Genomic DNA, 72,089 nt, shown 5'->3' with positions numbered 1-72,089 from the left:
ATATGCAGAAGCCTTTTAATGTAATTATGTTCCATTTTTCTATTTTTGTCTCTGTTGCACTAGCTTTTGGGGTCTTAAAATAAACTATTTGCATTGGCCAATGCCCAGAAGAGTTTTTCCTAGATTGTCTTGTAGGATTTTTGTATTTCAGTCTTACATTCAAAGCATTAAGTCATCTTAAGTTAGTTTTTCATTCTTCTGCATATAGCAACACAATTTTCCCAGTACCACTTATAAAACAGAGTCTTTTCCCCATTGTTTATTTGTCAACTTGTCAAAAATCAGTTGGTTTTAGGTGTGTGGCTTTATATTTGGGCTCTTCATTTTATTCCATTGATCAATGCATTTATTTTTGTACCAGTACCATGCAATTTGAGTTACTATAGCCTTATAGTATAATTTGAAGCCAGGTAGTGCAATGCCTCTACATATGTTTATTTTGCTTAGGCTTACTTTCACTATGTGAAGTCTTTTTTGTATCCATATAAAATTTGGTATTTTTTTCTAATTCTGTGAAAAATAACATTAGTTATTTGATAGGAATTGCATTTAAACTGTAGATTGTTTTAAGCAGAATAATCCTTTATAACAATATTGATTATTCCAGTCAATAAGCCTAATCAATCATCTGCTTAATCATAACACAAGTATCAATAAATGCAAAAAGAATCCAAATCATATTAAGTATCTTGTCAGACCACAGTGGTATCAAATTAGAAATCAATGCCAAGAGGAGCTCTCAAATCTACACAAGTAGATGAAAGCAAAACAAGTTGCTCCCAAATAACCTTGGGTAAGTGCTAAGGGAGAAGTTCATAGCATTAAATGCCCACATCAGAAAGACGGAAAGCTCTCAAATTAACAATCTAACATCAAACCTCAAGGAACCAGTAAAACAAGAACAATCCAAACCCAAAGCTAGCAGAAGTAAAGAAACAGCAAAGATCAAAGCAGAACTAAATAAAATTAAGACCAACAAAAGATACAACACATCAATGAAACACAAAGTTGGTTTTTTGAAAGAATAAATACAATTGACAGGTTACTAGGTATATTAACCAAGAAAAATCAACATAAGATTCAAATAAGAGCAAAGAGAAATTTGAAAGGGGACATTACAGCTGATACCACAGGAAAAGAAAAGATCATCAGGACTGCTATGAACACCTATCAACATCAGAGACGGCTATGCACATGAACTAGAAAACACAGAGGAATTGAAAAATTCCTGGAAATGTACAATCTTCCAAGATTCATCCAGAAAGAAATAGAAATCCTGAACAGACTAATAATGAGTAATGAAATTGAATCAGTAATAAGAACCCTTACAATAAAAAAAGGCCAGGGCCAGGAGTATTCACAGCCAAATGTTACCAGATGTACAAAGAAAACCTAGTACCAATCCTATTAAAACTATTTCAAAAAATTTTAAGGGAGAAGGGTTCCTGCCCAACTCATTCTATGAAATCAGTATCACTTTGAAAGCAAAATCAAAAAAGGACACAGCAAAAAAAGAAAACTATGGGCCAATATCCCTGATAAACATTAATGCAAAAATCTTCAACATAATACTAACTGAATGCAACAGCACATTGAAACTGAATACAAACTGAATGCAACATAATACAAAGTGAATACAACTAAATACAAACTGAATACAACATAATACAAACTGAATGCAACAGCACATCAAAAAAAAAGTTCATCACAATTGAGTGGGTTTTAATCCAGGGATCCAAGGATGATACAATATCTGCAAATCAACAAATGTGATTCATCTCATAAACAGAACTGGAAAGGAAAAGAAAAAAAAAAACATATGATCATCGTAATAGATGCAGAAAAGGCAGTCAATAAAATCCAGTATCTTTTCATGACAAAAATTTTTGTCAAACTAAACAATGAAAGAACATATCTCAAAATAATAAGAGCCATCTATGACAAACCAATACTGAATGGAGACAAGTTGCAAGCATTCTCCCTAAGAACTGAAATAAGGCAAGGTTGTCCAGCCTCAAGACACCTGTTAAACATGGTACTGGAAGTACTAGCCAAAGTAGTCAGGAAAGAGAAAAAAATAAAAGGCGTCCAAATTTGAAAAGAGGAAATCACATTATCTATGCTCCCTGATGACATGATCATATACATAGAACATCCTAAAGACACCTCCAAAGGCTCCTAGACTTCATAAACACATTTTTTAAAGTTTCAGGGAGACAAAATTAACGTACAAAAATCAGTAGCATTTGTATACACCAATAGCACTCAAGCTAATGATCAAATCAAGAACTCAATCCCATTCACTATAGACACACACACACACACACACACACACACACACACACACACATACCTAGGAATACAATTAACCAAGGAGGTGAAAGATCTCTATAAGTAGAACTACAAAACACCTGATGGAAGATACCAAAGAAGACATAAACAAGTGAAAAACAGCCCATCCTCATGGATTGGAAGAATCAATATCCTTCTTGTAATTTGAATTATTACGTACAATAATTTTCTTACTTTCATACAGTTATTCTCAATATGTTAAATGTATGTTTATAATCTCTACAATATGATTACATGCATATTGTTTTATGCACTTGCTTTTTAAATTATTTCAGGAAAGGAAATATATATGTAATCATGCTATCACTTTTGCTTACCCATAAAACTGTCTTTATTTAAGTTATTTGGTTTTATATGTGGACTTGGATTATAATCTAGTATTACTTTCCTTCAGTCTGAAGAACTTTATGTGGTGTTTTTTTGCAAGGCATGTCTTCCAGAAGGAAAATATCTGTTTTAGTTTTTCTGGCAATGTTCTTAATTTTTTCTTCATATTTGAGGGATATTATTGTTGGATACATAATTTCTCAGTGATCATTTTTTTCTCTTTCAGCATTTTAAGTATGTCATCTCACTGCCTCATGGCTTCTATTGTTCCTGATGTGAAGCTCATTTTTAATTTTATTGTGGCTTCATGAACATGAGTAATTGTTTTTCTCTTACTGCTTTCATTATTTTCTTTTTACCTTTGACTTTCAACATTTTGACCATGAGGTGGCTGGTTGAGGACTTCTTTCTTTTCATCATTCTTGGAATTCACTGAATTTCTTGGATTTGAAGATTAGAATTTTTATCACATTGGTAAAGTTTACAGGCATCTTTAAAAATTTTAAGAATATTTATAATATTTTAAAATAATTACAATAACTGCTTTGACATCTTGGCTAAGAGCTGTCCAAGAAGCTCTCCAAGATTCTTTCTAATACTTGTTCTATTTCCTGCGTATAGATCACATTTTCCTATTTCTCTACGTATTGTGATTTATCTGTGGAAAACTAGAAAAAAAAATAATAGTTTGTAGTAACTCTGGATACTGAGGCCCTTTTATTTCTGGTGTGGGTTGCTTTTGTTATTTGTTTGGCTGCTCATTATTTTGTTAGTGACTTGGTTGCACTGTTTCTGTGATGTCTATTTTTCCCGCATTGTGCAGTGTCTGGCGTCCCTCCTCAGATGCCCTCCCAATTTTACATCATTTAGACTGGGTTCCTCCCTGGTTCAAAAGAAACCACTTAGGGTTGGACTTAAACCTGTTGAACCAGTTAGATTTGCACTCCATACCAATGTGTATGCATGGCTTAGAGATTGTTCTACTATTCAGGGGACTTGCATTTGCTTCATTTTCATTCTGGAATAAATGGTTTCAAAAATCTTTCCATGACTACCCCTGAGAGAAATTCCCTCTCTTGTTACAATCTTGGGCATGTACAGTCTTCCAGGCCACCAGAGTTTATTGTGATCTTATTTTTATGCCTAGATTCTTAGTAGGCACCATGAAGTGACTCAGTAGTAACCACAGAATATTTATTATTCAGTCTGTGATTGGCCAGAGGTTGTGCTTAAGCCCCTTGAGCCAGTAAGTTTTCACTTTCTACAATTGTTCAGTATGGGGCTTGAGGAATGTTTTCAAATTGGCCTATATCCTGCTCTGATGCTGGTATAGTTTGGCTCTGTGTCCCCACCCAAATCTCATCTCAAATTGTAATCCCAATGTGTCGAGGGAGGGAGATGATTGAATAACAGGGGCAGTTTACCCCATGCTGTTTTCATGATAGTGAGTTAATTCTCATGAGATCTGATGGCTTCATAAGGAGTTCTTTCCCCTTTGTTCTCTCTTCTCTCCATCCTGCCTCCTTGTGAAGAAGGTGCCTGCTTCTGTTTTCCCTTCCACCACGATTGTAAGTTTCCTGAGACCTCCCCAGCCATGTGGAACTGTGAGTCAATAAAACTTCTTTTCATTATAAATTACCCAGTCTCAGGGAGTTCTTTATAGCAGTGTGAAAATGGATTAATACGGTAAAGTGAAAATGGATTAATACAGTAAACTGGTACCTTGGAGATAGAGATAGTGAATAAAGACAACCTGAGAATGTGAAAGCAACTTTGGAACTGGGTAAGAGGTGGAGGTTGGAACAGTTTGAAGGGCTCAAAAGAAAACAGGAAGACGTGGTAAAGTTTGGAGCTTCCTGGAGACTTGTTGAATGGTTTGGGTCAAAATGCTGATAATGATGTGGACAATGAAGTCCAGGCTGAGGGATTCTTAGATGGGGATGAGGAACTTCTTGGGAATTTAAGCAAAGGTCACTCTTGCTAAGTTTTAGTAAAGGGACTGGTGGCATTTTGCTCCTGCCCTAGAGATCTGTGTAACTTTGAACTTGAGAGAGATGATCTGAAATTGTAACTTTTTTTTCCTCAGAAAATGTTTTTATTACTTTGAGAGGAACTTTGGAATTGAATCAAAAAATGAATTGCAGCCCCTCCCAGCTTAGAAGTGTTGTTTAGATTATTAAAAATACTTAGCTAATGTTAGTGAAATTAAAATGAAAGGCCGGGCGCGGTGGCTCAAGCCTGTAATCCCAGCACTTTGGGAGGCCGAGACGGGCGGATCATGAGGTCAGGAGATCGAGACCCTCCTGGCTAATACAGTGAAACCCCGTCTCTACTAAAAATACAAAAACTAGCCGGGCGAGGTGGCGGGCGCCTGTAGTCCCAGCTACTCGGGAGGCTGAGGCAGGAGAATGGCGTAAACCCGGGAGGCGGAGCTTGCAGTGAGCTGAGATCCGGCCACTGCACTCCAGCCTGGGCGACAGAGCGAGACTCCGCCTCAAAAAAAAAAAAAAAAAAAAAGAAAAATATGCAGTGCCAGTTCAATATAAAATCTATACAAGTTTCCATAAATAAGTCATGTACTAATACTTATTTGCATATATTGTAAGATTTATTTCTGTTACATATTATTAGAATAATGACATTAGAAAATGGTTTAGCCTCAATAGCTGTGGAAGAATTAGATACAGATTTTAGTATGAAATGATTTAATCATGCATGCATTCTCAAAGTTTGCTTTTCCATATTTCCTCCTTATATTGTCAAAATTTGTTTGAAAAGTACATTATAACAAAATACCAAATAAAGTCACAGCAATACTATAAACTTAACTTTTTCTTTCTAGCTGTACTACATTTGACATGTCATTATAGTTACAATTATACACTATACATTACAGTGACAATCAGAGCCAAGATTTGTTGAGCATCTAATTTGTGCAAAGCAGACACACTCACACTCTGAAGAAAATAAAACAAACATGACCTGTGTGCCCTAGGAGCTCAATTTAGTAGAAGAAAGCAGTTCTGGCATAATTGAGGTTCACAAAACATGACCAGAGAATTTGTGCGAATACACTAATTCCTAGTATATGTACTTTTCCACCCTCATGCTGTGTGGAGAAACATTTCAAATAAACATTTTAGATTTAGGGTTAGGAGATATGAGGTGGGAAAAAGAGAATCACTATATCAAGCCCATAGCTGTACCAATGTTTAGAAAATATTTAAATCAACATAAATCCTTTCATTTTGAAATAAAAAGAAAGACACAGGTTTGTACAAAAAAGAAAAGTTCCAGAGGTATAGGTGCCTGAGGGTGAATGTAGTCTCTTTTAAAGGTGAAGCCTCATAAAACATTTATCTTTTGGTGGCTGTCTGGCCAGAAAGGTCAGACTCGGGTAATATTTGTTAATGATTATCTAAGTGCATAATTGTTTTGGAATGTGTCTAAAGCTAACTTTCAAAGCAGGAGTAAAATATGAGATTCATTGAGAAGACAACAACTATTTGAAAACGAAAGGGAAAAATAATGAGTGAGAGAGAAAATACACAATTCCACAAGTAGCTGAGTTTTTCCCCTCTATATTTTAGTTTCTGATTATTTGCAATATTTTCCAATGAATTCACTTCTCTGTATTAACAAGCAACATAAAATAGTGCATTCATTTTACTTTTTGTGCATTTGTCTGACAAAAATTGGAACTTATTTTTAAAAGGAAAGCAGCACATAAAAGTCTGGAAAATTTGCAGCCTGACTATGCAATAGAAAAGAAAAAAAACATTTTCTGGGGAGAAATTTAAGGCTGCTGCAGAAGTAACGAAGTGCCGAATATTAATCTTCAATACAAAGGGGAATGTATCTCCAGGGCATGTCAGAGATTTTGGCGGCAGCCCTTCCCATCACAGACTCGAGGCAGAAATGGTTTGGTGGGCCAGACCCAGGGCCTTGTTTCTTTACGCAGTTTTGGGACTTGGTGTCTTGCATACCAGCCATGGCTAAAAGGGGTTAATGTACATCTCAAGCCATTGCTTCAGTGGTGCAGCCTCAACACTTGGTGCCCTGTGTCTCAGCCACTCCAGTTCCAGTCATGGCTAAAAGGGGCCAAGGTACAGCTCAGGCTGTAGTTTCAAAGGGTGCAAGCCCCAAGCCTTGGAGGCTTCCAAATGATGTTGGGCCTGCGGGTGCACAGAAGTCAAAAATTGAGGTTTGGGAAACTCTACTGAGATTTCAGAGGATGTATGGAAATGCCTGGATGTCCAGGCAGAAGTCTGCTTTAGGGGTGAAGTCCTCATGGAGAACCTCTGATAGAGCAGTGTGGAAGGAAAATGTGGAGAGCCTCCACACAGATTCCCTACTAGGGAACTGCCTAGTGGAGCTGTGAGATGAGGACTACCATCCTCCAGATCCCAGAATGTTACATACACTAAGAACCTACTTCATGCTCCTGGAAAACCCAGACAATGCCAGCTTGTGAAGGCAGCTGGGAGCAGGGGGCTGTACCCTGCAAAGCCATAGCAGTCGAGCTGCCCAAGACTATGGGAGCCCACCTCTTGCATCAGCATGATCTGGATGTGAAACATGGCCTCAAAGAAAACCATGTCAGAACTTTAAGAGTTAATGACTGCCCCACTGGGTTTTCAAATTGCATTGGCCCTGTGCTGTGCCCCTTAGTTTTGGCCAATTTCTCCCATTTGGAATGGAAACATTTACCCAATGTCTGTACCTCCATTGTATCTTGTAAGTAACCAGCTTGCTTTTGATTTTACAGGCTTATAGGCAGATGGGACTTTATGGTCTCAGACGAGTCTTTGGACTGTGGACTTTGAGTTGATACTGAAATGAGTTAAGACTTTGGGGGACTTTTGAGAAGGCATGATTGATTTAGAAATGTGAGGATATGAGATTTGGAAGGGGCCAGGGTTGGAATGACATGGTTTGTCTCTGTGTCCCCAACCAAATCTCATCTCGAAGTGTAATCCCCACTTGTTGAGGAAGGGACATATAATCTCCATATATTGAGGGAGGGAGGTGATTGGATCATAGGGGCCATTTCCCCCATGCTGTTATTGTGATAGTGAGTTAGTTTTCACGAGATCTGATGGTTTTATAAGAGGATCTTCCCCATTCACTTTCTCTTCTCTCTCCCCTGACACCTGTGCCTACTTCTGCTTCCACTTCCCTTTCTGCCATGATGGTAAATTTCCAGAGGCCTCTCCAGCCATGTGGAACTGTAAATCAATTAAATCTCTTTCCTTTGTAAATTACCCAGCCTCAAGGAAGTTTTTAATACCAGTGTGAAAACAGACTAATACAGATGCTTATGAGTAGCACATGTACACGGTGTTTCCAACTCCCATAGTTTACCGTGATCTCAGAGGGCTTTCCTTAGATGTCTCTTTCCCCAGTTATTTCTATTAAGCCCCTGGATGTTCTGGATGTTTTGTTGTTTTGCTTATATCAGAGTTACCAGTTGCCTCTTAATTTGTGATCACCAAATCTCATTTTTGGCAAAGCCATTAGGCCTGGAGTTCTTCACTCTCTGTTCCAAAAATGTGAGTTTCCTTAGACAAAGCTGTTTTAATGACCTGCCCCTTTCAATGGGCAGATCTTCTGTGTCATTTCACTGGAGCTGAGGGTGGAGACAACAGTCTGTTTCTTGTGAAGTGACACTACTGCTCTACTAGTAGGTGCTGGGGGTGGCGAAATGTGGTAGCTCCGGGTTTTCTCAGTTTCCCTCTTCCAGTATGGAACATCTGTCCCAAGAGAAAACTGACGTAAGGCTAATCAGGCTCCAGTATCATCTGTCACTGCCAGGGCAAAGTCCTAGCTCTATGAGTGTGAGTTGGGTGAAAGGAAAAACTCACAGTCCTCTCAGCCACATGTGCTGGTAATAATTCTTTTTTTGTTTTTTTATTTTTTTTATTTTTTATTTTTTTATTATACTTTAAGTTCTAGGGTACATGTGCATAACGTGCAGGTTTGTTATATATGTATACTTATGCCATGTTGGTGTGCTGCACCCATCAACTCATCAGCACCTATCAATTCATCATTATATCATGTATAACTCCCCAATGCAATCCCTCCCTCCTCCCCCCTCCCCATGATAGGCCCCAGTGTGTGATGTTCCCCTTCCTGAGTCCAAGTGATCTCATTGTTCAGTTCCCACCTATGAGTGAGAACATGCGGTGTTTGGTTTTCTCTTCTTGTGATAGTTTGCTAAGAATGATGGTTTCCAGCTGCATCCATGTCCCTACAAAGGACGCAAACTCATCCTTTTTGATGGCTGCATAGTATTCCATGGTGTATATATGCCACATTTTCTTAATCCAGTCTGTCACAGATGGACATTTGGGTTGATTCCAAGTCTTTGCTATTGTGAATAGTGCTGCAATAAACATACGTGTGCATGTGTCTTTGTAGTAGAATAATTTATAATCCTTTGGGTATATACCCAGTAGTGGGATGGCTGGGTCATATGGTACATCTAGTTCTAGATCCTTGAGGAATCGCCATACTGTTTTCCATAATGGTTGAACTAGTTTACAATCCCACCAACAGTGTAAAAGTGTTCCTATTTCTCCACATCCTCTCCAACACCTGTTGTTTCCTGACTTCTTAATGATTGCCATTCTAACTGGTGTGAGATGGTATCTCATTGTGGTTTTGATTTGCATTTCTCTGATGGCGAGTGATGATGAGCATTTTTCATGTGTCTGTTGGCTGTATGGATGTCTTCTTTTGAGAAATGTCTGTTCATATACTTTCCCCACTTTTTGATGGGGTTGTTTGTTTTTTTCTTGTATATTGTTTGAGTTCTTTGTAGATTCTGGATATTAGCCCTTTGTCAGATGAGTAGGTTGCAAAAATTTTCTCATTCTGTAGGTTGCCTGTTCACTCTGATGGTAGTTTCTTTTGCTGTGCAAAAGCTCTTTAGTTTAATTAGATCCCATTTGTCAATTTTGGCTTTTGCTGCCGTTGCTTTTGGTGTTTTAGACATGAAGTCCTTGCCCATGCCTATGTCCTGAATGGTACTACCTAGATTTTCTTCTAGGGTTTTTATGGTATTAGGTCTAACATTTAAGTCTCTAATCCATCTTGAATTAATCTTCGTATAAGGAGTAAGGAAAGGATCCAGTTTCAGCTTTCTACTTATGGCTAGCCAATTTTCCAGCACCATTTATTAAATAGGGAATCCTTTCCCCATTCTTGTTTCTCTCAGGTTTGTCAAAGATCAGATGGCTGTACAAAGCTGGAGGCGTCATGCTACCTGACTTCAAACTATACTACAAGGCTACAGTAACCAAAACAGCATGGTACTGGTACCACAACAGAGATATAGACCAATGGAACAGAACAGAGTCCTCAGAAATAATACCACACATCTACAGCCATCTGGTAATAATTCTTTACACACTTGCCCAAGTAGAGAACCTAGAGTAAATCTTCCATAACATGAAGCTGAGGGAGGCAGAGAATGGGAGCAGTGCATACCTCAAATGCCACTGACCCTTATTGAGAAGAATCAGTAGACTCTTTGTGATAATTGTGTCACTGATTTCTGTGTGAAACTGAGATCAATTTTCAGAGGATTTAAATGGTTGTTTTCTATAATTTTCATCAGCTACATGATTGTTACTCTTGGAAAGAGGGTCTGCTGAGCTCCTCATACTGCTTGCCTGTTTTTATAAATAAAGTTTTATTGTAATATAGCTATACTCATTCATGTACGTATTGTCTATAGTGTTATTTGTGCTCAATGACAGACTCAAGTAACTGCAACAGTTTTCATAAGGCCTTCAAAACTTAAAATATTTACTCCTTGGCCCTTCACACACAGTTTGTCTGCTCCTGCCTTAAATAGACATTCCTTTGTTTTAATAAGCCTTCTTGAACACTTATTTCATGTCATTTTAATAATTTTGAGACAAAAATAATATAAATATTGTTTAAAGATGCAAAAACATCTCAGAGGGCTATGCGCTTATAGTAGGGTTGACCAGTGATCCAACCATGTTATAAGTTAGGATGATCAGCTGCTCTGAGAGAATATAAATTCCGTTTGGGGGCTGATAGCTATTATCTGGGAAGTAAATACAGATTCTTGAGGTTTTTGGAGGAAGTCAGGCCTGAGTAGATGACTGATGAAGGAAATCGTGACTAGGGACATGGCAAAATGAAGATATAGAGTGTCAAAGAATTGATGGAAGAGAGGGTTCACTGGAACGCTAAAGGACATTGAGAGATACCTGTACCCAGGATCCCTTGATAAACTTTAAATCATTCTTTCTTGCGGACCTCCATATTGTCAACATTGTGCTTCCTGCCTTGAAACAATTTAGGAGAAAAATAAATGCTTTTAAGGATCTGACTGGTAAAATAGCAAACACTGCAGAAGCAGATGTTTATTAGATTTTGAGAAGGTATTCCCCACCCAAGACCCTAGTCCTCTCTGCCTTGAAGCTCTAGACCCACAGTGGTGTATGTTTCCCATGCTCAGGTCACTGTTCCCAGAATGAATACAGTTTTTGCAAATTTTGACCCAAAGCTGTGAAATAACAATCATGTTTTATAACTCTTCTGTTATTCCACAGCTATGCCCTGCTGTTTCCCTTGTTATCCAAAGCCCTCTTATCCTCCTCTTACATAGTTGTACTGTGACCATAGTTAAATCTCCTGTGCACACAGGCATACCTATATCATTCACTTTTAAGGCTTTCTGGGAAACTGGAGAAGCATATTTTTTAGATTGCCTATAAACCTGAAATTACAGTAGCATCTTTCACTGCTCTTTCCCTTTAACTGTGCAGTGCCTCTACTCGGACTGCTATTTTCTTGCTACAAAGATACAACTGTCTTTAAACAGGGTGAAATAGAAATAACTACAGAAAAGGAGTGCTAAGCTGGGACAACAGCTCTCTCACTAACTCACTGTGAAACCTATTTACCCCTCCCTCCATTCATTTAGGCCTGTTTCTTCCTCTATAAAAAGAAGGTGTTAGATTAGATGACCTCTAAGGTCACTTCCAACTCCACAAATTTCTGAAGTCTAAGACTAAATCTTTGGAAATTTTTTGTTGTTGTTGTTGTTTGTTTGTTTTTTCATCTGCTCCTCTGGGTTGGTTTTGTTTAGAAGAGGGTTCCACCTGGGAAAAAATTTTTGCAGTGGCATAAAGAGCCTAAAGCATACATTTCGCATGTTCCACTCCCATCACCCACATTGGGCCACAAACTCAGCAAATTTGGCCTCTGTGCTGCAAAATTGCAGCATTGATGCATCACTCTGCATTTCTCCCACAGCTGTGAACTTCTCCCTTTCTTTACTTTTGCAAAACTTCATAGGCCCTCCCATTCCACTTAAGGATTTACATTCTGGGACATAAAACCTAATATATACCTTCAGATCAACACCTTCCTCCTTAAACTGTGCAGTCACAAGTCCTTTAAAGCAAAGCATGTACTTTGGGGTTTTGCCTCTCCAGCTCCTGTAGAAATGCTAGGTACAATTAATTCTAATGCAAATCTCCTTTAAGATAGTGTGTAAAAGGCTAAGCCTAATAGTTAATGGTCTCATAGATGCCACTTATTTAATTTATTAAGTTGAATAAATATATGAGAGTCTCTGGATATTGTTTGTTCATCTGTCAAATAGAGATAAGACCTGCTTCACTCACCCCATAGACCTTTGTTATGGGTGCTCACCTTAGTGAATGATGTAAATGTAATTTGCAAAGTATTCATACTGTACCCTGCATATAGTAAATGTGTTCAACATGTTTACCAATAGTGATAAAATCGGCTGTTGTTGTTGTTTAAAATATTTTAAAGGGACTGTGTTAATGCCTGTTGGCTGTGCTATCCCACATACAAATTGGAAAGAAAAAAGGAGGAATTCTTTTCAGCTGGGGAAGCCAGTCCATTTATCAATACAACCAAAGGGCTTATGTTGGGATTGAAACATATCCTCATATTGAAAGATGAGAGGAAAACTTTGACCCTCAGAAACATAGATTTTGAATTTTCTTTTTTTTTTAATTTTAATTTTAATTTTTATTTTTTTTTATTTTATTTTTTATTATACTTTAAGTTCTAGGGTACATGTGCATAACGTTTATATCATGTATAACTCCCCAATGCAATCCCTCCCTCCTCCCCCCTCCCCATGATAGGCCCCAGTGTGTGATGTTCCCCTTCCCGAGTCCAAGTGATCTCATTGTTCAGTTCCCACCTATGAGTGAGAACATGCGGTGTTTGGTTTTCTCTTCTTGTGATAGTTTGCTAAGAATGATGGTTTCCAGCTGCATCCAAGTCCCTACAAAGGACGCAAACTCATCCTTTTTGATGGCTGCATAGTATTCCATGGTGTATATGTGCCACAATCTCTCTAGTACAGAGCATTTTCAAAACTACCAAGCTTTGTGGCCAAGTTTACCAAAAAGGCCCCACAACAAATATCTCTTCAATCTGCATTAACTATTTGAAATATCCCTGGGTAAGACTTTCTCTCTTTCTCTCTCTCTCTCTCTCTCTCTCTCTCTCTCTCTCCTCTCTCTCTCTTTCTCTCTCCTCTCTCTCTTTCTCTCTCTGTGGGTGTGTGTGTTTATGTGTGTATGCATGAATGCACATACAAACATACACACATCTGTGCTTTTCTTTAAAGCTTTGATCCCAAGTCAAATAAAACAGAAGACCTTACACATAATACATATTAACAGAGATTTCTTGAGTATGTTGAAGTTACAGTTCTTTCAGGGGGCAAGCTGTTTTCATTCATCAGAATCTTAGGAAAGAGATGTAGCTGAGATCAGGGCAGGAGTGGCATAATAGTTTAATTGGGAGAGGGGAAAAGGGGATAATAATATAAAATATTGGGATATTTTTGCATGGTTTTCTCTTGGACTATATCAGAGCAGAGACACAGCTATATCTCTCTGAAATCAGGCTTCTAGTTACTGAGAAAACACCTTACCCAAAACGCCAGACTTTGTGCACCCTGGAGAAAGTAGAACTGATATACAACCTTATGTTCTGGTTTGTTGTCTTTTGTTTTTGGGGGACTACGATGGAAGAGTGGAGTTCAGAGAAAAGACCTTGTATTTATTTTGCTAAACTTTCCATCCAGTCTTATGATGGCTCACTGAGGGGAATGGAATTTCTATCAGTGTAACTGTAACCATTAGGATAATTTTTCTTGGATTTCTAAAACCAAATTAATTGACGGAAAGTGCATTATAATGGAATTTACTTGGTTTCCCTTACTATGCAGACATAAAATTTCTGTTTGTGATACTGCACTTAAAATGTCAAAAGTTTAAAACTTATGTTTAAGGCACTTACTGGATTTCATACTCTGGCCTGACCTATCATATTCTCTCTTAAAGAGCTCAGTTAGTTGATTGTTCAGAGTTCTCTAATTGCAGACTTGAATCTCTGCAAAATAGAATTTAAAACACTGCAACTTCTTAAATGGTCATCAAGTCTCTCTGAGCACTCAGTCTATTGCTAATTTTAAAATTAAAGACATGATTGTTTCTGCATTCAAATCTGTCTTCCAGGGTTGAAGATTGCTTAGTGGAGTGCTCTGCCTGCAATTGAGGAAGAGAGTGATATAAATACAGGTGGTGAGGAGTGCTGTAAATAAATAATGCTTTCAAGGAGCTCCACATCTAGGATTAAAGTATATTAAACTCATTGCTTTGAAGAAAATGGTCAATTTTTTTCAGTTTTGTGTGTGTTCATGACTATATTTCAACATAAGTTGAGTTTAGTTCAACAGAGTTTATGGCTTAAAAGATAACATTTTAAATTATTTATTTATTTATTTATTTATTAAGGTTATTTCTTTAGATTCACAGGGTGCATACAAGGTAAAGCAAGAGCTGAGGGTAGAAAACAGTTCCAGAGAGGGTATGCTCAACACAGTGGCCAATTAGTTCTAATAGGAATACAAAAATAGTCTGTAAAATGGAGAAAGATATGCCCTTTCTGCCCATTCAAATAATAACTGTCCTTTATCCTTCAAAGTCCCTTTTAAATTTTCACTTAGACCAACAAATATCAATCCCCTGGGTCTTGGGACTATCTATCCTCATTTAGAGTGTGTGTAGTAAGCTTCCAAAGAAGCCACAGTCCTGCCTAAAGTCATTTAGAGCATTTTGATCAACTAAATGGATGAGTAAGCAATGCAGCCTTAGAAATGGGTAAAAAGCAAGGAGAAGCCCCTTGTCAGGTGACAGGCCCCAAAGAGCATGAAATTTGTTTATCCCAAGGGTCTGCATGTTTTAAGCTTTGATGTACATAGCGGGAATTTGTTTTGCTCTCACTGTTCACTTTACCCACTCTATCAAAAGTAGTGTCAAAGTCTCACTTTGAATAGGGCAGTTTGTCCTATTAAGATAGTCTTGAGTGATCTGGATTATGCCTTTGTATGGTGTGGCTCTCTGGTAAATTAATTACTCAGTACATTACAAAACTAAAACTTTTCTCTGTGGACAGCTAAATACTAATGAGCTTTAAGTGGCTGATTTCACATACTTGCTTTGATTGTACTAGTTATTTTTGTGGGGGATTTTTGCTTTAAACCTAGGGTAGGGGATTTTTGCTTTAAACCTAGGGAAGTGATGTTATATCCTGTTTTTGCAGTGGTTTGTTAATAGTAACCAAAGTTAACTGTTCAGCTGAGTAATTATTTTGCAATGCGAAACAAGTAAAATAATTGATTCAAAACTTCTTCCATATGTTGTCACTAACTTAATTATGAGGACTGAATAACACAGGCCATCCTGAACACAAGAGCCTTGGAATGATGCAAAAGTAAACATTTCTGTGCTTGCCACTAGTCAGGAAGTGGCTGTCTAACAATTGGACTAACAAAAGTAGAATGGCAATAATTATTTAATGATCAGACTGAGCTTAGTGCCAGAAGGAAATCTCTGCCTGAAAACATATATGGGGCTATTCTAAATATCTCAGAGTATTATTAGATTAATCAATTATGTTTCTATCAATAACTGAAATTTATATTAATACCAGCAATAGCTCCACTTTTTGACCATTTACTTTCTACGTGTTGGTCACTATGCTTGATACTTCATATGCATGTCATTCAATCTGTAAGGTGGATATTATGTTATCATTCTCTTTTTTAAAACAAGAAAACAAACTCAGCAATGTTACGTTATTTGCCTAAGGTCACAAAGTCAATACAGATAGCAACAGCTCCCTCGTCCTTAAAAATTATGCTATACTCACAACCCTGTATCAAGCTCCAGGTAAAATTAACAGAAGCACAAAACAAGAGTCCTCCTCTCTAGTAGTTTTCAAGCTAGTGAGACATGACTCCCAGTCAGAAACATATCAGAGAATATAATAAGTACTCAATTGCGGGGCTCTATCATTAAGCATCTAGCATCTGGGCATTCAAATAATCAAACTCAGACCAAGACACATCTCAAAATCATGTGAATGGAATTTGAGCTGCTTTAACTGCACTGAAAAGATGCCTAGAAGTAGCAGAGGCAAGGAGGAAAGCCACTAACATTTATTGCCCACCTATTACTGCACAGGTACACAATTTCATTTGAAACTAAAATGACATTTTTTGAGGAAATATTTCACAATGGAATACATTTAAATTTAGATTAGTTAATTGTCCAAGAAATCCTAGCATAAAGTAGTGAAGCTAAAATTTGGGCCCACACGTGTCTGGTTCCAGAACCCAGGCAAGCAATATTGTATAGGGAAAGAGTATAGGCATGGAGCCCCACTCTTGCCATAAGTAGAAGCAGGATAATGATAATACCAAACACCTTACAGTTTTTAAAAAATTGAAACCCAGAATCGGAATATTATTACCTATTCAACAGTTTTTTAATGGTTACACACTATTATGAATACATTTAATACCACTAAATTGTACACTTAAAAATGTGTAAGATGGTAAATTTTGTTATGTGTATTTTACCATACAAAAAATAATAAACTAGAAGAAAACACAATTAACAAACACATTTTGTTAATGAAGTGGTGGTGTTACTGGAAACTCAGAACATTTACATCTGAAAAATCACAGTGTGCACATCTCAAGTTTTTCATATTCTCACAAAAGGTTTCCCAAAGAGACATATATAGTGAATATATATTTGCTAGAGAAAGGGAGTATTTGAAATAATAGCCCAGCATTCAACTCAAATATTTGGAAAATAGCAATCAAATCATAACAATAAACAGCAAAGGAGCAAAAACTAAAACTATAGTTAAAATAAAACAAAAAAGAAAACATAAAGACTGAATATTTTTAAATATTAATAAGCTGAAATTCATGAAATTCAGAAAAGCTGGAAATAACAAATAACAGAATCAAAATGGGTTATTAATGATGAGCTAGAGACTGGATATAATATTTAATCATATGACTAACTGTAAGCTCAAAATACAACAAAACTCAGATCCAGAGGATGGATTCCAGTATGCAGAGGGAATAGACTCGATAAGGAATTGTAGATATTTTTTGGAACACTTCATAGTTTATTTAGCTTGACTTTTTTCTACCATGTCCCTCCAACCCAAAAAGTGTGTGTAGTGGACGCTTTTTTTTTTTCTTTTTAATTTTACTTTATGTTCTGGGATGCATGTGCAGAATATGCAGGTTTGTTACACATGTATACATGTGCCGCAGTGGTTTGCTGCACCTATTAACCCATCGTTTAGGTTTTAAGCCCCGCATGCATTAGGTATTTGTCCTACTGCTCTCCTTCCACTTACCCCCGATCCCATGACAGGCCCTGGTATGTGATATTCCCCTCCCTGTGTCTATGTGTTCTCATTGTTCAACTCCCACTTAGGAGGAAGAACATTCTGTGTTTGGTTTTGTTCCTGTGTTAGTTTGTTGAGAATGATGGTTTCCAGCTTCATCCATGTCCCTGAAAGGACATGAACTCATTGTTTTTTATGGCTGCATATTATTCCCTGGTGTATATATGCCACATTTTCTTTATCCCATCTATCATTGATGGGCATTTGGGTTGGTTCCAAGTCTTTGCTATTGTAAATAGTGCAGCAATAAAAGTACGAGTGCATGTATCTTTATAGTAGAATGATTTATAATCCTTTGTGTATATACCCAGTAATGGGATTGCTGGGTCAAATGGTATTTCTGGTTTTAGATCCTTGAAGAATCGCCACACCATCTTCCACAATAGTTAAACTGATTTATACTCTTACCAACAATGTAAAAGCATTCCTATTTCTCCACAGCCTTGCCCGCTTAACCATTTTTCTACCCTTCATTCAAAAGTGTTACATGAAGTAAATTAAATGATGTATGAAAAGAGTCTGGAATATATTAGACACTTCATAAATGAAACCTCTTGTCCTTTTATTAATGCAATGTGTTGATAAGAAAATTTACAATGATGCATTGATTTTGAAGCATTTGGATCTGGATACCTTTTAAAACATTGAAGATGAAAAAGCTCAAATAAACCTTAGGAGTATTCTTGGTTACATATGTTCAGAGATAAAACACCTTTTTTCCAGATAAAATTCCTAACAGAAAAATGAACCAATCAAGTCATAATTTAACAAAAATAAGCTCCCTTGCAAACTGGTACTATCAATATTGCTTATTTTCATTACATCTCATTAGTTATTTATAATAGTACTTGCTGTCTTATAACCTGAGTGCTTTACAATAGACAACATACTGAGTCTGACACTTAAACCATAGGTAGGATGGGACTTGCATAATCCTGTTCATGATTTCTTGGTAACAGTGAGAGACAGTACTCCCCACCCCCAACTGCAGTGTACTTTGGTCCTAGAGAACAAAAGGAATTATCTACAGATCCTCTCAACTGGCACTGTTTAATAAGACATAGAGATGCTACACTGGTGCTAGATGTAGGTTATAGAAGAAATTATATAAGTATTATCAAAAATGTAAAATAGGTGTGACACAACCTCAGAAAAAAGTAAATTGAATCATGAATTCAGGAAAGTATATCCTTCTCAATTTTCTTTCATATTTTTCTGATTATGTCAAATATAAGTCTCTCCTATACTATTGAAACCAAGCTAGTATTATTTTAAAATTCAGTGTTACAAGATTAAAATGTTATTTATAATCCCCAGGGTAAGTACTACAAAAATCAGAATAAAACAAAACAAACAAACAACAAACAAAAATGCAAGGCAAAAATAAGAAGGCAGTCAAATAGTCCACAAAAAAAAATCACAGAAATACAATTTTTAGATAAAAAATATGATTTTAAGAGAATACTATACTATGAGCACTTGTACACCAATGAATTTGATAACGCAGATAAAACAAATGTTTAGAAACATACAAACTATCAAAACTAACTCAGGAAGAATAGAACATAACAGGCCTATAATAAGTAAATAAATAAAATCATTAATCAAAAATTCTGGAAAGGAAAAGAAGGAAAGGAAAGGAAAGGAAAGGAAAAGAAGGAAAGGAAAGGAAAGGAGAAGGAAAGGAGAAGGGAAGGAGAAGGGAAGGAGAAGGGAAGGAGAAGGCAGGGAGAAGGAAAGGAGAAGGAAGGGAAAAAAGAAACAAGACCAGATACCTTTACTTGTGAATTCTAACAAGTTTTTAATGAACACCAATACTTCTCAAACCCTTCCAATAAACAAAAGTGCAAAAAACACTTCCTAACTCATTCTATGAGGTCATCATTATGTGGAAAAAAAAAAAAAACAGATACAGAAATCACAGGAAAATTATAGACAAATATCCTTTGGTTCCTTTGCAATAAATGCAAAAATCTTCAACCAAATTCTAATGAATTGAATCTGCTAGCATTTTCAAATAATTATACAGCCTGACCAGTCAAATTTATTCCAGGAATGCAAGATTTGTTCAACATATGAAAATCAATTGATGTGATACACCACATTAACAGAATGAAGGGGAAAACAAAACATGATCATAACAGAGTGAGAAAAAGCATTGGGAAGACCCAACACTCTTTCATGATAAAAACACTCAACAATTAGCACTAGACTTGTAGTTCCTCAACATGAAAAAGGGTATACATATATATGTGTGTATACACACACACCACACACACACACACATACAAAACAGGCCAGGTGCAGTGGCTCATGTCTACAATCCCAGCACTTTGGGAGGCCGAAGTGGGTAGATCATGAGGTCAGGAGATCGAGACCAACCTGGCTAACACAGTGAAACCCCATCTCTAGTAAAATTACAAAAAAAATTAGCTGGGCATGGTGGTGGGTGCCTGTAGTCCCAGCTACTCGGGAGGCTGAGGCAGGAGAATGGTGTGAACCCAGGGAGGCAGAGCTTGCAGTGAACCTAGATTGCGCCACTGCACTCCAGCCTGGGCGACAGAGCGAGATTCCGTCAAAAAAACAAAACAAAACAAAACAAAAAAAAACCTAACATTATATTAATAGTTAAAAAGATCAGAAACAAAGCAAGTATGCCTGCTTTCACCATTTCTGTTTGGCATTGTATTGGAGGTTCTAGTGAGAGAAATTAGGCAAGAAAATAAATAAAATAATCCATATTAGAAAGGATTAAGTAAAATTATATTTATTCTTACATATAAAGAACATTTTATATGTATTGATCTTACATATAAAAAACCTTGAAGAATCCACAAGGGAACTGACTAGAGCTAACAAACAAGCAATATTTTAGGGTACAAGATCAACATGACAAAATCAGTTGCAATTCTACACAACAGCAATGAACAATCTAAAAATGAAATAAAAAATAATACCACTTACACTATCATTAAAAAATACCTAGTAATAAACTCAATCAATGATCTGCAAGGCTTGTACACTGAAAACTAGAAAACATTGCTAGAATAAATTAAAGAAGACCTAAAATAACAAGTGTTGAGTAGGATTTGGAGAAATTAAAACCCTCATAGACTGCTGTTAGGGATGTAAAATTGTGCAGCCACTTTGGAAAAGACATCCCATGTTCATGAATTGGAAGAATTAATATGGGTAAGATGATAATACTCTCCAAACCAACCTACTGATTAATTGCGATCCTAATCAAAATCCTAAATATTTTTCACAGAAATAGAAAATGTGATTCTAAAATTCGTATGGAATTGCATAGATCCACAAATAGCCAACACAATCTGAAGGAAGAACAACAAATTTGGAGAGTTTATAGTTCAAACTGACTACAACTCTATAGTAATCAAAACAGTGTGATAGTGGCACACAAAATATACAAAATATATACAAAATTTACAATACACAAAATTTAGCTTGATATACAAAATTTAGCTTGAAATTGATTAAAGACTTAAATATAAGAATTAAGTTCTACTAGAAGAAAACATAAGATAAACTCCCATGAATTTGGATTTAGCAATAGATTCTTTATATGATGCCTAAAACACACAAAATGAAATTAAAATAGATAAATTGGACTTAATCAAAATTAAAAACTTTTGTGAATCAAATAGCACTATCAAGAAAGTGAAAAACATCTACAGAATGGGATAAAGAGGTTGTAGATTATATCTGATAAGGGATTTTATCTAGTATATATAAAGCACTTTTACAATTCAATAATAGAGAAACAACCCAGTCAAAAAATGGTCGAAACATCTGAATAGACACTTCACAAAAGAAGACATAAATGGTCACTAAACACACGAAATGTTGTTCAAAGTCATTAGCCATCAAAGAAATGCAAACTAAAACCACAATGAGAAATCACTTTACACCCACTGGGATGACTATATTTTTTTTAGAAAGGAAAATAGCAAGTGTTGTGCAGAATGTGGAGAACTTAAGACCCTCATAGATTGCTGGTAGGAATGTAAAGTGGTGCAACCACTTTGAAAAATAATCTTGCTGTTCCTCAAAAGTTTAATATAGAATTCTATATGACCCAGTGATTATAATTTTAGATACATATCCCAAAAATGGGAAACAGGTGTTCTCAAACAACATTAATGTCCATAACTGCACATGCACAATCCAAATGTCTGTCAACTGATGAACAGGTAAACGAATTGTGGTATATCTGTACAATAAAATATCATTTGAACATAAAATATAATTAAGGGATGATAAATGCTACAACATAGATGGATATCAAAAACATTATGCTGAATAAATGCATCCAGACACCAAAGGTCACATATTGTTTAATTCCATTTATATAAAATATCCAGAATAGGTAAGTCCATAGAGACAGAAAGCAAATTGGTGGTTGCTAGGATTGTGGAGAGGAAGGAATGCAGAGTGACTGCTTAATGATTAGGTTTTCATTTGAGGTAATGAAAATATTTTGGAACTTGATAGAGGTGATGGGTGTGCGACATTATAAATACACTAAATGCCACTGAATTGTACATATTAAAATGATTAGTTTTATATTATTTAATATTTAAATCAATTAAAGATAAATGTATCCTCAGTCTATACCCAAGGCAATTTAAATCAAATGCCTGGGTGGAGAATTTTAAGCCTCATTTAAAAAAAAAAAATCATTTCACCATGCAATTCTAAATGCACAGCCAGAGTTAAGAACCACTTTGACTAACAGAGGTAAGAAAAATGAATCTTTAGATGACACTCATAGATGATGTAATGCTGACCTACAATTAATTGTAAATCACCCCCATTCAGGAATTTCTTTCATATGGGCAGGTGTTATATCAAAACTAACATTACTACAGGGGAATTTAAAAACAAAATAACATGTTAAACTTGTGCTCCATGGCACTGTGGAATTCATATTGTAATTCAAACACTATGAACATAAAGCCTCCTTCTATACTAGTCAACAATTGAACTTTTCTGGCAAACATAGAGGGAGTTGTAGCATGCATTTTACATGAAAGTTGGTCATAGAATGTGTGTTAGTCAGTGTTCTCCAGAGGAACAGAACCAATAGTGATGCACGGCAGGGTGGCCCCAAAATAGGGCTGAGCCCTCAAGGATTCTTGATTTTGCTCAGGAAAGAATTCAGGGACAAGAGAGAGGTAGAAGAAAACAACTTTATTGAAGCAGCAGTGTTATAGCTCCTGGTGGTGGTACAGTTCCAGCAGTGTTACTGCTCTGTGACTTCTGCAGAGCAGGGCTACCCCACAGGCAGTGTGTTTATAGTAACAGCTCAGGGAAGTTTTACGTTTATATTTATGCCCACTTTTAATTACATGTAGATTAAGGTGTGATTAATGCAGAAATGTCTAGGGAAAAGGTAGTAACTTTTGGGTCACTGAGTCATTGAATGGAAAGGTATAGGGACTCCTGAGTGTTGCCATCACAGTAACTCCCAGGTGTTGTCATAGAAACGGTAAACTAACAAGGCACACTGGTGGGCTTATCTTATGGAAAGTTGCTTCCACCTTGTTCCTGTTTTAGCTAGTCCTCAATTTGGTCTAGTGTCTGAGTCCTACCTCTGGACCAAAGTCCTGCCCCCTACCTCAATAGGAAGATTTACATAGGAAGAAATTTATTTATTTATTTATTTATTTATTTATTTATTTATTTAGTGAAGGAAAACATCAGACATAGCTTTATTGCTGACTCCTGCCCACTTCAGAGCCCATAGTCACAGGCCTCAGGACAGTTCTGTAAGTAAAGCTCTAGGAAACCTTGCCAGTCCTTCTCACTAGTGAGCAGGGCTGAGACTGTAGGATCTTCCTTCATGGCTGCCATCCACAGTTTAAGTTTTGGAGTGTGGTCTACACACTCATATAACTTCATTGCTTCCAGCCGTTCAAACCAGGGCCAGATGAGGTAATCAATCATAGAGATACAATTGCCACCAAAGAACATCGTCTTCTTATTAGTCAGAACCTCTTCTAGCTCGGTAAATTCTTTACGAAATTCTTCTTTTAGGCCAGCATAGTCTTCTTTATTTTGGCTTCTAATAAAGCTTCCTACTAAGGATGGCACCGTAGAAAACAACTCTAAGATCATCTTCTGGCAAGCTTTCTCATAGGGGTCATCCGGCAACAGCTTCTTCCCTGGGTATGCTTCATCCAGGTACTCACAGGTGATGGGAGACTCATAGATCAGCTGATCCTGACTGTTTTCCAGAACTGGCACCAGACCAAAGGGATTTTTCTTAAAGAACCACTCAGGCTTATTTTTCAGGTTGATATTGATGACTTCATGCCTGATTCCCTTGGCCTTCAGGACTAGACGCGTCCTCTCAGCAAACAGGCAGAACCTCATGCTGTAGACGCGGATCGAGCCCTCCGGGACCGTCCCCGGGGGCGCGCTTCCCTTCCCCAGGCTCCTGGCTGACTCCTCGGACATCGTGGCGCAGCGCAGGCTGAGCTCCTCTCGGAAGAAATTATTATGAGGTAATGGCTCACACAATTATAGAGACTGAGAAGGCTCATAATCTCATAATCTGCCATCTACAAGCTGGAGACCCAAGAAAGCAAGTGGCATGATTCAGTCCAAGTCCTAAGCCCTGAGAACCAAGAGGGGTGATGGTTTAATTTTCAGTTCAAGAGCAGGAGAAGAATGTTACACTTCAAGCAGGCAGACAGGAAACAAAAGGGGTTAATTCCTCCTTCCTTCATCTTTTATACTATTCAGGTCATCAATGGATTGGATGCTCCCCACTAATATATATATTGGGGAGAGCAATCTACTTTGCTGAGTCCATTGGTTCAAATGCTAATACCACTCAGAAACACCCTCACAGACACACCTCAAAATAATGTTGAATCTGGGCAATGCTTGGCCTGGTCAAATGGACACAGAGAATTAACCATTATAAAATGTAAAAGAAATGCTATAATCAGTATTGTCCAAGGGACCAATTTGTTATACACGTTGATATTTAAAAATCGGCGTATCTATTTTTTTTTTCTTCTGAAGACAGATAGAGAAGGGTCCACACTTACCTCTTTTACTTCCTATGTACAACAAGCATCTATATTCATTCTTTATTTAAGGACAGCAATGCACCAGAGTAATACTCAAATGGGGCTCTCAATGTCTGCTTGTTTTAGGGCCACTGGAAGCCTCTTTAGCAGAGTAATTTTCATGGTACCACAGGATCTTTATAAAGTTAGCAAGCTTAATTTTGTACTCTAGCTTTACCAATTATTTTCTGTGTGACAATAGGCATGTCACTTACTGTCCCTGAACTCCAGTTCTTTATCTTGAAATCTATTGTGAGTATAAAGCAAGATTAAACTTTAAATATAACTACCAGAGTGTTTTTCACCACATTAAGTAATAAATTAATTTAGATTAATAAATTAATTTATTTCACCACATTAAGTAATAAATTAATTTATCTAATTAATAGATTAATTAGATTAATAACAGGACCTTAGGACCATCAGAGACAGTTTCCCAGCAACCCTCCCCATCCCAGCAACCCTGCCCTACGATCCATTCCTCAAATAGCAACCTCTCTATAACTCTGAGAGTGCTGACCTATATTAAAAATGGAAGTCCCTCAATTACAAGAACAGAGGAGAGTGTTGTGAAAGAAAAACATTACCTACTAGGGTATTTTTGCTGACAAACCCTGCCTTTCCTTTTCGGAAAAGCGTTTCTTGTTTGGAAAGTCTCCAAAAAAAGGAATTGCTTCTGTTCTTTTTTAAGAAAAGTTTTTGTATATATTTATAGGGTACAAGTGTGATTTTGTTTCATAAATAGATTGTGCAGTGGTGAAGTCTCGTCTTTTAGGCTATCCAACAGCCAGATAATGTACATTGAATCCATTAAGTAATTTCTCATCATCCATCTCTGTCCCACCCTTCTGAGTCTCCATTTTCTATTATTCCACACTCTATGTCCATGTGTACACATTGTGTAGCTTCCACTTATAAGTGAAAACATGTAGTATTTTTCTGTGTCTGAGTTGTTTCACTTAAGGTGATGGCCTCCATTTTCATCCATGTTGTTGCAGAAAAACGTGATATAATTCTTTTCTAAGGCTGAATAGTATTGCTGTGTGTGTGTGTATATGTGTGTGTGTGTACCACATTTTATCCAATCATCTGTTGGTCCTATGTCTTTGCTATTGTTAATAGTGCTGTGATAAATATGAGTGCAGACGTCATTTTAGCATTCTTTTATTTTTGGTGGATACTCAGTAGAGGGATTGCTGGATTAAATGGAATTTCTGTTGTTAATTCTTTGAGAAAACTTGATACTGTTTTCATGAAGGTTATACTATTTACATTCCTACCAGCAGTGTATGAAAGTTCCCTTTTTCTCCACATCTTTGCCAATATTTGGTTTTCTTTTGTCTTTTTAATGATAGCCCTTCTGACCCATGTAAGAGGATATCTCATTATGGTTTTAATTGGCATTTCTCTGATGATTAGTGATGTTGAGCACTTTTTCATAAGCTTGTTGGCCATTTGTATGTCGCTTTATCCTTAATAGAGGCAAGTGTCATTTGCAGAAATCAGATTAAGCTGTAGCTGTTATGGGTCATAATATCCATGTTATACATAGTGACAGTTGATTGTGATTCTTACTCTTGTTGGCTCCAGACCTCTCAAATATATATTTCCCTTCCCTTAAGTGTGTAAATATTAATGGTTACATTGTCCATCAGACAGATACTTTCATAAGAGACATTTTTAATCATTTATTTTAAGTTCAGGGGTACATGTGCAGGTTTGTTAAATAGATAAACTTGTGTCATGGGGTTTGTTGTACAGATTATTTTATCACCCAGGTATTAAGCCTAGTACTCATTAGTTATTTTTTTCCTGACAGGCCCTATTGTGTGTTGTTCCCCTCTATGTGTCCATGTCTTGTCATTATTTAGCTCTCACTTAGGAGTGAGAACATGTTGTATTTGGTTTTCTGTTCCTGCATTAGTGTACTAAGGATAATGGACTCCAGCTCCATCCAGGTCCCTGCAAAGGACATGATCTCATTCTTTTTATGGGTGCATAGTATTCCATGGTGTATATGTACCACATTTTCTTTATCTAGCGTATCATTTATAGGCATTTAAGTTGATTCCATGACCTTTATTGTCGAATTCAAATATTTTTCTTTGAAGTGTGACTTTGAGTGTAAAGTGTAAGTAAATAGTATGATGTCGTAGTTCTTCTGAAACCAACTTACTGACATTGCAACCTCTTTGCCATTTATCATAACAGAAAATAATAGATGAGGCTGGACCACAGTGTTCTAACTAAGTCCTTCCTACCTAATTTATGCACTTTGTTAGAAACTGAAGGAAGTTTCTGCTTTCTAATGAAAGCTTAGAACATTATTCCTGGGTAAGGAGCTGATCTATGAGGCAAAATAGGTATTTAGTATTTATGAATTCATCAGCAAGTTTTCAGAGGACCTAGACACTGGGTATGCACAAAAATCTAACACTCACACTATTAAGGAATAAAGTGTGTTTTCTAGAACCAGTTTCTTTTTGGAAATGGTCATTTGTACTGGGGACACACACACCAAGGATGTACTATAGAGGTGGAATGATCAAGTAAATGTGCCCTCTGTCTTTTCTTCTTTCTTACAAATGTAATATATGTTGACTGACTGAATCATTATTCAACTAACCTTGAGCACCTAATATGTTTCATGAATGGTGTTAAACACTCCCCAGTGCTAAGTAGTGAGCAAGAGGGACATAGTCCCTATCCTCAAGGAGCTTGCAGATCAGTGTGAAATAGCAAAATGAAAAAAGTATGTTTGATTGCAATGACATATTATTCAAATGGTATGCAGGAAGAGTACAGGTTTCTGTGAGGGACTCATGTAAACAAGGGAATCAAGGAAAGCCTCTTTGCTTATGTCACTTTGAAATTGAGAATGAGAATAACAATAAATTAATCATGTGAAAACTTGCAGGAAGAACATACCAGGAAGCAGAAGAGTAAGTAGAAGGTCTTTGAAGTGGGAGTGGGCTTCAGGAATTTAAAGAATAACTGAAGTAGACTGGGCCAGGAAGAAAGGGTGATAGGGAATAAGTTCCTAGAGGTAGTCTTATGACAAATAATCATGGAGAGTCTTGACTGCAGTAAAGTTTGGCTTGTAGTTATAAGTGTGATAGGCATCAACTGGTGGCTTCTAAGCAAGAGATTCACATGACCTGATATATACTTTTAGAAAAAAGATATTCTAGGATCTCTATGATGAATGGGATTTGGGGATCAAGAGTGGAGTGAGGAGTTCATAAAGGGGTTATTGTGAAAAACAATTGGAAACTTCATAAAAGCACACAAATTATTTTTGCTCTGAGGTATCCACTATTATTATTCTGAGGTGTTTTCTTCCGATTACTTATATAAAAAATGAAATTGTAATGTGCACTTGGATTTGCAACTTACTTTTTTATTAGTGTTCTGAAGCCAGTTTCAATAGAACTTTCTGGCAAGAGAAGAGGGAGAGGGCAGATGTTTCTTACTTCTCAGTTTGAATAAACTTTGTTCTGTTCCCTGTTCTTTCCTCCTTAGCTCTCCCCCGGCCAGGGTACTGTTTCTTATGGTCTACATGGATCCAGATAAACAGAGGATGAATAAAAGGGCCTGGCCGCAGTGTTAGCAGTTTTAAAACAGATCATTCTTTAATCTTTGCTTCTTTGAAATCTGAACATTCTGTAGCCCTCACTCCTCTACCCCAAGACTTCTGTACCTTACTGTTTCCACCCCCCACACACACTTGCATCAGAGTTCCTGGAGTTTGCTATAAAAAAGTCTGATATTCTGTTTTTCAGCCACTGCATGGCAGAATTAGAAAGTCCCTTATTTGGCAGAAAAGGAAATGGAGGTCCAGAAAGGACTAATAATTTGTGTCACATTCCAGGAAATGAGTGCAAGAGCGTAGACTAAATCTTGGGTCTTTTAGCTCCCAGACTAGTTCTCTTTTCTCTACAGTAGCAGCACTTTGTTTCGTAATTATCAGCAAATCCAGTTGTCAGCATGTCTATTAGCAACAGATTCAGGGCCAGAGAGGAAACAGAAAAAGGGCAGAACCCAGTCCTGGAACACTGAAAACAATCTGAGTTCTCATTAAAATAATTACTACCATTTTGCTGGTTCAAGGCAACTTTGAGCTTGGGCTTAAAGTTACTGTGTGGGGAGCTCTCGTTAATTGGTTTCTTTCTACAGCTTTATGACTTACTTTTTTAAGTGACTTTGTGACTTTCCTTTCTTCTTCCTTCCTTTTCCCCCCTTCCTTTTCTTCTTTCATCTCTCTCTCTCTCCCCCTTTCTCTTTCTTATTTTTAAAACTAATTCATGCCAAGTCTCTGTCTTTGGTCACTAAGTTCAATTTGAGTGTTAAATATCACATTTATAAACTGAGTCAAATCAAGAAATGATTAGGAAGACAAATGGTAGAAAGTTCAGAAATTTAGATGAGAGAAAGTTCCAGTTCTCATGGAAATAGTTGTCTCACTCAGGGCTTATTTATATATGACTAAGATGAATGTGTCCATGAATCAGCATCTATTATTAGATATTGATAATTCAGTTTGTATGCATAGGGATAAAGAGCCTGCGTGTGCTGGGAGCCAGCTCATACAAATTATTTTAAATGCTTACACTTTGCTCTCATGTTTCTATTTCATTTTGAGCCACAGCTAAACATCCCTCCTAACATCTTTTTCTCATGTAGCTTTTCAGACTGAATTGGTAGGCTGAATGGAGATAAGGATATCAAGGGGAGGAGGTTATTTCATGTTCTTTCACCATTCTCTTATCCAAACTGCAAAAGTAACTACAGATAAATGAATGAAGTATTAGAAGCACATAAAAAGAGTGCAATATAGGCCTGGCATGGTGGCTCATGCCTGTAATCCCAGCAATTTGGAAGGCCTAGGCAGATGAATCATTTCAGGGCAGGAGGTCGACACCAGCCTGACCAACATGGTGAAACCCCGTCTCTACTAAAAATCCAAAAATTAGCTGAGTGTGGTGGTGGGTGCCTGTAATCCCGGCTACTCAAGAGGCTCAATTAGGAGATTTGCTTGAACCCTGGAGGCAAATGCTGTAGTGAGCCAGGATCACACCACTGAACTCCAGCCTGGGTAACAGAGTGAGACACTGTCTCAAAGAAAAAAAAAAAAAAAGAGTGAAATATAAAAACAAAAACCTGTTCCTTACTAATACCAATTACACATGACATAGATTGCCATCAAGATGTCTTGTACACCTAAGTTCCATATATTGTACTAAGAGTTTTCATGTATATTTTCTCTTCATTCTCATGACAATCTTGCAAAGTAAGAATTTTTAGCTTCAATTCCTGGTGGGGAAACAAAAAATTTGAAAGATCAAGTAATTCACCCAAAGTCAAATAGTTAATGGTGCGGCTGACATTTAAAACCGAGGATGCCCAACTCTAATGCCTACAGCCTTATTCGGGACTGCATTGGTAGGAAAATATAGAAATAAATAATTCCTCATTGTTGGAACATAAAGTTAACAATGAAAAAGGGAAATCAATTTGTTTGACAGAGTGAGGTTTGGTTAATCTCATTTTGTCTTCATATTTTATCTTGATTTGACTCAGTTTATACATTTGATGTTTGACTAACATTCAAAATTGAACTTGGTGACCAAAAACAGAGAGCTGGCGTGAATCAAGTTTAGAAACAAAAGGAAGGAAGAAAAGGAAGAAGGAAGGAAGGAAGGAAGGAAGGAAGGAAGGAGGAAGGAAGGAAATAAAGAAAGAAAGGTAACAGATCTAGTTTGAACTCTGGGGATTGCATCTTGTTAACATTGTAATTATTGTTCCATATCTTGCTCCTGTAAAATATTCTTATGCTAATGATATTTAAAAATAAATAAATAAAACTCTATAAATTAGCCTCATTGGAATGTTAGAATTAAAAAGAGCTTAGAAATCATATATTACACCTCCATGGTTTTAAAAATAAAGAAACCAAGCCCGAGAGAGGGACTGTGACTTGCCCGAGGTTTCACAGAGAGTGATTGCCACACCCTGCTTTAGAATGTTGGTATAGATATATTGGAGATCACTTAATTTTGCTTCCTGAGGCATTATTATGACTTAATTTAATAGAAGTTGAATCACTATCAAGAAAATATATAAACTAAGGCCTACAAAATAAATCTACCAATCATAATTATTTATACATTGTTTTCCTGATGCCCAAGTCCTGTGCTAAGCTATGTTGTGAGAAACAGAGATGAATATGATTTAGTCCTTGCCCCTAAGAGCCTCAGTTTTTGTAATAAAATAAAAATAACATATGCATAAATTAAATGACCCAAAAGGCAACATAAAATAGTGGAAAGAGAACAGGAATGGGAATCATGGGAATCAGGGTATCTGCATCTGATTCCCTATTCTAATTCTAATCCTTGACCCCTGAGTAGCGTAACTGGGAGACATCCCCCACTAGGTGCAGACTGACACCTCACATCCCACACGGCTCTGTAGACCCTGAGACGAAGCTTCCAGAGCAAGAATCAGACAGCAACACTCGCTGTTCAGCAATATTCTATCTTCTGCAGCCTCTGCTGCTGATACCCAGGCAAACAGGGTCTGGAGTGGACCTTAAGCAAACTCCAACTGACCTGCAGCTAAGGGTCGTGACTGTTAGAAGGAAAACTAACAAGCAGAAAGGACATGCACACCAAAACCCCATCAGTAAGTCAGCATCATCAAAGATCAAAAGGAGATAAAACCACAAAGATGGGGGAAAAGCAGTGCAGAAACGCTGGAAATTCAAAAAATCAAAGAACATCTCTCCCTCCAAAGGAATGCATTTCATCACCAGCAATGGAAAAAAGCTGGATGGAGAATGACTTTGACGAGTTGAGAGAAAAAGGCTTCAATCGATCAAATTTCTCAGAGCTAAAGGAGGAACTACGTAACCAGCATGAAGAAACTGAAAACCTTGAAAAAAGAATGGATGAATGATGAATGGATAACTAGAATAATCATAGAGAGAAGACCTTAAAAGAACTGATAGAGATGAAAACCATAACACGAGAACTATGTAACAAATGCTCAAGCTTCAGTAACCAACTCAATCAACTGGAAGAAAGAGTATCAGTGATTAAAGATCAAATGAATAAATGAAGCAAGAAGATAAGTGTAGAGAAAAAGAGTAAAAAGAAATGAACAAAGCCTCCAAGAAATATGGGATTATGTGAAAAGACCAAATCTACGACTGATTGGTGTGCCTGAAAGTGACGGGGAAAATGGAACCAAGTTGGAAAACACTCTAGAAGATATCATCCAGGAGAACTTTCCAACCTAGTAAGGCAGGCCAACATTCATATTCAGGAAAAACAGATAATGCCACAAAGATACTCCTTGAGAAGAGCAACTCCAAGACACATAATTGTCAGATTCACCAAAGTTGAAATGAAGGAAAAAATGTTAAGGGGAGCCAGAGAGAAAGGTCGAGTTACCCACAGAGGGAAGCCCATCAGACTAACAGCAGATCTATCAGCAGAAACTCTCGAATCCAGAAGAGAGTGGGGGCCAATATTCAACATTCTTAAAGAAAAGAATTTTCAACCCAGAATTTCATATCCAGCCAAACTAAGTTTCATAAGTGAAGGAGAAATAAAATCCTTTACAGATAAGCAAATGCTTAGAGATTTTGTCACCACCAGGCCTGCCCTACAAGAGATCCTGAAGGAAGCACTAAACATGGAAAGGAACAACCGGTACCAGCCATTGCAAAAACATGTCAAAGTGTAAAGTCCATCAATGCTAGGAAGAAACTGCATCAACTAGCGAGCAAAATAACCAGCTAGTATCATAATGACAGGATCAAGTTCACACATAACAATATTAACCTTAAAGGTAAATGGACTACATGGTCCAATTAAAAGACACGGACTGGTAAATTTGATAAAGAGTCAAGACCCATCAGTCTGCTGTATTCAGGAGACCCATCTCACATGCAGAGACACACATAGGCTCAAAATAAAGGGATGGCAGATGATCTACCAAGCAAATGGAAAACAAATAAAACAGGGATTGCAATCCTAGTCTCTGATAAAACAGACTTTAAACCATCAAAGATCAAAAGAGACAAAGAAGGCCATTACATAATGGTAAAGGGATCAATTCAACAGGAAGAGCTAACTATCCTAAATATATATACACCCAATACAGAAGCACCCAGATTCATAAAGCAAGTCCTTAGAGACTTACAAAGAGACTTAGACTCCCATACAATAATAATGGGAGACTTTAACACCACACTGTCAACATTAGACAGATCAACGAGACAGAAAGTTAACAAGGATATCCAGGAATTGTACTCAGCTCCGCACCAAGCGGACCTAATAGATATCTACAGAACTCTCCACTCCAAATCGACAGAATGTACATTCTTCTTAGCACCACATCACACTTATTCCAAAATTGACCACATAGTTGAAAGTAAAGAACTCCTCAGCAAATGTAAAAGAATAGAAATTATAACAAATGTCTCTCAGACCACAGTGCAATCAAACTACAACGCAGGGCAAAGAAACCCAGTCAAAACCGCTCAACACATGGAAACTGAACAACCTGCTCCTGAATGACTACTGGGTACATAACGAAATGAAGGCAGAAATAAAAATGTTCTTTGAAACCAATGAGAACAAAGATACAACATACCAGAATATCTGGGACACATTTAAAGCAGTGTGTAGAGGGAAATTTATAGCACTAAATGCCCACAAGAGAAAGCTGGAAAGATCTAAAATGGACACCCTAATATCCCAATTAAAATAACTAGAGAAGCAAGAGCAAACACATTCAAAAGCTAACAGAAGGGAAGAAATAACTAAGATCAGATCAGAACTGAAGGAGATAGAGACACAAAAAAAACCTCCAAAAAATCAATGAATCCAGGAGCTGGTTTTTTGAAAAGATCAACAAAATTGATAGATCGCTAGCAAGACTAATAAGAGGAAAAGAGAGAAGAATCAAATAGATGCAATAAAAATTGATAAAGGGGATATCACCACCGACCCCACAGAAATACAAACTACCATCAGAGAATATTATAAACACCTCTACGCAAATAAACTAGAAAACCTAGAAGAAACGGATAATTTCCTGGACACTTACACTGTACCAAGACTAAACCAGGAAGAAGTTGAATCCCTGAATAGACCAATCCCTGAACAGACAAGCAGGCTCTGAAATTGAGGCAATAATTTATAGCCTACCAATCAAAAAAAGTCCAGGACCAGACGGATTCACAGCCGAATTCTACCAGAGGTACAAGCAGGAGCTGGTACCATTCCTTCTGAAACTATTCCAATCAATAGAAAAAGAGGGAATCCTCCCTAACTCATTTTATGAGGCCAACATCATCCGAAACCAAAGCCTGGTAGAGACACAATAAAAAAAGAGAATTTTAGACCAATATCCCTGATGAACATCGATGCAAAAATCCTTAATAAAATACTGGCAAACCAAATCCAGCAGCACATCAAAAAGCTTATCCACCATGATCAAGTAGGCTTCATCCCTGGGATGCAAGGCTGGTTCAACATACACAAATCAATAAACATAATCCAGCATATAAACAGAACCAAAAACAAAAACCACATGATTATCTCAATGAATGCAGAAAAGGCCTTTGACAAAATTCAACAGCCCTTCATGCTAAAACTCTCAATAAATTCGGTATTGATGGAATGTATCTCAAAATAATAAGAGCTATTTATGGCAAATCCAGAGTCAATATCATACTGAATGGGCAAAAACTGGAAGCATTCCCTTTGAAAACTGGCACAAGACAGGGATGCCCTCTCTCAGCACTCCTATTCAACATAGTGTTGAAAATACTGGCTAGGGCAATCAGGCAAGAGAAAGAAATAAAGAGTATTCCGTTAGGAAAACAAAAAGTCAAATTGTCCCTGTTTGCAGATGACATGATTATATATTAAGAAAACCCCATTTTCTCAGCCCAAAATCTCCTTAAGCTGGTAAGCAACTTCAGCAAAATCTCAGGATACAAAATCAATGTGCAAAAATCACAAGCATTCTTATACACCAGTAACAGACCAACAGAGAGCCAAATCATGAATGAACTCCCATTCACAATAGCTTCATAGAGAATAAAATACCTAGGAATCCAATCATGCTCATGGATAGGAAGAATCAATATTGTGAAAATGGCCATGCTGACCAAGGTAATTTATAGATTCAATGCCATCCCCATTAAGCTACCAATGACCTTCTTCACAGAATTGGAAAAAACTGCTTTAAAGTTCATGTGGAACCAAAAAAGACCCAGAATTGCCAAGACAATTCTAAGCCAAAAGAAAAAAGCTGGAGGCATCACGCTACCTGACTTCAAACAATACTACAAGGCTACAGTCACCAAAACAGCATGATACTGGTACCAAAACAGAGATATAGACCAATGGAACAGAACATAGCCCTCAGAAATAATACCACACATCTATAGCCATCTGATCTTTGACAAACCTGACAAAAACAAGCAATGGGGAAAGGATTCCCTATTTAATAAATGGTGCTGGGAAATTGGCTAGCCATAAGCACAAAGCTGAAACTGGATCCTTTCCTTACTCCTTATACGAAAATTAATTCAAGATGGATTAGAGACTTAAATGTTAGACCTAAAGCCATAAAAACCCTAGAAGAAACCTAGGTAATACCATTCAAGACATAGGCATGGGCAAGGACTTCATGTCTAAAACACCAAAAGCAACGGCAACAAAAATCAAAATTAATAAATGCGATCTAATTAAACTAAAGAGCTTCTGCACAGCAAAAGAAACTACCATCAGAGTGAACAGGCAACCTACAGAATGGGAGAAAATTTTTGCAATCTACTTATCTGACAAAATGCTAATATCTAGAACTCACAAATAACTCAAACTAATTTACAAGAAAAAAACAATCCCATCAAAAAGTGGGCAAAGGATATGAACAGACATTTCTCAAAAGAAGACATTCATACAGCCAACAGACACATGAAAAAATGCTCATCTTCACTGGCCATTAGAGAAATGCAAATTAAAACCACAATGAGATACCATCTCACACCAGTTAGAGTGGCAATTGTTAAAAAATCAGGAAACAACAGGTTCTGGAGAGGATGTTGAGAAATAGGAACACTTTTACACTGTTGGTGGGACTGTAAACCAGTTCAACCATTGTGGAAAACAGTGTGGAGATTCCTCAAGGATCTAGTACTAGAAATACCATTTGACCCAGCCTCCCATTACTGGGTATATACCCAAAGGATTATAAATCATGCTGCTATACAGACACATGCACACATATGTTTATTGCAGCACTATTCACAATAGCAAAGACTTGGAATCAACCCAAATGATCGTATCAACCCAACCCATCAGTGACAGACTGGATTAAGAAAATGTGGCACATATACACCATGAATACTATGCAGCCATAAAAATGGATGAATTTGTGTCCTTTGTAGGGACATGGATGCAGCTGGAAACCATCATTCTCAGCAAACTATCGCAAGAACAGAAAACCAAGCACCGCATGCTCTCACTCATAGGTGGAAATTGAACAATGACGTCACTTGGGCACAGGAAGGGGAACATCACACACCGGGGCTTATTGTGGGGAGGTGGGAGGGGGGAGGGATAGCATTAGGAGATATACCTAATGTAAATGCTGAGTTAATGGGTGCAGCACAGCAACATGGCACACGTATACATATGTAACAAACCTGCATGTTGTGCACATGTACCCTAGAACTTAAGGTATGATAATAAAAAAAGAATGCATAAATTATTCACCATTAATAGCAACAACCACAATCAAAGCAAGAAAAAAGCAACTATCCTGAAACATCTTTAAAGCACAGCTTACACATTTTACATAATGACAAAAATCAGAGTGTACTGTAGTATAGTTACTTAGGAAACTGAGAGCCAGCCAGACATTGTTCTTATTTATATTCAACAAATTCAATGAATAGGCCAAAATACAGTGACTGTAATGACAGGTATTAGTTGTAAGAATCTCTTTTCAGGCCCAGAGCTCTTAGTGGCTGTCATAGTAATTAAAGACAGAGGGAATTAATGCATAAACCTTGTGATATTTATTGATGTCAATTGTATAGGGATGAGTCTTTTGGTCATCTAGCCAATCACTATGTATTTTCTTTTAAGCCACTCGACAGGCATTCATTAAGCACCTACCATTTTTCTGACGCTGGGAGAGCCAGACTAATTATATAGTCACTCTGTTTCTTCCATAGAGTGAGAAATATGCAGGCCCTAATCATTCCAGTAAGATAAACTTCCAAATTCTTATTTTCCCTGTAAGAAAATAGATTCAAATTCAATATGTCATATAGTACAATAAATTGTGGGTGCCCTCATGGACTTTACAATCTAGGAGAGAAAATGTGGTTTCACAGGAAATAGAATTTAAACTGAATCATACATGATTTGTAAAACTACATAGAGAGGAGGGGTAAAGGTAGGCATGTCAGAGAAACAGTATGAACAGAGCCAGAAATGTGAATGTTTAATGATTTTTCAAAAGACTTTGAGTTTTTCCTGTTTGATATTTATGCAGGTTTGGTTATTTGATGTAATTAACTAGATCAGGGATTGTAGGAACTGCATTGAATAAAGAAAGTACTTTGAACATTTAACGGTCCCTCAGCAAATCTATACATGGCCAAACAATACCGCTAGGTAACCTATTCCTGCCCTCAGTTGTTCCCTTTGCAGTTGTAAAGTTCTTTTAGATTTGTCTCAAATTCATTCCTTCCCAAAGTTCTAAAGACCTGGCTCCCCATCTACAGAATATATTTATAGGGGACACTGACTATACAATATAGGATCTCTATTGTTTCCCTAAGGCTATGGTCAATCTCTGATATTTGAATTTTTCAGAGATCCTTGGCCCTAAGCATAACTCACTGTACTGGAAAATTGGACCTAACTAATTGATGGTAGGGGCCCAGTTAAATGGTTCCTTTCTGTTATCTTCAAGGGGCCTCAGTGTTGTCTTGACCCTGAGTGCCCCTTCAAGCCTTCATTATTTTCTAAGGCACAAATAAGTGGTTTAAAATATTTATTAATATCCTCTGTGTTGCTATGAGTTGAGGAGGGCACTTTATCTCCCCTCCCTGATTTCATTCTTAATACTATATGTTCTTTATGTGTCCTCATATTTAAATAGTCATTATGATTTCAAAATAATTCTCATCTTCATTTCTTACTGGATCTTCACAACAGTCTTGTGCAGCAAAAAAGGCAGATATTATTCCATGGTATAGCAGATGAGAAGACAGCTTCAGGGTGGTAAATTGTCTTGCTCAAGATCACATCGTTAAGAAAGAGCAGAGCTAAGACTAGAACCCAACTTTAATTATTATCAAGTGGTTAAGCGGTAAACCCAATCTTGCTATTATTTAAACTCTTGTACTATAGTGTTTCAGGGAACAGGAAGTAGAGAGATGGAGTTGACATTTGACTGGCCCCCAAAATAATAGATCAGAGTTACTGCATATAGTCCCTTCTCTAGAACTAAGTATAAAAAGGAGATTTCCAGAAAATTCTGATAACTTAGTGTTGGTCAGCCAGTCTGTTTTCTCTGCTTCTATAAGCTTAATGGATAATGATCATTATTCATGTTAATAGCAGGCTGATTTCAAAAATGGATTAATGTATCTCAAATAGGATTTCAGATACATAGGGGAATTTTCACAAAGTGCCTCTAAGAGGAAGGAAGCAGTGGACAGAATGAGCAATTTTTTTTTAATGCATTATGACAAATAGAAAATAATCTAAGAGCAATACAAAAGTAGTTTTGAATACACTATGCTTTTGATGAAACAAATAATAATTTTGGAAATTTAACTATACCTACGTGTGTGTGTGTGTGTGTGTGTGTGTGTGTGTGTGGTAATATTTATATTCCAAGAAATTTTAGGCATCAAAACCAGCTAATACCTCAGTGATTCAGAGCTCAAATATCCAGCAACCCCACCTATCAAAATACAGCTAACAGAGCCAGAAAGCAAGCACAATTAATCCCGAATTGATAGAATAGATGTCCTTAAATTATAACAATACTATTACTACTACTAACAACAACAACAATTTAAACATTTGTAAATGTCTTTAGTACTTATAAAGCACTTTCTAGGCCAGGCGCGGTGGCTCACACCTGTAGTCCCAACACTTTGGGAGGCCGAGGCAGGTGGATCATCTGAGGTTAGGAGTTCAAGACCAGCCTGGCCAACGTGGAGAAACCTCGTCTCTACTAAAAATGCAAAAATTAGCTGGGTGTGGTGGTGGGCACCTGTAATCCCAGCTACTTGGGAGGCTGAGGTAGGAGAATTGCTTGAACCCAGGAGACAGATTGCAGTGAGCAGAGATCGCACTACTGCACTCCAGCCTGGGGGACAAGAGCGAGACTCCGTCTCAAAAACAAAAACAAAAACAAAAACAAAAACAAACACACACACACACACACAAAAGAAAGCACTTTCTAAAAAATAGGTCTCATATTTATTTCGTCTAGTTCAGCCCCCTTACATACAGACAATTAAACAAAAACCCAAAGAGAAATAACTTGCCCAAGATCACATAGCTTTTCTGTGGGAGACCAGAAACTAGGATCCTGGTCTTCAGAATATGGATTAATGCTTCTTTCATACACCATGGTCCCTTGTTTAACAAGCTGCTTAAGTGGGTAAGATATATATATATATATATATATATATATATATATATATCAGAAATATCTGCAACTAAAGTGATGTTTTAAATGTTCGAAAAAACATTTAAATGTCCAAACATTTAAAGGTCCACAAAAAATATAACAAGCCATTTTGTGAATTTCTAATCTTATAAGGACAAGAAAACAACCTTGTATAGTTTTAAAAAACTAACCACTGCTTTTTAAAGTATCGTTTTAATGAAATCCACTACATGAAAATTTAAGTTTCAAATTTTCCAATAGGAATAATTTGTATTATAAAATGATTTAGTCATAGAGATTTTAAAAACAGAAAATTTCCATTTGGCATTTATAATAAGATTCACTCATTCATGTTGTCCTTAAATATATCTTTACTTGTGAAAAATGAGGCTTAGCTAGAGTTTACCACTGAAATAACATAGGCGTGTGTGTGATTTTTTAAAATTAACTCATTGATTAAACATACCAAGTAAAGTTGTGACTGAGGTTGTATATACAGCAATCAATTTAGGCAGACTATGGCACAGTTGATTTTAATGAACACATATAACAAAATATTTTCCGAATGAGTGCTGTTATATAAAAACCTACATCACATCATACATATTCACAGACATTCAAGCAAAAAACCTTCATTGTAAGCCCTGAAACTCAAGTTTGTGAAATATGTAAGGAGATAACTTTATTTTTGTTTAAGGTGTATTCATTGTGTGAATCCCATGATACTGTTGAGATATTTGAGGTTCATCTGAATTGTTTATTTCCCAGAGGAGACCAAAGAAAAATCTCATCAGTATTCCAAGTTATAAGGATGTTAATTAACATGACTCATATTGATATTAAAAAGCCTTTTCTCTATAATCTTGTTTGCTCAAGTAGTGAATATTTTCTAAAGAAAGCTGTGGTCATACTGCTCTCCTGTATGCTTTTCAATATTTGGACAATTCACCTGTTTTCATTGTATATTTGTTTCTCTCAGAAGAACAAAAGATTGAATCTACTGCTCTGAAATAGGTGTGCAATTCATTCTGTTGCTCATCATCTTCTGTAAGGAAAGATTTTTTTTCACATGCTCCATAGAACAATATGTTTCCATTCTGACAGAAAATGTATGCATGTATAATTTCTTCAGAAGGATCATTTTGAGGTTAAAGGGAAGGAGACATGTTTAAGATATTCAACATCACTTTTTAGAAAAATCTTCAAAGTGACATAGCTACACTAATAGAGCATATCGATTTTTCTAGTTAATTATTTGATTATATTGTCTTGGAATCATTGAAACATTCAAGAGAGATAGTTTGAAGATCCTTCTTTCTCTGATGAATTTCTAAGGTATTGTCATTGCATCTCATACATGACTGAAGAACCAAGTTGCCATGATCTGAAAATCGATCACGAAATTTTGAGGTCATAAAATAATATACAACCGGATCAAGACAACAATTCAGATTTGCAAGAGACAGGGAAATAATGTGGAAACAGAGAGTGCTCTTAATAAAAGAGTAGTTCAAAAAGACATGTTCCTTCACCATCATAAAGAATGGGAAGTTGAGATGGTAAGGAGTGAAACACACAAGGAACACCATTTCACACATCAGGACCATCCTCAAAGCCTTTTTCCTCTCTTTGGTATTCCTAGAGGGAACTTGGAATTCCCGTAAAGATTTTCTTGTTTTCCATGTGAAATAAGTAATAATTATAATGGGTAATAGAAACCCTCCAAGTTCAGCTACAGTTACCATGCCAAGGGAGAAAGTCATGTTAATGTGCTGAAGCCCTAAGGCATCAAAGCAGTATTCGGTGTTGTTGCCTAAGCCAGTGCTTCTCAGAATGGGAAATGGTAAACAAGCAGTCCCCATGATGACCCAGATGGCAGCACTGATGCCCATGTCATACCTACGCTTCCAGTCTCCGGCTCTGAAGCTCTTGAGGGAAAGAAGCACCTCTGAAGGCTGATGCATGTCAGGAAGCAAATGCTGGCATATATGTTGAGATACTTCAGATAGAAGCACACTAGGCCAAGGGCCCCCTGGAAAGGCCAGTGGTGACTGATGTAATAGTAAATCCAGAAGGGTAAGGACAACACATGTGCAAGCTCAGCCACAGAGAGGTTGATAATGAAAATGATGGCTTTATTTTTCTTGTTAATGAAGCGACGCAGAATCCACAAGGTCACAGTGTTGGCCAGAACACCAGGTATGAATATAAGGATATAAGTAGCTTCATACAGGGAGTACTGAAATGGCATTTGTAGATCAGTGCACTTTGCTCTTGTGCTGTTGGTGCTGTTATTCCCATCTTGAAGACTTAGGTTCCTTCTTTAGTAAGCATTAGAATGACAATTTCGGCAGAAAATAGAGTAAAAATAGAGTCAGAGGCATGTTAGTTCATGTTTGGGTATACAAATATATTTGTTTTCTAATAAAGAAGAATTTGTGCATACTTTTATAAATTCAAAAATGTCTATGTAAACTAAAAATAGCATACCAATCTACAAATGGATAACAGTATTGAGGATGACATTTTCAGGAATCCAAAAGATTAGTATTTTTGCAATAACTTCAGTTATATTTCTCCCTTAGTATTTAACAGAGAAGTAATCAAACTTGTAGACCTAACCAGCAGGCAAGACCCTACTGCAAAATAGTCCCCAGACATAAATTGCAAAACTGTCATGAGGTTACACATTTTAGTTTTACTGTCTTCATCTGTATTTTCAAACTTTAAGTTCTAAATGATTCCCTCATCAGCAACCCTGGGAGAGAGAAAATTTAATTCATTGTCAACTGCAACCTTGTAAATAAGTAGGTGACTGCCAAGGCAAATCTGTGAACCTTTGTGAATAAGACATAGGATAGGAGCCTGAGGAAGGGCTGGCAAGTTACCAGTCCTCGGAATGATAGGGGCTTGGAAAAGACAGTGCTACTCAGATAACCTTTGCCTCCTTCAGAATTTGGCAGAGAGCAAAATTTGTCTTCCTTATATGTCATTGTACTTTTCAGAAGCTCTTATAACTAAAGTTCTGTGTTTATTAACGTAATTATGGTAATCTCAGACATTCACATTTATTGGGACTATCCTTGCAACCACTTTAGGCAACTACTAGAGTATGTGAAGGACTAGAGTGTATCTGGTAGTAGATACAGTAAAAAGCATGTATCTCTCTTTCACTTCTCAGGGCAAGTCCTGTGAAAACTATTATTGTAGATGGTTCAACTTTTAAAAATCAATAGTTAGAATTTTCTTCCCTTTAGTGAGTCAAATCTGTTCTATCATTTCAACTTATTTCTGCCTGCTAAGGCCAAATAAAATAAAGTCATGTTACACATCTTCAAATATATGAAGACAGCAATCCTGTCCTCGCTCAAATCTTTCTTATTCAGGTTAACATTCATTTCTAAATAATATGACATGGTCCTTGCTCTTGGTTTTTTCTGTCAGAACATTATGGGTTTTTGCCAAAAGCCACTATAGTACAGTTTATTTTACCCTTGAAAACGACAGTTTAACTACATAAATGTTTGATGCTTTTAGCAAATATATGACTATGCTTCTGATTGCAGAAACAAAAGGATAAGTGGGATTTTAACACTCCCCTGTAGTTTTTGTTGCTTGCAAACACAGTTAGATTGCTACACATGTTTACGGTATTAAAAAAAAAATGAGACACCCTTAATTAACACTAACTACCTGGTACTCAAGTGCAAAAGTAAATTAATATTTTTGCAACAATTCTTGAAATATGAGTTTGGAAAGCAGCATAACATTTAAAACAGTGTCTAAAACACAACCGAAAAAAAGTATAAAAATGCAGTCTACCCACATACAGCCCATACAGTGCCAAGCAATCTATTTGATGTCTGTTCACTGACTACACGGAGCTTCCAGATAGACTGTATTTACTGAGCTGACAGTTCATTGCAATAACACAACTAGCTCATTCAGGCAAACAGCTACTTTGAATGATTTTCTTTTCTGTGAATTAGCTATTTTGCTGAATCAGACAGTTAGTCTAGTAAACTATTTCTAGCTAAAAGTAGTAAAAGTAGTAAAGCTTATTTCTATCTAAACTGTTCATTATGTTCATCTAAAGATAGAGTCAGCACTATCTTTTCTTATGGTTATCTGTTTATCCATTGAACTAACTAAAATAATTGATTTTGTGTTCTGTAAATTCAGTCTAAATTGTAAAACACCATGTAAACTTGAAATAAAGTAAAATTAAGAAAATAAAATTAAGAAAAACAATACACACGAAGTCTTTAGTTTTGTTATAAAATGATTAACAATCACTGAGTATCTAATTTGGGCTAGGTGCTATGCTAAGTACTTATATATACTGTGTCTCAATCTCTGATAATAATTCTATGAAACAATAAAATATTATTGCTATTTTTCAGATGGGGAAACTGAGGCCCCAATAAAGGCAAGTTCCACTTCTTCTATGAATCCTTTCTTGATCTCTCCAAATCGCAAGCCACTCCTCTGGCTGGCCACAGACTATCCATAGTTCTGATCATTTTCTTTAGTGGGAATGCACTTAAAAAATTCAGCACGGTGTAGTTACTTGCCTTTCTATGGGGTCTATTTTGTTGCCCTAAATACATAGCAATCTTCTACATATCAAAGACGTATTATTTTACTTCTTGCTTTTCTTTATAGTAAAGTGTCCAGTAAAGTGCCATGAACATGTAAAGGGTCCACTAAGTGCTTGTTGAGCGAATAACTGACTACATGATAAATAAATGCATCTGAAAGAAAAAAAAAAATCCCAATGAAAGGAAGAGAAAGAGTGTCGGGGGTGTGTGGCGGGCGGGCGGGGGGGAGAATTTAGCTGTGATGTTTGACGTGACCACTAGGTGTCATAACTATACCAAGGTTCAAATACCTTTTGACATTTAACAAGTACTTTGATTTAAAATTCCATTAAGGGAGAAATCACACAGGGCGAGAAGTACCAACAACATCCTGCATAACTTCAGAAGCAGAATCCTTTAAAGGGTCTTTTAGAGGGTTTGGGGTTATTTTATTTTTTCAGCCTCCATACTTCCTCATATATTTCTCTAAAGATAGTTTTGTTTCTAAATGCATTCTAGATTCCTAGAATATTAGAGCTGTTAACAGCCATCAAAATGTTCTGACTGAGTTATTTCTATTTGAGAAAACCAAGGCCAAAAAACGGAGTACTAAAATTTTCAAATTCACACAGAAAGTTAGTGGCAACAGCTCAACCAGCATCACTTGCTTCATACTGCAGAGCAATTTCTACTTTTCTAAAACCTTCTATGATGAAAACCACATTTTTGTTAATTATCTAATAATAATGCAAATGTTGAGAAATAAACCGATGCCAGATTTTAGACCACTAACCTTGATAGTGAATTTTTATATGATGAATTAGTTTCTTCCAGGACAAATATAATACTTTCTAAAATGAGTGTTTCTAGTCAATAATGGTGAGATTGTATAAGAAGGCTGCTTAAAAATCTTAGATTAGATTATGTTGTTTTTAAACTTTTATTATTTCTCCACACAAGAAATAGAGTTTCACTTTAGAAAACAGAGATAAGCAAAACCCAACAAATTTTATATCTGTCTGTCTATATGTGTATATATATATGTGTACATATACATACGTGTTTGTGTGTGTGTGTGTGTGTGTGTATAGAGATATATAAAAACAGAATTCCCATTGTTAACATTTTGGTGTATAATCTTCCATACTTATTTTTTTCTATGCATGTGGAGCTATAAATTAATATATATATAGCTATTTTAACCAAGTTTGACTCGTACAGACATATAATTTTATAATCATTTTTAATTCATGTAATCATAATTATTGTAAACATTCTTCCACATCAATAAATAAATATCTAAATAATGATTTTAATGAATACTTAGAATTCCATCAGAATTATATACCATAGTTTATTTAAGTAGTAGACACTGAGGTAGATTCCCAATTTTACTATCAGAAACAATGCCTTGATAAAGCTTATTTTACACCCATTTTTGTACATTTGAGCAAACTATTTCCTTTGGAAAAGTTCTTAGAAGTGTAATTGCTGGGCTTTTGATGCATAATACTAATTATACTCCAGGATGAAACCTTATAGGAAATTTCAAATTAAGTGCTCTTTTTTATAACGTCACAATGTCAATCTATTGGTTTTTCAAAACATATCAAAATTGTTTAGCTAAAGGAAAAATACGGTGTAGAGAATTTTGACTCATTCTTAATTTTTGTAAATGACAAATGCATATTTATGGTGTACAGGGTGGCCTTTTGATATATATACATTGAGGAATGTTTAAGTCAAGTTAATATATCTATCATCTCACATACCTTTTTTTGATGAAAACATGTAAAATCTACATTCTTAACAATTTTAAATATACTATACATTGTTATTATATTGTCATGCTTTACAATAGTTCTCCAGGACTTATGACTCATTCTTTAAGGCCCAGCTCAAAAGTAACTTCATCTACCTTGTTACAAATCATATTAAAAAGAGTTTATCATTCTCAGTTTATAACTGTGCTTTTCAAATTTAAGCATACCTCAGAATCATCTGGAGAGCTGTCCTACCCACAGAGTTTCTGATTCAATAGGCCTGGAATGGGGACCAAGAATTTGTATTTCTAAGAAGTTTCCATGTGATCGAGGGGCCACAATTCAAAATCACTGACTTAACACACTGTTGATACCAGCAAGCATTACATTTATCTGAGAGGTCCAGTATATTACATCCTTAAAAATATTGTGAATCATCTAGTTAAATAATAATTGATGTTTTCTTCTCTACTTTAGATGTGAGAAAAGTCACAGAAAAGTTTTAGCTAAACCTTTATAATATGTAATATAATCTGGCCTGTTTATCCACATTCACTTAATTCTCCTGTCTAGACCATGTGGGACAAAAGTGATAATAAAACAGAACAAAGATAATGACAAAAATATTGCATTGTGTTTAGGTTTTAGAAAAAAAAAAAACTGTTCAAGATCCCATGTTTGGAAAAAAAATAAAAAAATAAAAACTTCTGCAATTAGATGAGTGTGACAGCTCTTTCGATGCCATTATGAAAAGTTAAGATTTTAATAGGTATTTTTACCACAATGGATCTTTGACAAAGTTTAATAAACTTATAACTAAAACATTCTTATCTAGCAGACTCAATTTAAAAATCATTAATTCTCAGAATAACCACTGTTTTATGGCTTATGAACTTATATAAAAAATGTTTCCAAAAATTCAAAACTACTGTAAGACAAAACATGTATCATAGATAAATAAGTGATATCATCTCACAATTTCTATCTTCTTCTCTTTGGGTGTCAGAAACTTAAAAACACTAAGTTCAATCAAAGTAAAAAATGCATTGGTCTTAAAATTGTTCATTAGTTTTCAAAATCTAGCTGGTATGAACTTTGTTAATTTATGATTAATTTTTATTTTTAAAGAAAAATTTCTTGGTTTTTTTTTCCACAAAATTGTGGAGGTTTATAAACTTTCTCCCATACCCAACTTAGAATTTGTCACCTGATTCTAATATATTTTGATTTCAGTTTTCTGAATTTATTTATTTATTTTTTCTGACAGTCAATACAGCGTAGTGCTTCCAACTACAGGCTTTGGAGTCAGACCTGAGTTTGAATACAAGTTGCCTTGCTTATGGGTTGTTTTTCCTAATTTATCTGATCCACAACTTCTTCTACTGTGCAATATATACCATGTTTTTCACATTCAAAGAAGTAAGCTAATTTATGCAGTGCATGTATCTGATACATAGTAACAACACAACAGGAGTTGTAATTACCATAATTCATTTTGTGTAATTCTTCTGAGTCATGAAAAAGATGAAATATAAATACATTTCAAAATCCAGCTTAAGTTGTGCATACCCAGGAACCTACTCCCGAACTCTCTAGTTTTTGTTGACCTCAACTTTCTTGGATGTTTTGAAATGTCTCACAACTTACACCACATCACATCAGCTTATAATAACAAAACTGCTGATAATTTCATGTGTGCCAATCACTTCATATAAATATATATTATATCACATAGTCTTCATTGCAATCATATAAAGATGGATATACTGTCTTTACATTCATTTCACCATTGAGAGCAATGGTCAAATATTTTGCCCGTGGTTAAACTGCTAGTTTGTGATGGAACAGGATTTTAAAACCAAAGAATCTGATTCCACAGTGTACATTGTGCCCTATTACCTACCACTAGTAAATTATTAGCTATTGTATCTAGGGTATTGGTCTTGAGCATGAGACCCCTGACAAACATCTTCTCTTATGTCCTCTGAAACATAGCCTAGACCAGTAGTGGGTAGAGAATCATGCTTTGAAAATCCCATTCCAAATAGTCATGGCTTGTTCACTGGTCTCTCCAGGATTTTCCCAGCTTTCCTTCACAGGCACATATTTCTACTACATTCTTCAGGGACTCAGACCCTTAAACTTGCTTCACAAGTAGAGAGCTCCGTTTGTTTCATTAAAATATTCCAGTCCGTTCTGAAATACCAGCTTTGCAAAAAGTTTCCAAAGAGATGGTAATCCATCTAGACTGGAGGCAGCATTCTCTTTTCTCCAGCTACAGGATTATGAGTGTTTCTCACCTCTGACTGGCAATGCCTACTGGATAGGGCTAGAAATAGCTGATTGTTTCAGATAACAAAAGGATTGAGAATGAATAGTCTCACTACCATTTTGCTCCTTTGGTGGTGGTTGAATTTCATGTTTCTTACTAGGGACTGACCCAGCAGAGATGGTTGCAGAACACTACCTTCCCAGAAAGGATGTAAGGCCCACGTTGTTAGTGCCGGAGATGAAAGATTTTACCCGTGGAAAATAAAAATGATCATTTTAATTTTCACATTAATGACATTATTTGGGGAGGTGCAAGCACAAAGTGGTGAAGCAACTTGCCTAGGGATAAAGGGCCTTGTTGCAAATTCGGCTTTAAAATGTAGCTAGAAATCAGCCCTTAACCTTTCTACTTTACCTAGCTTGCTCCTTGATGAGAGAAGAAAGTGCTGAGTGAACCTCCTGAAAACCAGGTACACTGGTGTAGGGGAAAGCATGGAACAGAAGCGTTTTTCAGTGGAAAGGAGAGATGGACATCAAAAGGAATTTTTGACATTAATTTAGCCTTTCTTTTATTTTTTTACAGACATGTTGAATTATTATTTAATTTATCTAATTATTATTTTATTTTATTTTAAGTTCTGGGATACATGTGCAGAACGTGCGGTTTGTTACATAGGTATACATGTGCCATGGTGGTTTGCTGCACCTATCAACTCATCATCTAGGTTTTAAGCCCCGCATGCGTTAGGTATTTGTCCTAATGCTATCCCTTCCCTTGACCCCAAACCCCAACAGGCTTGTGTGTGATATTCCCCTCCCCTGTGTCCATGTGTTCTCATTGTTCAACTCCCATTTAGGAGTGAGAACATGTGGTGTTTGATTTTCTGTTCCTGTGTTAGTTTCCTGAGAGTGATGGCTTCCAGCCTCATCCATGTTCCTGCAAAGGACATGATCTCATTCTTTTTATGGATGCATAGTATTCCATGGTGCATATGTGCCACATTTTCTTTATACAGTCAATCATTGACAGGCATTTGGATTGGTTCCAAGTCTTTGCTATTGTAAACAGTGCTGCAATAAACATACTTTTGCATGTTTCTTTATACTAGAATGATTTATAATCCTTTGGGTGTATACCCAGTAATGGGATTGCTGGGTCAAATGGTATTTCTGGTTCTAGACCCTTGAGGAATCACAACACTGTCTTCCACAATGATTGGAGTAATTTACACTCCACCAACAATGTAAAAGCATTCCTATTTCTCCACAGCCTTGCTAGCATCTGTTGTTTCCTGACTTTTTAAATAATAGCCATTCTGACTGGTGTGACATGATATCTCATTGTTGTTTTAATTTGCATTTCTCTGATGACCAGTGATGATGAGCTTTTTTTCATATGTTTGTTGGCCACATAAATGTCTTCCTTTGAGAAGTGTCTGTTCACATCCTTCCTTCACTTTTTGATGGGGTTGTTTATTTCTTGTAAATTTATTTAATATATTTGTAGTTTCTGGATATTAGACCTTTGTCAGATAGGTAGATTGCAAAAAATTTCTCCCATTCTGTAGGTTGCCTGTTCACTCTGTTGATAGTTTCTTTTGCTGTGCAGAAGCTTGTTAGTTTAATTAGATCCCATTTGTCAATTTTGGCTTTTGTTGCCATTGCTTTTGGTGTTTTAATCATGAAGTCTTTGCCCATACCTATGTCCTGAATGGTATTGCCTAGGTTTCTTACAGGGTTTTAAAGGTTTGAGGTTTTACATTTAAGTCTTTAATCCATCTTGAGTTAATTTTTGTATAAGATGTAAGGAAGGAGTGCAGTTTCTGTTTTCTGCATATGGCTAGCCAGTTTTCCCAGCACCATTTATTAAATAGGGAATGCTTTCCCCATTGCTTGTTTTCATCAGGTTTGTTGAAGATCAGATGGTTGTAGACGTGAGGTGTTATTTCTGAGGTCTCTGTTCTGTTCCATTGGTGTATACATCTGTTTTGGTACCAGTACCATACTGTTTTCATTACTGAGGACTTGTAGTATAGTTTGAAGTCAGGTAGCGTGATGCCTCCAGCTTTGTTCTTTTGGCTTAGAATTGTCTTGGCTATATGGGCTCTTTTCGGGTTTCATATGAAGATTAAAGTAGTTTTTTTTTTTTTAATTCTGTAAAGAAAGTCAATGGTAGCTTGATGGGAATAGTATCAAACTTATAATTATTTTGGACAGTATGGCTATTTTTATGATACTGATTCTTTCTATCCATGAGCATGAAATATTTTTGCATTTTTTTGTGTGTTCTCTTATTTTTTTGAGCAGTGGTTTGTAGTTCTCCTTGAAGAGGTCCTCACATAACTTGTACTTTATATTTCTAGGTATTTTATTCTCTTAGTAGGAGTTGCGAATGGGAGATCACTTATGATTTGGCTCTCTGCTTGTCTATTGTTGATGTATAGGAATCCTTGTAATTTTTGCACATTGATATCGTGTCATGAGACTTTGCTGACGTTCCTTATCAACTTAAGGATGTTGTAGGCTGTGATGATGGGGTTTTCTAAATATACAATATGTCATCTGCAAACAGAGATAATTTGAATTCTTCTCTTCCTATTTGAAGACCCTTTATTTCTTTCTCTTGCTGGGTTACCCTGGCCTGAACTTCCAATACTATGTTAAATAGGAGTGGGGAGAGAAGGCATTCTTGTCTTCTGCCAGTTTCCAAAGGGAATGATTACAACTTTTGCCAATTCAGTATTATATTGGCTATGGGTTTATCATAAACAGCTCTTATTATTTTGAGATGTGTTCCATCAATACCTAGTTTATTGAGAGTTTTTAACATGAATGGATGTTGAATTTTATCGAGGCCTTTTCTGCATCTATTGAGATAATAATGTGTTTTTTGTCATGGGTTCTGTTTATGTGATGGATTATGTTTATTGATTTGTGTATGTTGAACCAGCCTTGCATTCCAGGGATGAAGCCAACTTGATCATGGTGCCAGTATTTTACTGAAGATTTTCGTGTTGATGTTCATCAGGGATATTGGCCTGATATCTTATTTTTTTGTTGTTGTTGTGTCTCTGCCAGGATTTGGTATCAGGATGATGCTGGCTTCATAAAATGAGTTAGGGAGAAGTCCCTCTTTTTCTATTGTTTGGAATAATTTCCGAAGGAATGGTACTAGCTCCTCTTTCTACCTCTCATATAATTCAGCTGTGAATCCATCTTGTCCTGGGCTTTTTGTTGTTGTTGTTGTTGTTGTTGGTAGGCTATTAATTACTGCCTCAATTTCAGAACTTGTTATTGGTCTATTCAGGGATTCTACTTCTTCCTGGTTTAGTCTTGGGAGGGTGTATGTGTTCAGGAATTTATCCATTTCTCCTCGATTTTCTAGTTTATTTGCATAGAGGTGTTTATAGAATTATCTGATGGTAGTTTGTATTTCTGTGGGATCACTGGTGAGTCCCCTTTGGCATTTTTTATTGTGTTTATTTGATTATTCTCTCTTTTCTTTTTTATTTGTCTAGCTAGCAGTCTATCTATTTTGTTAATCTTTTCAGAAAACCAGCTCCTTGATTGCTTGATTTTTTAATGTGTTTTTCATGTCTCTATCTCCTTCAGTTCTGCTCTGATCTTAGTTATTTCTCCTCTTCTGCTAGCTTTTGAATTTGTTTGCTTTTGCTTCTCTAGTTCTTCTAATTGTGATGTTAGGGTGTCAATTGTAAATATTTCCACCTTTCTGATGTGGGCATTTAGTGCTATAAATTTCCCTTTTAGCACAGCTTTAGCTGTGTTCCAGAGATTCTGGCATGCTCTCTCTCTATTCTCATTGGTTTCAAATAACTTCTTTATTTCTGCCTTAATTTCATTATTTACCCAGTAGTCACTCAGGAGCCAGTTGTTCTTTTTTCATGTAGTTGTGTGGTTTTGAGTGAATTTCTGTTTTTCTTTTCTTTCTTACTTTTTTTTATATTTATTTTTATTTTTTTTTATTATACTTTAAGTTCTAGGGTACATGTGCATAACATGCAGGTTTGTTACATATGTATACTTGTGCCATGTTGGTGTGCTGCACCCATCAACTCGTCAGCACCCATCAATTCATTATTTATATCATTTTGCTCTTGTTGCCCAGGCTGGAGTGCCATGGCATGATCTCGGCTCACTGCAACCTCTACCTCCCAGTTCAAACAATTCTCCTGCCTCAGCCTCCCGTGGAGCTGGGATTACAGGCACCTGCCACCACACCCGTCTAATTTTGGTATTTTCAGTAGAGACAGGGTTTCACCATGTTGGCCAGGCTTGCCTCAAACTCCTGACCTCAGGTGATCCACCCGCCTCGGCCTCCCAAAGTGCTGGAATTACAGGCATTAGCCACCACACCCAGCCTTGAGTGAGTTTCTTAATGCTGGGTATTAATTTGATTGCACTGTGGGCTGAGAGACTGTTTGCTATGATTTCCTCTCGTTTGCATTTGCTGAGGAGTGTTTTACTTCCAATTATGTAGTTGATTTTAGAATAAGTGCCACGTGGCACTGAGAAGAATGTATATTCTGTTGATTTGGGGTGCAGAGTTCTGTAGATGTCTATTAGGTCCACTTGGTCCAGAGCTGAGTTGAAGTCCTGAATATCCTTATTTACTTTCTGTCTTGTTGATCGGTCTAATATTGACAGTGGGGAGTTAAAGTCTTATTATTATCTTATTATTATGTGGGAGTCTAAGTCTCTTTTTACATATCTAGGAACGTGTTTTATGCATCTGGATGCCCCTGCTTTGGTTGCATATATATTTAGGAGAGTTGTCTCTTTTTGTTTCATTGATCCCTTTACTATTATGTAATGCCCTTCTTTGTCTTTTTTGATCTTTGTTTGTTTAAAGTTTGTTTTATCGGAGACTAGGATTGCAAGCCCTGCTTTATTTTCTTTCTATTTGCTTGGGTAATATTCTTCCATCCCTTTATTTTGAGTCTATGTGTCTCTTTGCGTGTGAAATGGGTCTCCTGAATACAGCGCTGTGATGGGTCTTGCCTCTCTATCCAATTTGCCTGTCTGTATCTTTTAATCGGGGCATTTAGCCAATTTACATTAAATGTTAATATTGTTATGTGTGAATTTGATCCTGTCATCATTATGTTAGCTGGTTATTTTTCACAATAATTTGTGCAGTTTCTTCATAGTGTCAATTCTCTTTATATTTTGGTGTGCTTTTGCAGTGGCTGGTACTGGTTTTTCCTTTCCATATTTAGCGCTTCCTTCAGAAACTCTTGTAAAGCACACCTGGTGGTGACAAAATCCCTCAGCATTTACTTGTCTGAAAATGATTTTATTTCTCCTTCACTTATGAAACTTAGTTTGACTGGATATGAAATTCTTGGATGAAAATTCTTTTCTTTAAGAATGTTAAATATTGGCTCTCACTCTCTTCTGGCTGTAGGGTTTCTACAGAGAGATCCACTGCTAATCTGATGGATTTCCCTTTGTAGGTGACATGACCTTTCTCTCTGGCTGCCCTTAGCATTTTCCTTTCATTTCAACCTTGGAGAATTTGACAATTATATGTCTTGCGGTTGCACTTCTATTGGAGTATCTTAGTGGTGTTTTCTGTATTTCCTGGATTTAAATGTTGACTTGTCTTGCTACATTGGTGAAGTCCTCCTGGATAATATCCTGAAGTGTGTTTTCCAACTTGGTTCTGTTCTCCCCACCACTTTCAGGTACACCAATCAATCATAGCTTTGGTCTCTTCACATAGCGCCATATTTCTTGAAGACTTTTTTCATTACTTTTCATTCTTTTTTTCTCTAATCTTGTCTTCATGCCTTATTTCAACAAGATGATCTTCAGTCTCTGATATTCCTTCTTCCACTTGATTGATTCAGCTATTGATACTTGTGTAAGCTTCATGAATTTCTTGTGCTGTGTTTTTCAGTTCCATCAGGTCATTTATGTTCCTCTCTAAACTGGTTATTCTAGTTAGTTAGTTCCAGTAACCTTTTATCAAGATTCTTAGCTTCCTGGCATTGGGTTAGAACATGCGCCTTTAGCTCAGAAGAATTTGTTATTACTCACCTTCTGAAGCCTACTGTTGTCAAATCATCAATTTCATTCTCTGTCCAGCTTTGTGCCCTTGTTGGAGAGGAGTTGCAATTGTTTAGAGGAGAAAAGGCATTCTGGTTTTTGAAATTTTCAGCGTTTTTATGCTGAGTTTTCCTCATCTTCGTGAGTTCATCTTCCTTTGATCTTTGAGGCTGATGAACTTTTGATGGGGTTTTTGTGGGGAGTGCTTTATATTGATGTTGATGTTGTTACTTTCTTTTCATTAGTTTTTCTTCTAACAGTCAGGTCCTGCTGCAGGTCTGCTGCAATTTGCTGGAGGTCCACTCCAGACCCTGTTTGCCTGGGTATCACCTGTGGAGGCTAAAGAGCAGCAAAGATTGCTTCCCGCTCCTTCCTCTGGAAGCTTTGTCCCAGAGGGGCAGTGGCCCGATGCCAGCCAAAGCTCTCCTGTATGAGGTGCCTGTCGACCCCTGTTGGGAGGTCTCTCCCAGTCAGGAGGCACTGGGGTCAGGGACCCACTTGAAGAGGCAGTCTGTCCCTTAGCAGAGATGGTGTGTTGTACTGGGAAAATCCCCCTTGTCAGGGTCAACTGCTCTCTTCAGAGCCAGTGGGCAGGAAGGATTAACTCCACTGAAGCTGCTCCCACATCCACCTCTTCCCCCAGGTGCTCTGTCCCAGGGAGATGAAAGTTGTATCTATAAATTCCTGACCAGGGTTGCTGCATTTCCTTCAGAGATATCCTGCCCAGTGAGGAGGAATCTGGAGAAGCAGTCTGGCCACAGCTGTGTTGCTGTGTTGTGGTGAATTTTGCCCAGTCCAAACTTCCCTGTCTCCTTAGCACTGTCAGGGGAAAACTACCTATTTTAGCCTCAGTAATGGAGGATGCCTCTCCCTGCAGCAAGCTCAATTGTCCCTGGTGGACTCCAGACTGCTGTACTGGCAGTGAGAATCTTAAGCCAGTGGTTCTTAGCTTGCTGTGCTCAGTGGGAGTGGGACCCCCTGAGTGAGACCACTTGGCTCTGGCTTCAGCCCCTTTCCAGGTGAGTGAACTGTTCTGTCTTGCTGGAGTTCCAGGCACCACTGGGGTACAAACAAACAAACAAACAAAAACAACTCCTGCAGTTAGCTTGGTGCCTGCCCAAACAGCCACTCAATTGTGTGCTTGAAACTCATAGCCCTGGTGGTGTAGGCTCAAGTGGGAATTTCATGATCTGCAGATTGCAAAAACCATGGGAAAAGTGTAGTACCTGGGCCAGGTAGCACAGTCCCCAATGGCTTCCCTTGGCTGGCCAAAGGATGTCTCTGGCTCCTCGCAATTCTTGGGTGAAGTGATGCGCCACCCTGCTTCTGTTCACTCTCTGTGGGTTGCGCTCACTGCTTAAACAGTCCCAATGAGATGAACTGGGTACCTCAGTTGGACATGCAGAAATCACCCACCTTCTCTGTTGGTCTTACTGGGAGCTGCAGACGGGAGCTGTTTCTATTTGGCCACCTTGGCCCCTCCCTACTAATTTAGCCTTTCTTATCAACCCCAACTTGTAACAGTGATTATCTGGGTTTCATACAGGACTTAGGGCTTTTCCCCTACTCATCTCTTTTCATGTACCTCCAACCATAAAACTGTCCTTATTTGGGGCCCAGAATGCAACATTCTCTCCAAATATAATGGTTATTAATTAATTTAACATTTTGCATGCCTTCAGTGTGTTAGGCATTGTTCTAGGTACAGATTGTTCTAGAAAAGATAATATACAGATAGACATATCTGCCCTTATGAAAATTGCAATCTCTTTATACTGCATTCAGTCTATCTCCTCTACCCAAAGAAATCCTACTATTCCAACAAAAGGCAGTTTATATCATATGCCTTTAATGAAAGCTTCTTTGAATGCCATCCCAGCAGCATGATTCTTTCACAGTCTTCTTACTATAGTTCCTTTCTAGCAATAGAATCAATGATGTAATAAACCAACTCACACTGAAATGTTAGTGACTGACTACAGTTTAAAATAATAGTTCCTGCAATGATATTTGTACTTTAAAGGAAAAGTATTACATAAAAAATAGTAGCTTATTTCAAGGAATGGAATGGTGGAATTTTAAACAGTAGAGCTCAAACTAAAGGATACTTTGAAGTTAAAGAGCTGTTTGAACCCATCAAATTGTAGTTGTTGGAATTACATGTGTAAATCCAGCCCTGATGTAAAGCTTATGGTCCACTGCTGATAAACTTTGGTAACACAAAGGACTATGCTATCTATTTTCAGTTATATTATATCTCTGTTCTCATTTATACTTAGGACTGCTGATCTTGGAGAATAAATTAAGACTCAGGCAGAGAAAGCAGTGACTAACTTTACAGCAAACCTCCAGTGCCCCATATGAGATCCAATGACTCTACGATAACTGTAAGTTTTTCATTTACTTCCTGTTACATGACTTCAGGAAAAAAAATAATGATCGGGACCATCACAATAAAACAAAATGGTTTCTTCTCACTCCAGGCCAACTGCCTTGTATAGCTTAGGCCACAAGAGTGATCAAATGTAGTTTACTAAGAAGCTGAATGGGTAACATTTTATTGGTAATATAGTACAATGGTAAAGAACATTGGCTTTTTTGTCAAACTAAGTTTGGATACTGGCTCTACCACATATCACTTGTAGGCAAGTGCCTTAACCTTCATGTTAATATATTTTCTCATTATTTGAAATGGATGTAACAGAACTGTGGGTGCCTAGCCTATATTAAGCACTTAATAAATATCAACTATTATCATTATTAAATAGGAATTACCTGACCTGTAGCCTGCTATTCTAGAAAGTCAAGCTGCATTGGACAAAGAGTTATGATAAACCACAAAAGGAAAAATAAAGAGTTTGGGGCAAAAATAAATTGGTCTTAATTGTTAGTCCTGGGAGATGCAGGGGATATATCATATTTATGTATTTATTTAACAATATGGCACTATCATGAAGTGTTTTGTTGTTAAAGTTTTGGGGGTTTTTGCTATATTTATCTAGTATTTTTTCAGATGAACTCAGCCGTCAGAAAATTATCTCTAAATGAGAACTCAGGGATTATCTAGTTTATCACTTATGTGCTACAAGTGAGCAATCTGAAGCCCAGAAAGTGAAGAGCCTTGACCAAAGACAGAATATTCAGACAAAGCCAGGTCTAGAATCTAGGTGTTATGAATCTCTCTTCATTGTATTATTTCCACTGTATCACATTATTAAATATTTAATTCTATTTGGATTTTAATTTTTCATTATTTCAGTGATCTACCATTCTGGGGTCTGAAGGATGGTGGCCCTCTTCTCACAGCTCCACTAGGTGGCACCCCAGTAGGGACTCTGTGTGGGGGCTCCCACCCTATATTTTCCTCTGCACTGTTCTAGCAGAGGTTCTCCTTGAGGACTCTGTCCCTCCAGCAAACTTCTTCCTAGACATCCAGGCACTTCCATACAACTTCTGAAACCTAGATGGAGGCTCCTAAACCTCAATTCTTCACTTCTGTGTACTCACAGGCTCAACACCATATGGAAATTGCCAAGTCTTGGGCCTTGCAGCCTGTGAAGCCATGGCCTGAGCTCTTTCAGCCATGGCTAAAGTGGCTGGGACACAGGGCACCAAGTCCTTAGGTTGCCCACAGCATGGTGACACTGGGTCTGGCCACAAAACCACCTTTTCCCCCTAAACTTCTGGGCCTGTGATGGAAGGGGCTGCCATGAAGACCTCTAACATGCCCTGGAGACATATTTGCCATTGTTTTGATGAATAACATTCAGTTCCTCATTTCTTATGCAAATTTGTGCAGCTGGTTTGAATTCCTCCTCAAAAAATGGGATTTTCTTTTCTATCACATTATCAGGCTGCAAATTTTCTGAAATTTTATGCTCTGTTTCCCTTTTAAAACTGAATGCTTTTAGCAGCAACCAAGTCACATCTTGAATGCTTTGCTGCTTAGAAATTTATTTTGACAGATACCCTAAATCATCTCCCTCAAGTTAAAAGTTCCACAAATCTCTAGGATAGGGGCAAAATGCCACCAGTCTCTTTGCTAAAACATAGCAATAGTCACCTTTACTTCAGTTTCCAACAAGTTTCTCATCCCCATCTGAGACCATCTCAGCCTGGCCCTTATTGTTCATATGACTATCAGCATTTTTTTTTTCCAAAGCTATTCAGCAAGTCTCTAGGAAATTCCAAACTTTCCCATTGTTTCCTTTCTTTTTCTGAGCCCTCCAAACTGTTCCAACTTCTGCCTGTTACCCATTTCCAAAGTTGCTTCCACATTTTTGGCTATCTTTTCAGCAAAGCCCCACTTCTGGTACCAATTTACTGTATTAGTACATTTTTACATGACTGATAAAGCCATAACTGAGACTGGGCAATTTGCAAAAGAAAGAGATTTAATGACTTAAAGTTCCACATGGCTGGGGAGGCCTCACAATCACAGCAAAAGGTAAGGAGGAGCAAATCATATCTTACATGGATGGCAGCAGGAAAACAGAGCTAGTGCAGAGAAACTCCCATTTTTAAAACCATCAGATCTCATGAGACCCATTCACTATCGCAAGAACAGCATGGGAAAGACACAACCCCATGATTAAGTTATGCCCCACCAGGTTCCTCTCATGACACCTGGAAATTGTGCACATTACAATTCAAGATGAGATTTGGGTGGTGACATAGCAAAATCATATTAATATGATATTAGAATTTATGTTTAAAAGGGAAGCAGAACATAAACCTTTGAAAAATTTGTAGCCTTACTATGTTGTAGAAAAGAAAGACTCATTTTCTGGGGAGAAATTCAAGCCAGTCACAGAAATTTGCAAAGCAAAGAGAAGTCAAAGGTTAATAGCCAATCAATGATATAAATGTCTCCAAGGCATTTCAGAGATCTTTTGGCTGCCCCTCCTATCCCAGGCTCAGAGGCCTAAAAAGGAAAAATGTTTTCATTGGCCAGGCCCAGGGTCCTTATGCTCTGTGAAACATTGGGACATGGTGTGCTTTGTCCCAGCCACTCCAGCTCCAGTCATGACTAAAATGGGACAAGGTACAGCTTGGGCTATTGTTTCAGAGGGTGCAAGTCCCAAGCCTTGGTGGTTTCCACGTGCTTTTGGGCATGCAAATGCACAGAAGACAAGAGTTGAACCTTGGGGGCCTCCACCTCGATTTCAGAGGATGTATGGAAATGCCTGGATATCCAGTTTGAAGTCTGCTGCTAAAATGGAGCCCTCATGGAGAACTTCTACTAGGCCACTGCAGAGGGAAAATGTGGGGTGGGAGTCCCCACTGGGGTATTGCCTAGTGGACCTGTGAGAAGAGGGCTACCATCCTCCAGGCTCAGAATGGTGGATCGATCCACTGACAGTTTGAACTTTGTGCCTGGAAAAGCCAGAGGCACTCAATGCCAGCTTATGAAAGCAGCCATGGAGGCCACACCCTGCAGAGCCACAGGGGCAGAACTGTCCAGGGATTTGCAAGCCCACCTCTTGGATCACCATGGCCTGGATGTGAGACATGGAGTCAAATGAGATTATTTTGGAGATTTAAGGTTTAATGACTGCCCTGTTGGGTTTTGGACTTGCATGAGACTGGTAGCCCCTTTGTTTTAGCCAATTTCTTCCATTTGGAATGGGAGCGTTTACCCAATGCCTGTACCCCCATTGTATCTTGGAAATAACTAATTTGCTTTTGATTTTATAGGCTTTTAGGTGGAAGGGACTTGCCTAGTCTCATCTGAGACTTGTAATTATGTGTTAATGTTGGAATGAGTTAAGACTTTGAGAGACTGTTGAGAAGACATAATTTTGTTTTGAAATGTTATAAAGTCATGAAGTTTTGGAGGAAACATGGGAGGAATGGTATGATTTGGTCTCCACCCAAGTCATATCTCTTATTGTAATCCCCACTTTTTGAGACAGGAACCTGGTGGGAGGTAATTGGATTATGGGGGGGGGGGCATCCCCCTTGTTGGTCTCATGAAAGTGAGTTCTCACGAGATATGATGGTTTTAACATAGTGGCACCCTCCACTTCCTGCCAGTATGTAAGACATGTTTTGCTTCCCCTCTACTTTCTAACATGACTGTAAGTTTCCTGAGGCCTCCCCAACCCTGAGGAACTGTAAGTCAATTAAGCCTTTTTCCTTATAAATTACCCATCATCAGATAATTCTTTATAGCAGTGTGAAAAAAGACTAATATATTTGATTATGTTAACCACTCATTAATTCTTGAAATACTTTCTTTGCTTGGTTTTTGTGATTCCACACTTTTCTCTTTTTCTTCTTTTTCTGACTGCTCCTTATTTTACTTTGGATTTTCTTCTGTTGAGTCCACAAATGGCAGCCTTCCCCAAGTTGTATCCTGAGCCTTCTGTTTTTCACTATAACTACTTTCTCTGGGCTATCTCTTCTACTTCTATATCTTCAATTACTGTATATAAGATTATGATTCAAAAATCCATAGTTCCAGTCTATAGCTATATCCTGAGCTCTCATTACACACACACACACACACATGCACACACATACATACATATATATGTATCAGTAAATATAGCTAATTACTTGTGTGTCCCATAGGCATTTAAAATTTAAAATTTTTAAACAAAACATGAAACTTATTTTAAAAAGCATGTCCCTTTCTTACTAGAACCGCCATATACTAGACAGAAAACAAATCCTGATTTTCTTGGCACTATCCTAGTTTACATCTGTCATTCAAATGTAACTAATAATGTCACACCCTCTTGGTCTTAAAAGTGTCTGAGTTTGGATGATATTATTTGATCACTCTTCCATATATCCATTTGCACAATGTAAATGATACCTTTAACATATTTATGTACTAATACCCTCACACATAATCACCAAATTCTATGATTTCTATCTTCTTAAATTTTTAAAATTTAGCCACCTCTCTGTGTCACCTCTATTCTGATTCAAAGAGCCATCATCTCTTATTTCTTATTATTTTCAATATCTACCGATTACTTCAACTTTCAATTATGCCCTTTACAATCAATATTTTTAACTAAAAGAGATATTTCTAATTGCCAAATCTGTCAAGTCACTCTACTATTTAATTCAATTAAGGATTTCTCTGTATCATTAAAACAAACTTATTATTATAGTTTATTTAAGTTCTATAAGTCTATCACTCTAACCTCATTTATACAACTCTACACCTCACCACCATTCTGTGCTCCACCATGCTGAAGTACTTGCATTTCCATAATGTATGCTGCACTCTGTTATATCTATAATATTGCAGAAATATTCTTTGTTCCTGAGATGTTCTTTCATCAATTTTTATTTGATTAACTGACTTTTCTTCAGTTTCTAACTTATAATTATACTTTGGAATACCTTCCCTGACTTCTCTTTACATCTGAGGTAGATAGTTTTCTGTGCCACTATAGGACCCTGTGTTTCCTTATTGAATATATCACTCACTAGGTATTTCACTTTCAGGCAGACCCTGTGTTTCCCTTGACTATATTTGCATCAAGAAAATTATAAAAGTTTCTAGAAAGCATTAGATACTCAAAACACATCAGTTGATGAAATAAATTAAGGATTTGATGGAATTTCAGGTACAAGATAAAAGATAATATTGTTAGAAATTGGCAGCCAGCATCCTCAATTTTCCCCATTCAAGTTAGAACAGATAGACCTACATACTTCCAATTTCAGATAAGATAAAATCAACTCACTCTACCATATTCCTCTTGATAATTACAGCTAAAATCTCTGCAGAGCACACAAAAAATCAGTGCCAAATACTAAAATATGAACAAAATAAAAAGACTGGCTAAAGACTTCAAGAACATGACATTAAGTTTATTCTCTCTGTGCATGTATATGTTTATTTGCATGTGCATATATGTGTATGTGTGTGTGTATGTACGTGTGTGTCTGTGTCAGCCATTTATATCTGTATCTGGGAGATAGAGAGATAGATATAGATATGGATGATATAGAGATATATAGATGATATAGATATAGATAGATCTAGATCCTAACCTGGGCACTGAAGAAACTTACAAAAAATATTTTTAAGCAATTATGAATAACAGTTTTCCACGTTTTGTTTAAGACATAAAGCCATAGATTTTTTAAAAAATGAGTTTCCCCTAAAAAAAAGGATAAATACGAGGGGGCGGAGCAAGATGGCCGAATAGGAACAGCTCCAGTCTCCAACTCCCAGCACGAGTAACACAGAAGACCGGTGATTTCTGCATTTTCAACTGAGGTACTGGGGTCATCTCTCTAGGGAGTGCCGGACAATCGGTGCTGGTCAGCTGCTGCAGCCTGACCAGCGTGAGCTGAAGCAGGGCGAGGCATCGCCTCACCTGGAAGCGCAAGGGGGAAGGAAATTCTTCTAGATTTTCTAGTTGATTTGCATAGAGGTATTTGTAGTATTCTCTGATGGTAGTTTGTATTTCTGTGGGGTCGGTAGTGATATCTCCTTTATCATTTTTTATTGCATCTATTTGATTCCTCTCTCTTTTCTTCTTTATTAGTGTTGCTAGCGGTCTGCCAATTTTGTTGATCTTTTCAAAAAACCAACTCCTGGATTCATTGATTTTTGAGAGGGTTTTTTGTGTCTCTATCTCCTTCAGTTCTGCTCTGATCTTAGTTATTTCTTGCCTTCTGCTAGCTTTTGAATGTGTTTGCTCTTGCTTCTCTAGTTCTTTTAATTGTGATGTTAGAGTGTCAATTTTAGATCTTTCCAGCTTTCTCTTGTGAGCATTTAGTGCTATAAATTTCCCTCTACACACCGCTTTACATGTGTCCCAGAGATTCTGTTATGTTGTATCTTTGTTCTCATTGATTTCAAAGAACATCTTTACTTCTGCCTTCATTTCATTATGTACCCAGTAGTCATTCAGGAGCAGGTTATTCAGTTTCCATGTAGTTGAGCGGTTTTGATTGAGTTTCTTAGTCCTGAGTTCTAGTTTGATTGCACTGTGGTCTGAGAGACAGTTTGTTATAATTTCTGTTCTTGTACATTTGCTGAGGAGTGCTTTACTTCCAATTATGTCGTCACTAAAAAGCAGTAAATGATGTGTCCATCACATAGTCTTTTCCAATATATTTACTTTAATTTTAGCGATCCTTCAATCCATTTCCAGTGGAAAATTGTCTTCTAACATTTCATTTCTAGACTTTTCTGCTAAGAGGCTAAGTCAAGCAGATAATGGTCTGTGAAATACAGAAATGCACAAGAAGGGGCATCACTAACCTAAAACATCTTTTTCAGAGTAAATTATTGTGCACGTCACTGTTTGATAGTCTGATTTCAGATGTATTTCAGAATAACAGGACAGGAATCAAAATTAACACCACAAAAATAAAGATGTTCTATTTTGAAAAAAAAAAAAAAAAAAAAAAGAAAATCTAGAAGAAATGGATAATTCCTGGACACTTACACTCTCCCAAGACTAAACCAGGAAGAAGTTGAATCCCTGAATAGACCAATAGCAGGCTCTGAAATGAGGCAACAATTAATAGCCTACCAACCAAAAAAAGTCCAGGACCAGATGGATTCACAGCTGAATTCTACCAGAGGTACAAGGAGGATCTGGTACCATTCCTTCTGAAACTATTTCAATCAATAGAAAAAGAGGGAATCCTCCCTAACTCATTTTATGAGGCCAACATCATCCTGATACCAAAGCCTGGCAGAGACCCAACAAAAAAAGAGAATTTTAGAGCAATATCTCTGATGAACATAGATGCCAAAATCCTCAATAAAATACTGGCAAACCGGATTCCGCAGCAGATCAAAAAGCTTATCCACCATGATCAAGTGGGCTTCATCCCTGGGACGCAAGGCTGGTTCAACATTCGCAAATCAATAAACATAATCCAGCATATAAAAAGAACCAAAGACAAGAACCACATGATTATCTCAATAGATGCAGAAAAGGCTTTAGACAAAATTCAACAGCCCTTCATGCTAAAAACCCTCAATAAATTCGGTATTGATGGAACGTACCTCAAAATAATAAGAGCTATTTATGACAAACCCATAGCTAATATCATACTGAATGGGCAAAACCTGGAAAAATTCCTTTTGAAAACTGGCACAAGACAGGGATGCCCTCCCTCACCACTCTTATTCAACATAGTGTTGGAAGTTCTGGCTAGGGCAATCAGGCAAGAGAAAGAAATCAAGGGTATTCAGTTAGGAAAAGAAGAAGTCAAATTGTCCCTGTTTGCAGATGACATGATTGTATATTAGAAAACCCCATTGTCTCAGCCCAAAATCTCCTTAAGCTGATAAGCAACTTCAGCAAAGTCTCAGAATACAAAATTATTGTGCAAAAATCACAAGCATTCTTATACACCAGTAACAGACAAGCAGAGAGCCAAATCAGGAATGAACTTCCATTCACAATTGCTTCAAAGAGAATAAAATACCTAGGAATCCAACTTACAAGGGATGTCAAGGACCTCTTCAAGGAGAACTACAAACCACTGCTCAGTGAAATCAAAGAGGACACAAACAAATGGAAGAACATACCATGCTCATGGATAGGAAGAATCAATATCGTGAAAATGGCCATACTGCCCAAGGTAATTGTAGATTCAATGCCATCCCCATCAAGCTACCAATGACTTTCTTCACAGAATTGGAAAAAATGGCTTTAAAGTTCATATGGAACCAAAAAAGAGCCCGCATTGCCAAGACAATCCTAAGTCAAAAGGACAAAGCTGGAGGCATCACGCTACCTGACTTCAAACTATACTACAAGGCTACAGTAACCAAAACAGCATGGTACTGGTACCACAACAGAGATATAGACCAATGGAACAGAACAGAGTCCTCAGAAATAATACCACACATCTACAGCCATCTGATCTTTGACAAACCTGAGAGAAACAAGAAATGGGGAAAGGATTCCCTATTAATAAATGGTGCTGGGAAAATTGGCTAGCCATAAGTAGAAAGCTGAAACTGGATCCTTTCCTTACTCCTTATACAAAGATTAATTCAAGATGGATTAGAGACTTAAATTTTAGACCTAATGCCATAAAAACCCTAGAAGAAAATCTAGGTAGTACCATTCAGGACCTAGGCATGGGCAAGGACTTCATGTCTAAAACACCAAAAACAACGGCAGCAAAAGCCAAAATTGACAAAGGGGATCTAATTAAACTAAAGAGCTTCTGCACAGCCAAAGAAACTACCATCAGAGTGAACAGGCAACCAAGAATGGGAGAAAATTTTTAAAATCCACCCATCTGACAAAGGGCTAATATCCAGACTCTACAAAGAACTCAAACAAATATACAAGAAAAAACAACAACCCCATCAAAAGTGGGCAAAGGATATGAACAGACATTTCTCAAAAGAAGACATTCATACAGCCAACAGACACATCAAAAAATGGTCATCATCACTCGCCATCAGAGAATGCAAATCAAAACCACAATGAGATACCATCTCACACCAGTTAGAATGGCAATCATTAAAAAATCAGGAAACAACAGTTGTTGGAGAGGATGTGCAGAAATAGGAACACTTTTACATTGTTGGTGGGATTGTAAACTAGTTCAACCATTATGGAAAACAGTATGGCGATTCCTCAAGGATCTAGAACTAGATGTACCATATGACCCAGCCATCCCACTACTGGGCATATACCCAAAGGATTATAAATTACTCTACTACAAGACACATGCACACGTATGTTTATTGTGGCACTATTCACCATAGCAAAGACTTGGAATCAACCCAAATGTCCATCTGTGACAGACTTGATTAAGAAAATGTGGCATATATACACCATGGAATACTATGCAGCCATCAAAAAGGATGAGTTTGCGTCCTTTGTAGGGACATGGATGCAGCTGGAAACCATCATTCTTAGCAAACCATCACAAGAAGAGAAAACCAAACACCGCATGTTCTCACTCATAGGTGGGAACTGAACAATGAGATCACTTGGACTGGGGAAGGGGAACATCACACAGTGGTGCCTATCATGGGGAGGGGGGAGGGGGAGGGATTGCACTGGGGAGTTATACATGATATAAATGATGAATTGATGGGTGCTGACGAGTTGATGGGTGCAGCACACCAACATGGCATAAGTATACATATGTAGCAAACCTGCACATTATGCACATGTACCCTAGAACTTAAAGTATAAAAAAAAAAAAAAAAAAGAATGTGAAAACAAAAAAATGATGCTAAAAAAGCAAAAAAAAAAAAAAAAAGCAAAAAAAAAAGAAGAAAATTGAAAAAAAATTAATACAAATGATAATAGAAACACAACACATCCATCAAAATCTATGGAAGGCCAGGCATGGTGGCTCCCACCTGTAATCTCAGCACTTTATAAGGCTGAGGTGACCAGATTACTTGACGTTAGGAGTGCAGGACCAGCCTGGCCATCAGGGGAAAACCCTTGTCTACCAAAAATTACAAAAAGTTAACTTGGTGTGGTGGTGTACACCTGTAGTTCCAGATACTCAGGAGGCTGAGGTGGGAAAATCTCTTGAACCTGAGAGGTGGATGTTGCAGTGAGCCAAGATAATGCCACCACACTCTAGCCCAGTTGACAGAGTGAGACACTGTCTCAGAAACAAACAAACCAACAAGCAACAAAAAACCTACAAGATATGGTAAAAACAGTAGTAAGAGGGGAGTTTATAGCTACAAGCGCCTATATCAAAATAAAAGTGATTTCAAATAAGCAATCTAACAAGGTATCTTAAAGGACTAGGAATGCAAGAGAAAAACAAAATTCAAATTAACAGAAGAATAGAAATACTAAATATCAGAGTAGAAATAAATGAAATTAAAATGAAGAAAACAAGGCACAATATCAACAAAACATAGTTTGATTTTTGAAAAGTTAAACTAAATATGCAAACCTTTAACAAGACTAAGAAAAAAGAGAGTCAAATAATTAAAATCAGAGATAAAAAAACAGACATTAAAACTAATGATGTGGAAATTAAAAGAATCATGAGTGGCTACTATAAGCAAGTATAAGCCAATAAACTGTAAAATCTAAAAGAAACGGGCAAATTCCTGGAAACATAAAACCTACCAAGGTTGAGACAAGAAGAAATGCTAAACATTGGAGAGATGTTCAATTATGGCAGAATAGGAACAGCTTCAGTCTGCAGCTCCCAGCATGAGTGATGCAGAAGAGACGTGATTTCTGCATTTCCAACTGAGGTACCACATTCATGTCACTGGGGCTTATCAGATGGTGGGTGCAGCCCACAGAGCAGGCCAGGGCATCACCTCACCTGAGAAGTGCATGGGGTCGGGGAATTCCCTTTCCTACCAAAGGGAAGCCCATGACAGATGGTACCAGGAAATTCAGGACACTCCCACCCTAATACTGTGCTTTTCCAACAGCCTTAGCTAATGGCACACCAGGAAATTATATCCCGCACCTGGCTCAGAGGGGCCCACACTCATGGAGCCTCATTCACTGCAAGCACAGCAGTCTGAGATTGAACTGCAAGGCATCAGCAAGGCTGGGGGAGGGGCATCTGCCATTGCCAAGGCTTGAGTAGGTAAACAAAGTGGCCAGGAAGCTCGAAATAAAAGGCAGCAGAAACTTCTGCAGACTTAAATGTCCCTGTCAGACAGCTTTGAAGAGAGTAGTGGTTCTCCCAGCATGGAGTTTGAGATCTGAGAACAGACAGACTGCCTCCTCAAGTGGATCCCTGACACCCAAGTAGCCTAACTGGGAGACAACTCCCAGTAGGGGCTGACCGACACCTCATACAGCTGGGTGCCCCTCTGAGGGAAAGCTTCCAAAGGAAGAATCAGGCAACAACATTTACCATTCTACAATATTTGCTGCTCTGCAGCCTCTGCTGGTGATACTCAGGCAAACAGGGTCTGGAGTGCACCTCCAGCAAACTCCAACAGACCTGCATCTGAGGGTCCTGACTGTTAAATGGAAAACTAACAAACAGAAAGGACATCCACACCAAAACCCCATCTGTACATCACCATCATCAAAGACCAAAGGTAGATAAAACCACAAAGATGGTGAGAAACCAGAGCAGAAAAGCTGAAAATTCTAAAAATCAGTGCACCTCTTCTCCTTCAATGGAACGAAGCTCTGTGCCAGCAACGGAATAAAGCTGGACGGAGAATGAATTTGACAATTTGAGAGAAGAAGGCTTAAGACAATCAGTAATAACAAATGTCTCTGAGCTAAAGGAGGATGTTAAAACCCATCACAAAGAAGCTAAAAACCTTGAAAAATGATTAGACCAATGGCTAACTAGAATAAACAGTGTACAGAAGTCCTTAAATGACCTGATGGGGCTGAAAACCATGGCACAAGCACTACATGATGCATGCACAAGTTTCAACAAACAGAAAGGACATCCACATTTCAACATCCAACTTTTGTTGAAACAAAAGTTTCAACAGCCAATTTGGTCAAGTGGAAGAAAGGGTATCAGTGATTGAAGATCAAGTGAATCAAATGAAGTGACAAGGGAAGTTTAGAGAAAAAGAGTAAAAAGAAATGAACAAAGCCTCCAAGAAATACAGGGCTATGTGAAAAGACCAAATCTATGGCTGATTGGTGTATCTGAAAGTGATGAGGAGAATGGAACCAACTTGGAAAACACTCTGCAGGATATTATCCAGGAGAACTTCCCCAACCTAGTGAAGCAGGCCAACTTTCAAATTTAGGAAATACAGAGAATGCCACAAAGATACTCCTCGAGAAGAGCAACTCCAAGACATATAATTGTCAGATTCACCAAAGTTGAAATTAAGGAAAAAATGTTAAGGGCAGCCAGAAAGAAAGGTCAGAGTAACCCAAAAAGGGAAGCCCATCAGACTAACAGCGGTTCTCTCGGCAGAAAATATACAATCCAGTAGAGAGTGGGGGCTAATATCCAACATTCTTAAAGAAAATTTTCAATCCAGAATTTCATACCCAGCCAAACTAAGCTTCATGAGTGAAAGAGAAATAAAATAATTTATAGACAAACAAATGCTGAGAGGTATTGTCACCACCAGGCCTGCCTTACAAGAGCTCCTGAAGGAAGCATCAAACATGGAAAGGAACAACCAGTACCAGCTACTGCAAAAACATGCCAAATTGTAAAGACCACCAATGCTAGGAAGAAACTGTACCAACTAATGAGAAAAACAACCAGTTAACATCATAATGACAGGAACAAATTCACACATAAGAAAATTAACCTTAAATGTCAATGGATTAAATGCTCAAATTAAAAGACACAGAATGGCAAATTGGCTAAAGAGTCAAGACTCAGCAGTGTGCTGTATTCAGGAGACCCATCCCACGTGCAGAAACACACATAGGCTCAAAATGAAGAGATGGAGGAAGGTCTACAAGAAATGGAAAACAAAAAAAGCAGGGGTTGCAATCCTAGTATCTGAAAAAACAGAGTTTAAACCAACAAAGGTCAAAAGAGACAAAGAAGGCCATTACATAATGGTAAAGGGATCAATTCAATAAGAAAAGCTAACTATCCTGAATATATATGCACCCAATACAGGAGCACCAGATTCATTAAGCAAGTCCTTAGAGACCTACAAAGAGACTTAGACTCCCACACAATAATAATGGGAGACTTTTTTTTTTTTTTTTTTTTTTTATTATACTTTAAGTTCTAGGGTACATGTGCATGACGTTTATATCATGTATAACTCCCCAATGCAATCCCTCCCTCCTCCCCCCTCCCCATGATAGGCCCCAGTGTGTGATGTTCCCTTCCCAAGTCCAAGTGATCTCATTGTTCAGTTCCCACCTATGAGTGAGAACATGCGGTGTTTGGTTTTCTCTTCTTGTGATAGTTTGCTAAGAATGATGGTTTCCAGCTGCATCCATGTCCCTACAAAGGACGCAAACTCATCCTTTTTGATGGCTGCATAGTATTCCATGGTGTATATGTGCCACATTTTCTTAATCCAGTCTGTCACAGATGGACATTTGGGTGATTCCAGGTCTTTGCTATTGTGAATAGTGCCGCAATAAACATACGTGTGCATGTATCTTTGTAGTAGAGTAATTTATAATCCTTTGGGTATATACCCAGTAGTGGGATGGCTGGGTCATATGGTACATCTAGTTCTAGATCCTTGAGGAATCGCCATACTGTTTTCCATAATGGTTGAACTAGTTTACAATCCCACCAACAGTGTAAAAGTGTTCCTATTTCTCCACATCCTCTCCAACACCTGTTGTTTCCTGACTTCTTAATGATTGCCATTCTAACTGGTGTGAGATGGTATCTCATTGTGGTTACTTTAACACCCCACTGTCAACTTTAGACAGCTCCACGAGACAGAAAGCTAACAAGGATATCCAGGAATTGAACTCAACTCTGCACCAAGTGGACGTCATAGACATCTACAGAACTCTCCACCCCAAATCAACAGAATATACATTCTTCTCAGCACCACATCACACTTATTCCAAAATTGACCACATAGTTGGAAGTAAAGCACTCCTCAGCAAATGTAAAAGAACAGAAATTATAACAAACTGTCTCTCAGATCACAGTGCAATAAAACTAGAACTCAGGATTAAGAAATTCATTCAAAACTGCTCAACTATGTGGAAACTGAACTACTTGCTCCTGAATTACTACTGGGTACATAACAAAATGAAGGCAGAAATAAAGATGTTCTTTGAAACTAATGAGAACAAAGACACAACATACCAGAATCTCTGGGACACATTTAAAGCAGTGCGTAGAGAGAAATTTATAGCACTAAATGCCCACAAGAGAAAGCAGAAAACATCTAAAATGGACACCCTAACATAACAATTAAAAGAACTAGAGAAGCAAGAGCAAACACATTCAAAAGCCAGCAAAAGGCAAGAAATAACTAAGATCAGAGCAGAACTGAAGGAGATAGAGACACACAAAAAAAAAAAAACTTCAAAAAATGAACGAATCTAGGAGCTGGTTTTTCAAAAAGATCAACAAAATTGAAAGATCACAAGCAACACTAATAAAGAAGAAAAGAGACAAGAATCAAATAGATGCAATAAAAAATGAGAAAGGACATATCACCACCAATCCCACAGAAATAAAAACTACCATCAGAGAATACTATAAACACCTCTATGCAAATAAACTAGAAAATCTAGAAGAAATGGTTAAAATCCTGGACACATATACACTCCAAAGACTAAACCAGGAAGAAGTTGAATCCCTGAATGTCCACTAACAGGCTTTGAAATTGAGGCAATAATTAATAGCTTACCAACCAAAAAAAGTCCAGGAGCAAAGGATTCACAGCTGAAATTACCAGAGGTACAAAGAGGAGCTGGTAACACTCCTTCTGAAACTATTCCAATCAATAGAAAAAGAGCGAATCCTCCTTATTTCATTTTATGAGGCCAGCATCATCCTGATTCAAAAACGTGGCAGATAAACAACAAAAAAGAGAATTTTAGACCAATATCCCTGATGAACATCGATGAAAAATCCTCAATAAAATACTGGCAAACCGAATCAAGCAGCACGTCAAAAAGCTTAGCCACCACAATCAAGTTGGCTTTGTCCCTGGGATTCAAGACTGGTTCAATATATACAAATTGATAAACGTAATCCATCATATAAACAGAACCAAAGACAAAAACCACGTGATTATTTCAATAGATGCAGAAAAGGCCATTGACAAAATTCAACAGCCCTTCATGCTAAAATCTCTCAATAAACTAGGTATTGATGGGACATATTTCAAAATAATAAGAGCTATTTATGACAAACCCATGGGCAATATCATACTGAATGGGCAAAAACTGGAAGAATTCCCTTTGAAAACTGGCACAAGACAGTGATGATCTCTCTCACCACTCCTATTCAACATAGTGTTGGAAGTTCTGGCCAGGGCAATCAGGAAAGAGAAAAAAATAAAGGGTATTCAATTAGGAAAAGAAAAAGTAAAATGTCCCTGTTTGCACATGATATGATTGTATAGTCAGAAAACCCCATCATCTCAGCCCCAAATCTCCTTAAGCTGATAAGCAACCTCAGCAAAGTCTCAGGATAAAAAATCAATGTGCAAAAATTACAATAATTCCTATACACCAATAACAGACAATCAGAGA

The 72,089-nt window shown here is 37.3% G+C and overlaps 2 protein-coding genes across 2 annotated transcripts; both read right to left on the bottom strand.

The window, feature by feature from the left end:
- Nucleotides 1-23,196: 23,196 nt before the first annotated feature.
- Nucleotides 23,197-23,998, bottom strand: LOC117078076 (glutathione S-transferase omega-1-like). The gene has a single exon (XM_033201589.1). It carries the CDS (start codon nucleotides 23,971-23,973, stop codon nucleotides 23,248-23,250), a length of 726 nt encoding a protein of 241 aa, XP_033057480.1. The 5' UTR covers nucleotides 23,974-23,998; the 3' UTR covers nucleotides 23,197-23,247.
- A 16,578-nt stretch (nucleotides 23,999-40,576) lies between these two features.
- On the bottom strand, nucleotides 40,577-42,960 carry LOC117077723 (putative P2Y purinoceptor 10). Its single transcript, XM_033201379.1, is given in 3 exon segments — nucleotides 40,577-41,253; nucleotides 41,256-41,638; nucleotides 42,911-42,960. Coding segments are annotated over 3 exon segments (1,110 nt in total).
- Between the last annotated feature and the right edge of the window lie 29,129 nt (nucleotides 42,961-72,089).

Source organism: Trachypithecus francoisi, unplaced genomic scaffold, assembly GCF_009764315.1.
Source record: "Trachypithecus francoisi isolate TF-2019V2 unplaced genomic scaffold, Tfra_2.0 Lachesis_group6, whole genome shotgun sequence".
Lineage (NCBI taxonomy): Eukaryota > Metazoa > Chordata > Mammalia > Primates > Cercopithecidae > Trachypithecus > Trachypithecus francoisi.
Note: the sequence above shows the minus strand (reverse complement) of the source record. Positions and strands in the feature narration are given on the sequence as shown.

What these genes read in the sequence shown, in the direction of transcription:
- LOC117078076 (XM_033201589.1), bottom strand. Translation starts at nt 23,973, where the DNA reads ATGTCCGAGGAGTCAGCCAGGAGCCTGGGGAAGGGAAGCGCGCCCCCG.